At 36.7% G+C, this 72,089-nt stretch overlaps 1 pseudogene; it reads left to right on the top strand.

The window, feature by feature from the left end:
- The first annotated feature begins 13,782 nt into the window (after positions 1 to 13,782).
- LOC137235082 (F-actin-uncapping protein LRRC16A-like) lies at positions 13,783 to 68,086 on the top strand (annotated as a pseudogene).
- Positions 68,087 to 72,089: the final 4,003 nt, after the last annotated feature.

Here is a 72,089-nt window from a genome sequence, read left to right as displayed (position 1 = left end):
GTGTAGTCAGTTTCCGTGCTGTCCGTGGAAGTGTGGCACTTCACGTTCAAGAACTTGTTCCTAAGCGTGGATGCCACACCTCCTACTCCTAAATATCGTGGCGACGACTGTAAACCTCACTTACCGGCAGTGCTGGACTCCCGGTAAGGTAGCTTGAACAGCTCGCCACGATCTCCTACCTAAGTCCGTCGCTAGCTAAGTGCCATACCAGTTACCACTTTGTCGAGCTGTTAAAGTTCAACAAAGGAACCCTGACATGGGCACTCAGCTAATCCCTATCCTCTGGTCATGATGACACTTGTCGATCAGGTGAACCCAACCGGCGTTGCCATCATGACTGTCCCTGTCCTGTCAAAAGACGGAAATAAGGATTGGGTTTGGAAGGGTAAAAGAAAAAAATGGAAAATCTAAGAAAGGAAAGGTTGGGAAAAAATTAAGAATTTCAAAAATGACAAATAGGAAATAATTAATTAAAGTAAAAATGGGAAATTTAAAAGAAGAGATCATTAATTAACGTGTAAATGAAAAATTGGTCGAGCTATTAACGTTCGTAATACCAACGCTAAAAACTGATAGAAAATTTTGGAAACTAAAAAAAAAAATGTAAGCGGAACTTGAAGGATTAATCGGAATCGAGAAAAAAAACTGAAAAACAAAATACAAATTTAAAATTGATAAAAAGGGAAATGGAAGAGTGAAAAAGGTGATCGGGCTATTGCCGTTGGGCGCCATTGTTACGTGGCTGACTGTTTGGGTGGTGAGGAGCGGCGGCAAGCAGGTATGCTTGCGGGCCCAGGCTAGCTCGTCGTCTTGGGCGGGGTATTGCACCACCGACCTCACCCGCAGCCACATGAACAAAATTGGGGTTCATACCTGCATGATGAAAAAAAAAGGATGAAAGAAAAGCTGAAAAAGATATAAATAGACGTTAGGGGCAAAGTTATAGAGGGGAAAGCATGAGGGGCAGAAAAAGGTGAAGGCCTGTCCTGTCAGGTGGAGTCTACCCTCCCTCTGCAGTGCAACTTGCACTGCACCGTGGGCACTGTGCTGACTCCTATTTATCTTACAGTGCCCCCAAACCTGACACTAGTCTGTCCGTCTGTCAATTGGTCATTTTTCTCTACCACTCACCTTCGCCTTACCTTGCCACGCACAAGAGCAGCACCAACACCAAAATTCGACTTAGCCCTGCATTATTGAAAATATTAAAATTTCATCCAAACATAATTCTTATGATTTATTTACAAAATTTTTGGTTTCCAAATTACCAACTAATACCCTACTACTAGTTCAATAATTTCAACAAAACTTTAAAATCAAAATTTACTACAAAATAATTTTCCAAGGGTTTCAAAAGTTTGCTCAAAGTAACAATAGAAAAATTGCTCAAACTTAATGCTAAATTTTATTACTGGTGAACATAAAAAATTCATAAGAGTGCAAGAACCAGTGGATACATTCCAAATTCAATTCTATAAAAAAAAAATACCTACGACTAATAGACCAAGTGTATGGCCTCAAACAAAAAAATTTAAACTTTTAGGGCCACCCTAATGCGATATTATTAATAGGAGCTAATTCTAACTTCTATAGATACAAATTCAAATAAAATAAAATAAGAGGGTGAATAAAAAAATTCAAGTACCCTAATCCCTGACCTACCGCAACCGCTCAAATAAACATAAGATCACTTATGTACACAGCAAAAGTAGGTCATCAAGGAAAAGAATTCATGTGTATATGCAAACAAATGGTATGTATGTAAGTACGTTTGCGACGTTTTCCATGCATGCACATATGTTCGTTGCACTCTGTTTTTTATTTTTTGCTTTGCTAATTCCTGTTCTATTTTTGCAAGAGCAGGAATCTGTGCTAACACATGTACATACAACTAAACAGGCGTATTCTGATGAATTATAATGTTTCACTCAAAACACTCACCAAGTTACTCTTCTCATCCAACGGCGCCGCTGCAGTTGAGTAGCTTTGCTGAAAACGCTGAAAAGAAATACTCCTAGCATGCATACAATTCTACAGGCCACGCCCACGTTAGCCACCCGCAATCACTCAGCCAAGATCACTCGCTAGTGATCTTTAGTAATGAGTGCTTTGGTAGTATTAATTCTACCAACGTGATGGTGAAACGCAAAAATTAATAATACAAATAAAAAAATGTGTAATCAAAAAAAATTCTTTGGTACGGAGGGCACACTATTGTGTATAACCTCGGGGTGGCAAAAAAAAAGGTATGTTGGAATTGGTTTTCCCCAATAATTCCTAAAGAAAACATATAAAAAAAGTGAAAAACAAAAATTCAGAAAAAATAAAATCTTTTCCTTTGTTGGTGCAGTGCTACCATAGGTAGCCGAAAACATGTGTGAATAAAGAAATGTGTATATGGTAGAAGATAAATATACCAAAAGATGAAAAAATTAAATGTCAAACCGAGGAGGAAATGACAAAAAAAATTATAATGCAAAACAAAAAGAAAAGGGATGGAGGCAGGAGTGCCACCATTAATTCCTGAAATATGGAGTTGAATTATAAAGGAAAACTATATATCTCCTACCAACAAAATGCTTTGCCCCGGTAACGAAATGACCCTTTTGCCCCTCCTCATGAAGATCATGCCCTCAATGATAGTATTTAGATAAAAAAATATAAAAAAAATATTATAATATATAAATATATACAAACATAATACTATGGCCAAATGTGATTCTGGAACAGCTCCTCCCTCCCCCGGTGTTTGATAGTTGCTTTCGTTATCAGAATCAGCTGAGCCAGCCCAATAAATGTATGAGTATTGCCGTAAACTTGGTTGTGGTTGTTGCCACCGTTTTTATACTTGTAGTTGCTCGGGTTGTCCGCTTTGTTAAAAATTGTATGCGATTTTTGTTACATGTGTTGGCGTGGCTGTTGTTGTGGTTGCGTCTCAATGCCGCCGGTGAAAAGTGCTATCGATGTTGCCAATTCTAATGTGCTTTTGCCGTTGTTGTTGTGGTGTGCGCATGCAACGAATTAAATAGAACGTAGTGTTTGTGGATGCGTGGCAATTGTTGTTGGCCGGAATGCCGCCAATATAAAAACGTTGTTGTAGTATTGTTGGGCGGTATGTCGCCAAGAAAAAAAAAAAATAAATACCGGTTGTGGTTGGTGTTGCGCCGCCAATATAGCAAAAATGGTGTAGTTGTTGTTGAACGTTATGCCGCCACTATAAAAAAAATGCTGTTGCGGTTGTTGCGGCCCTATACCGCCAATATGAAAATGCTATAGTGGTTGTTGTTTGCCGGTACGAATGTAGTTGCTGTTGTTGCTGCGTTCTAACCCCGCCAATAAGACATGTTTCTGAAATTGCTTTGCCGTCGGCTAAATAATAAAGTGTGGTGCTTGTCGATGGTAGTAATTGTTGTTGTGCGGTATTTCGCCACGTACACTGTATTTGTTTTTGGGCGGTACGCCGCCAATGTACGTGCCCAGTGGGTCTTTCCCAACGAGAAATCAATTGTGCGCTGAAATTAAATACAAAGGAAAACCTATTTAGAAATTCAACAGTAAAAGCGTATCTATGTACCTGTACATAGTTGCCTACGGATATCTTGTCTGCATAGTCATATATTCATCTACATACATATATTTGTATGCAGAGATGTATATGTCGATGCAAGTTTTCTTTTGGCTTGCTTGGGAACTAGGCTATATAGAAGCCAACTTCCCAGTGGGCATGCCAGGTTGGGAGAGAGAGTTAAAACACGGAAAGGTTACACTTACCTGGTTTTATAAATTTTGTTGGCGAATGGAAACTGCCGGACTAGGGTGTAAGTAGGCCTCGCAACTCCGCGCACTAAAAACTTTTCCAGGACTTTTCTGACGTCTTTAAATAACGCGCACTAAAAACTTTTAAACCTTTTGAAAAGGTCTGGCTAACTTAGCACTTCACACTTTTTTAGTTTATTTATTTTTTTATTTTTTCCACTTCACTTCACTTGCACTGGGCACTGTTACAGGAAAACGTTTGCCCGTTGCCTAGCTTGATGCCCTTTTATAGCCACCGCCGTGGTAAAGAACGTTATCCAGAAACGGAAAATTTTTACTATTACATGCAAACTTTCTTTTCGGCTTTCCCCTATTTTCCATCTATACCATCAGGCACTCATACATTCACACGCTTACCGCTCCACAAAACGAACACCTACACAGATACATTTGGTTCGTGCCTTGACCGCTCGCACTGATGCATTCACACGTTCATAGCCTTTCACAAATACACATCCACCTACATAATACCGAACAGAACAAACACATAGTTACATATCATTCGTCAAGGCTGCTAGGTTGTTAGCAACATGGTGAAATTTTTCTTATTATAACAACATGATGCCAAGCGCAACATCTTATTTCCGTTGCAACATTGTGTTCACTACAGGTACAATGTTGTCAATGTTAATGTTATCATGTTAATATTATTTTAATGGCAACATTGCGGCTAAGGCACGGACCTGGACACAAAACACATAAACACATAGACGCATATACACTCTGCCACTCAGTTAGGCCAGTATGGAGACAGGCTGTCGTTACAATTTTCTTTCCTTTTTTGAAACGTAATTTCGTACTTCACATTTATTTAGCGCTTCAAATATTATTCGGTTCTCTTTGTGACTTTTTATTTCTTCATTTTTACTATTGGAATGTTTATTGTTATGATTTTTGTTAGTTTCCGATCTAGTCGTCACTTTTAATATTTTACACGCTTCTACCCATATTTGTTTTGGGCCTTTAACATCTATGCGTGATAATTCGTCGGCTACATAGTTTTCTTTACCTGCGATATACTCCACCTCGAAATCATATTCTTCCAGATCTAATCTGATTCGAGTTAACTTTGATGACGGATTTTTCATCGAAAATAAAAATGTTAAGGGTCTGTGGTCTGTTTTGATCAAAAATTTTCTACCGTAAATGTATGGTCTAAAATGTGTTATGGCCCAATGAATGGCCGCTATTTCTTTCTCAATTGTTGCTTTGTTAATTTCTCCTTTAGTAAATGATATTGATGCATAGGCAACTGGCAATTGTTTTCCTTCATGCTCTTGGCTTAATACTGCTCCGCAAGCATATCCACTTGCGTCAATTGTTATACAAAATTGTTTATTGAAATCGGGATATTGTAGGATATTAGGGCTTATTAACGCAGTTTTCAAACAGTCAAAAGATTTTTTACAATCCTCTGTCCAGTCGAAAATTACATTTTTCTTGCAAAGTCTTGTTATTATTCTAGAATATTCTGCAAAATTTGGAATAAATCTTCTGTAATAATTGCAAAATGCGACGAATCTTTTCGCCTCATCCGCGTTTTTAGGTGTTGGGTAATTTTTAACTGTTTCGAATTTACTGGGATCTGGCAAAATTCCTTTGCTTGCCCATTTATGACCAAAGTAAGTTACTTCTTGGTTGAAAAATAAACAAAATCCCGGTGAAACCTTTGATAACATTACAAAATTGCCTGATGATGATTACGTTGGCGGTTTTCGAAATGGTCCATCGCAATATGCCAGTAAATGTTTCTTTCTTTTCAGTTTCTCTTAGAAAAAACATAATAATTGAAATTCAATTATTATAAGCCGGTGTTAAGCTCATGAATTCTTAAATATAAGTATAAACTGAACACACCATTAAACAAACATACATAAATATGTACAACTGAGCCCGAGTTGACAAAGCTTCTCATTCGCAACGAAGAAGAACTTTACAAAAACAAATCTACATGGCACACAAATCAATATAGAGACAGAATGTCTCTATTGTGTTGTTAGTGTAGAAATGAGAAAACCTGAATTAAGCATGAAAACAAATACCAGCAGGATGGCCTAGTGGTTAAAGGCTACTGCAGTTTCACCATGTGATTCACGGTTCGAATCCCGGTGAAACCTTTGATAACAATACAAAATTGCCTGATGATGATTACGTTGGCGGTTTTCGAAATGGTCCATCGCAATATGCCAGTAAATGTTTCTTTCTTTTCAGTTTCTCTTAGAAAAAACATAATAATTGAAATTCAATTATTATAAGCCGGTGTTAAGCTGATGAATTCTTAAATATAAGTATAAACTGAACACACCATTAAACAAACATACATAAATATGTACAACTTAGCCCGAGTTGACAAAGCTTGTCATTCGCAACGAAGAAGAACTTTACAAAAACAAATCTACATGGCACACAAATCAATATAGAGACAGAATGTCTCAATTGTGTTGTTAGTGTAGAAATGAGAAAACCTGAATTAAGCATGAAAACAAATACCAGCAGGATGACCTAGTGGTTAAAGGCTACTGCAGTTTCACCATGTGATTCACGGTTCGAATCCCGGTGAAACCTTTGATAACATTACAAAATTGCCTGATGATGATTACGTTGGCGGTTTTCGAAATGCTCCATCGCAATATGCCAGTAAATGTTTCTTTCTTTTCAGTTTCTCTTAGAAAAAACATAATAATTGAAATTCAATTATTATAAGCCGGTGTTAAGCTCATGAATTATTAAATATAAGTATAAACTGAACACACCATTAACCAAACATACATAAATATGTACAACTGAGCCCGAGTTGACAAAGCTTCTCATTCGCAACGAAGAAGAACTTTACAAATACAAATCTACATGGCACACAAATCAATATAGAGACAGAATGTCTCAATTGTGTTGTTAGTGTAGAAATGAGAAAACCTGAATTAAGCATGAAAACAAATACCAGCAGGATGGCCTAGTGGTTAAAGGCTACTGCAGTTTCACCATGTGATTCACGGTTCGAATACCGGTGAAACCTGTGATAACATTACAAAATTGCCTGATGATGATTACGTTGGCGGTTTTCGAAATGGTCCATCGCAATATGCCAGTAAATGTTTCTTTCTTTTCAGTTTCTCTTAGAAAAAACATAATAATTGAAATTCAATTATTATAAGCCGTGTTAAGCTGATGAATTCTTAAATATAAGTATAAACTGAACACACCATTAAACAAACATACATAAATATGTACAACTGAGCCCGAGTTGACAAAGCTTCTCATTCGCAACGAAGAAGAACTTTACAAAAACAAATCTACATGGCACACAAATCAATATAGAGACAGAATGTCTCAATTGTGTTGTTAGCTAGAAATGAGAAAACCTGAATTAAGCACGAAAACAAATACCAGCAGGATGGCCTAGTGGTTAAAGGCTACTGCAGTTTCACCATGTGATTCACGGTTCGAATCCCGGTGAAACCTTTGATAACATTACAAAACTGCCTGATGATGACTACGTTGGCGGTTTTCGAAATGGTCCATCGCAATATGCCAGTAAATGTTTCTTTCTTTTCAGTTTCTCTTAGAAAAAACATAATAATTGAAATTCAATTATTATAAGCCGGTGTTAAGCTCATGAATTCTTAAATATAAGTATAAACTGAACACACCATTAAACAAACATACAAAAATATGTACAACTGAGCCCGAGCTAACAAAGCTTCTCATTCGCAACGAAGAAGAACTTTACCAAAACAAATCTACATGGCACACAAATCAATATAGAGACAGAATGTCTCAATTGTGTTGTTAGTGTAGAAATGAGAAATCCTGAATTAAGCATGAAAACAAATACCAGCAGGATGGCCTAGTGGTTAAAGGCTACTGCAGTTTCACCATGTGATTCACGGTTCGAATCCCGGTGAAACCTTTGATAACATTACAAAATTGCCTGATGATGATTACGTTGGCGGTTTTCGAAATGGTCCATCGCAATATGCCAGTAAATGTTTCTTTCTTTTCAGTTTCTCTTAGAAAAAACATAATAATTGAAATTCAATTATTATAAGCCGGTGTTAAACTCATGAATTCTTAAATATAAGTATAAACTGAACACACCATTAAACAAACATACATAAATATGTACAACTGAGCCCGAGTTGACAAAGCTTCTCATTCGCAACGAAGAAGAACTTTACAAAAACAAATCTACATGGCACACAAATCAATATAGAGACAGAGTGTCTCAATTGTGTTGTTAGTGTAGAAATGAGAAAACCTGAATTAAGCATGAAAACAAATACCAGCAGGATGGCCTAGTGGTTAAAGGCTACTGCAGTTTCACCATGTGATTCAGGGTTCGAATCCCGGTGAAACCTTTGATAACATTACAAAATTGCCTGATGATGATTACGTTGGCGGTTTTCGAAATGATCCATCGCAATATGCCAGTAAATGTTTCTTTCTTTTCAGTTTCTCTTAGAAAAAACATAATAATTGAAATTCAATTATTATAAGCCGGTGCTAAGCTCATGAATTCTTAAATATAAATATTTATCCGGATGTAATTTTAAATTTAATTTTCTACAAGTTGCGAAAACATCTCGTAAATTTTTAATCATATGATTTTCGGAGCATCCTAATACGACTAAATCGTCCATGTATAGGAATGCTTGTGAAGGTTTTAAGCCTGCAAATACGACATTAGCATTCTTTGGAATGAGTTCGGTGCTACTTTAAGGCCATACGGTAGTCTTTTAAAACGATAAGTACCATTATCTGTTGTAAAGGATGTGATATCTCTTGACTCTTCGCTGAGTTCAATCTGGTGAAATCCAGACATTAATTCTAAGCATGAAAAATATTTAGCTTTTCTTAACTGATCTAGTATGTCATCAATTCTTGGTAAAGGGAATTTATCTGCGGTTAATTTTTTATTTACTTGTCTGTAATCTACAACCATTCTCTATCTTTTTTCTTGGTTATTCGGTAGTGATTTTTTCGGTACTAATAAAATTGGACTATTGAATTCTGAAATTGAAGGTTCTAATATGTCATCTTTAACTAATTAGTTTACTTGTTTATTAATTTCATTCTTATGAGCTTCTGATATTCTATAATTTTTTACGTAGACTGGGTTATTGTCTTTCATATGAAGTTTTTGTTTGTAAAAATAATTAGTGGTAATTGGTTCTGATTCCAATGAAAAAATCTCAGTGAATTCTGCACATAATGCATTAAGTGTTTTATTTGCAAATTTTGGAAAATGTTCATTTAATCTTTCTAATTTTTCCTTATTGCTGGCCTCATTTTCGAGTTTTTTTTTTAGCTGTTGTATAATCATTCAAATTTTCTGTACGTATATTAAAATCTTGAAGTGTTGCATTTTTATTTGTTGTATTTATAATTCTAACAAATGTTTGTTGTGAATTTGCTAGTGTGGTTGCAATAAAAAATATCTTCAGACAATTCATGTTGTGGGATTAATAAATCTGAATTTGTACTTTCTATGTGAATTTGTCGAACTAATTCTGATCGTGCAGGTATTGAAATACTATTGATTGTTGGTTTGTTAGTCATCTGAATTATTATGTTTTCTGGCTAGTCAAATGGTCTTAGTATTAGAGTGTCACCTTCAGTTTGATAATCTAAAATGCAATTATATTTTTTAATTAAATCTAATCCCAATATTCCATCGCATGGGATTGGGAAATTGTCTTCTACTACGTGAAATTTGTGTCTAATTAGTAGGTAGTCACCTTTTAAGTCCGCTTTAACCGTGCCAATAGTCTGTTTTTTGAGAATTATTTATCGTGACATTACTGTCAATTTGACCCTTTTTTATTATTGAACTGTCCGCTCCCGTATCGATTAGAAGGGTTGATATCGAATCATTCAGAGTTGTTCTGGAAGATATGTAGCTATTAAGGTGTAAATTGAAAATATATAATTTTTTATTTATTGAGGTAGAGTTTGTTGGTTTTCCTGTTGTGTAATATTTTGGACATTTCTGGTGTTATTGCGGGTATTTCCTCGCGATCCGAAATTTCGACCAGATCTTTGGTTATTTTGTCTGTTATTATTATTATTGTTATTATTTTTATAGGTATTGAAGGAACATCTATAATGACTTCTATAGTTATTGTTTTGGTAACTCCTGCGAAAGCTACCTCGGAAATTGGAATTTTTTTGGCGAATATGTAATATTGAATTTGTATTTCCAGTTACTTCTGTGCAACTGTTAGTAAATTTTTGGCTTCGTTCATTGTTGTGAACGTTCCAGGTTGCATAATTGTTTTTACATATATTTAAGAATTCATGAACTTAACACCGGCTGTAATAATTGAATTTCAATTATTATGTTTTCTAAGAGAAACTGAAAAGAAAGAAACATTTACTGGCATATTGCGATGGACCCATTTCGAAAACCGCCAACGTAATCATCATCAGGCAATTTGTAATGTTATCAAAGGTTTCACCGGGATTCGAACCGTGAATCACATGGTGAAACTGCAGTAGCCTTTAACCACTAGGCCATCCTGCTGGTATTTGTTTTCATGCTTAATTCAGTTCTTCTCATTTCTACACTAACAACACAATTGAGACATTTTGTCTCTATATTGATTTGTGTGCCATTCTTCGTTGCGAATGATAAGCTTTGTAAATTCGGGCTCAGTTGTACAAATTTATGTATATTTGTTTAATGGTGTGTTTAGTTTATACTTATATTTAAGAATTCATGAGCTTAACACCGGCTTGTAATAATTGAATTTCAATTATTATGTTTTCTAACAGAAAATGAAAAGAAAGAAACATTTACTGGCATATTGCGATGGAACGATTTCGAAATCCGCCAACGTAATCATCATCAGGCAATTTTGTAATGTTATCAAAGGTTTCACCGGGATTCGAACCGTGAATCACATGGTGAAACTGCAATAGCCTTTAACCACTAGGCCATCCTGCTGGTATTTGTTTTCATGCTTAATTCAGTTTTTCTCATTTCTACACTAACCTGCCTGATGATGATTACGTTGGCGGTTTTCGAAATGGGTCCATCGCAATATGCCAGTAAATGTTTCTTTCTTTTCAGTTTCCCTTAGAAAACATAATAATGGAAATTCAATTATTATAAGCCGATGTTACGCTTATGAATTCTTAAATATAAGTATAAACTGAACACACCATTAAACATATATACATAATTGTTTTTACTTTATCGCTGGAGCAGTTTTTACACATAGCTTTCACAGCTGATTATGTAGCATACTTGGTTGCTAACTCTGATGTTAGTTCGTCAGATATGTATGCTCCTTCCAACGATTTTGTAAGCTTTTCAATTTCAGCAGTGTATTGATTTGCAGTGGGGCCGTATGTAGCAATCCACGAAAATGGGGAAAGCTTCTGACCGCCATTCACCGAGAGATTCTTTTGCATGCGTTTCAAGCAGCTCACTACTGCCGGTCGCTTGCGGCCAAGTATCCTCTGGGTAGTCGCTAAACATCCGTTTAGCGGTGAGCTAATGTGAGAAGGCGACAACCTGGCTAGGCCACTCTGATATAATCGGTTTAAGGGCTAGCCGGGGGAGATCTCATCGGCAGCGTCTGTGCACCTCTAGTTGCGGCTGCAAGCGGGCGTCTGTCTTGGAGCAAGCGGCTCGCTATATAAACGTGCCAAGTAATATTTTCACCTCCGCTGAGCGGGTTGTGCGCTGGGCTTGGGACCCGCCACGTAAAACCATACTCCAATGAAATATAACAACAAGCCTTGGATAAATACACTCTCTATTGATGACGACCATGGCAAACTTTTGAAGGACAATGAATTGAGGGCATGTACCTGGAACGCCCGCTCCCTGAATGGGATTGGTGCAGATGCCCGGCTGGTTGATGTCCTTGTCAAAGCAAAATCTGACATCACCGCCATCCAAGAAAGGCGTTGGACGTAGCAAGGAAGAAAGAAGTTCAAAAATTGTGACATATATTGGAGTGGTCATACAAATAAGCGCAGTTTCGGCGTCGGATTCGTGGTGGGAGAGAGACTTTTTCGCCAAGTTCTGGCGTTCACACCTGTGCACGAACGTCTCGCCGCTATCCGAATAAAAGCAAAATTTTTTAATATTTCATCCACCTGCGCCCATGCGCCGACAGAGGAGAAAGACGGTGAGGTGAAAGACACTTTTTATGAACAATTAGAACGCACATACGAGTGCTGCCCCGTCACGATATAAAAGTAGTGCTTGGTGACTTTAACGCCAGGGTGGGCAAAGAAGGTGTTTTTGGCCCTACAGTCGGAAAGTTCAGCCTACACAATGAAACTTCTCCTAACGGACTGAGGCTGATTGACTTTGCCGGTGCTCGAAACATGGTCATATCCAGCATGAGGTTCATGCATAAAAAGATACATCAAGCTACATGGCTGTCTCCTGATCGAAATACTCTCAATCAGTTCTATCACGTTGTGATAGACGGACGGCATGCCTCCAGTGTTTTAGATGTGCGCACGATCCGAGGACCTAACATCGACTCGGACCATTATCTCGTTGCAGCCAAAATACGCACCCGCCTAAACGCGGCTAAAACCAAGGAACAAAAAACACAAGGGAAGCTAGACGTCGAAAAGCTTCAATCACAACAGACTGCCAATGATTTCGCAAATCGACTCTCACACCTGCTCTCTGAGAGCACAACTCATCCTGAAGGAATACAGGAGCAGTGGGAGCATATTTCCAAAGCACTTCGTACTGCCGCCGAGGAAAAAATTGGTTACCGGCGGTGACGAAAAAACAACTGGTACGATGAAGAATGCCGCGTTGCAACTGAAAGAAAAGATGCTGCCTACAGGGCTACGTTAAAAGCGAGCGCGACAAGAGGAGTGCGTGAACGCTATCGTGAGTTGAAAAAGGAAGCGAGACGCCTTTTCAGGAAGAAAAAAGCAGAAGAAGAAAGGCGAGAGTGCGAGGAGCTTGAGCTGCTAGCCACCAGGAATAACGCCCGAAAATTTTACCAAAACATACGGCGACAGACGGAAGGTTTTAAGACCGGGGCAAACTCCTGTAGGAACGAAAACCGCGACCTTGTAACTGATGTCCAGAGAGTGCTTAGATTATGGAGGGAACACTTCTCTGTTCTCCTAAATGGAGGCAGCAATTCAGCGCGCAGAGATGAAGAACCCGATCCCGCAATCGATGATGATGGAATATATGTCCCCCCGCCCGATTATGAAGAAGTTAGAATAGCAACAACCAGATTGAAAAACAACAAGGCCGTGGGCGCTGATGGATTGCCTGCGGAGCTATTCAAGTACGGCAGCGAGGAGTTGGTAAGGCGCATGCAGCAGCTTCTTAGCAAAATATGGGCGGAAGAGTGCATGACCGACGGTTGGAATCTAAGTGATCTTTGCCCAGTCCACAAGAAGGGGGATACTGCAAAATGCACCAGCTATCGTGGAATCAGCCTTCTCAATATCGCATATAAGGTCCTTTCAAATGTATTGTGCGAAAGAGTGAAGCCCACCGTGAACCGGCTGATTGGACCTTACCAGTGCGGCCTCAGACCTGGTAAATCTACCATCGACCAGATTTTCACAATGCGCCAAATCTTGGAAAAAACCCGTGAAAAAAGAATCGACACACATCACCTCTTCGTCGACTTTAAAGCCGCCTTCGACAGCACGAAAAGGAGCTGCCTATATGCCGGTATGTCCGAATTTGGTTTACCCGCAAAACTTATACGGCTGTGCAAAATGACGTTGAGCAACACCATCAGCTCAGTCAGAATTGGGAAGGCCCTCTCCGAGCCGTTCGAAACTATCCCACTAAACCCCCTATCGTGCGATTTCTTTAATTTGATGCTGGTGAAAACTATACTACCTGCAGAGCTTAACCGCACTGGAACAATATAGTAAAAAAGCGTGCAATTACTGGCATATGCTGATGACATTGATATCATCGGCCTAAACACCCGCGCTGTTATCTCTGCTTACTCTAAAATGGAAAAAGAAGCGGTAAAGATGGGTTTGATGGTGAATGAGGACAAAACGAAGTACCTGCTGTCATCAAGTAAAGAGTCAGCGCATATGCACCCTGTTAACCTTGCTACTGTTGGCAGCCATAATTTCGAAATAGTAAAAGACTTCGTTTATTTGGGAACCAGCATCAACACTAGCAACAACATCAGCACTGAAATCCAGCGAAGAATCAATCTTGCCAATAAATGCTACTTTGGACTAGGTAGGCAATTGAAAAGTAAAGTCCTCTCTCGGCGAACGAAAATCATACTCTACAAGTCACTTATCGTACCCGTCCTGATATATGGGGCAGAAGCATGGACCATGACAACAGCAGATGACGCGGCTTTGGGAGTGTTCGAGAGAAAAGTTCTTCGAAAGATTTATGGACCTCTACGCGTTGGCGATGGCGAGTACCGAAGAAGATTTAATGATGAGCTGTACGAGCGATACGCAGACATCAACATAGTCCAGCGAATTAAAACGCAGCGGCTGCGCTGGCTGGGCCATGTTATGCGAATGAAAGATGATGCTCCGGCGAAGAAAGTGTTTCTATCGGAACCCGCCTATGGAAGCAGAGGTAGAGGGCGGCCCCCACTCCGTTGGAAGGAACAGGTGGAACACGATTTAAACTCCCTTGGTCTGACCAATTGGCGCCGGTTGGCGGAGCGAAGGAGCGACTGGCGCGCCTTGTTGGACGGTCATAACCGTTTAGAAGTTTAAGCGCCAATTAAGTAAGTAAGTAATTGATTTGCAGTTTTACCGTAATGTTGGATATTCAGGAGTTTTGCTGCCAAAGCTTCAACTGATTCACCCTTAATTGCTGTTATTAATTTTTGTTTTATTGCCTCAATTGAGTTTTCAGTGCTTATTAGGTTTCTGGCTGTTCCTTTCAGCTTGATTTTTTCATCGAAACCGCTACAGCTTCATGAGTATCCTTAGTTTGTTATAGATATCCAAAACATCCAAAAAGCTATTCAAGTTTTCAGCTTCACCATCGAATTCTGGCAAAACTGATGAAGCAGTCTTTAAAAATTCGACTATTGTTTGTCACATTTTGTTGCTTTCAGTTTGTGAGGTTTTATTAAAAATTTCAATTTTTGGGGTTTCCCCTAGATTTTGTTGAGTTCCAGGTAATAAGTTAGCAAAATCAATTTCTATCTCCCCTTCAAATGACGTTGGGACTAATGCCTCAATGTTATATCTACCTAATGAGGATTATAATTTATCTCTAACACCGGAAAAAATTTGTTGTGCTTCTAGTTGATGGCTGGCAGTTAATTTGCTATGTACTTCTTGTTTAGCTTTGCCTATATTATTCAATGACTGTAATATTGTCGTGAGGTGTTTTAAAATGGTTATTCTTTGTATGCTTATATTTATACTCAGTTGAGCAGAGCTCACAGAGTATATTAAGTTTGATTGGATAACGGTTGGTTGTACATATATAAAGGAATCGAGATAGATATAGACTTCCATATATCAAAATAATCAGGATCGAAAAAAAATTTGATTGAGCCATGTCCGTCCGTCCGTCCGTCCGTCCGTCCGTCCGTTAACACGATAACTTGAGTAAATTTTGAGGTATCTTGATGAAATTTGGTATGTAGGTTCCTGAGCACTCATCTCAGATCGCTATTTAAAATGAACGATATCGGACTATAACCACGCCCACTTTTTCGATATCGAAAATTTCGAAAAACCGAAAAAGTGCGATAACTCATTACAAAAGACAGATAAAGCGACGAAACTTGGTAGATGGGTTGACGTTATGACGCAGAATAAAAAATTAGTAAGATTTTGGACAATGGGCGTGGCACCGCCCACTTTTACAAGAAGGTAATTTAAAAGTTTTGCAAGCTGTAATTTGGCAGTCGTTGAAGATATCATGATGAAATTTGGCAGGAACGTTACTACTATTACTCTATATGTGCTAAATAAAAATTAGCAAAATTGGATGAAGAACACGCCCACTTTTTAAAAAAAATTTTTTTAAAATTCAAATTTTAACAAAAAATTTAATATCTTTACTGTATATAAGTAAATTAAGTCAAAATTAAACTCCAGTAATGATATGATGCAACAAAATACCAAAATAAAAGAAAATTTCAAAATGGGCGTGGCTCCGCCCATTTTCATTTAGTTTGTCTAGAATACTTTTATTGCCATAAGTCGAACAAAAATTTACCAATCCTTCTCAAATTTGGTAGGAGCATAAATTCTATGACGGTAACTGTTCTCTGTGAAAATGGGCGAAATCGGTGGAAGCCACGCCCAGTTTTTATACACAGTCCACCGTCTGTTCTTCCGCTCGGCCAATTACACAATAACTTGAGCAAAATCCGATATATCTTTACTAAACTTAGCCCACGTACTTACCTGAGCTCACTTTTTCTTGGTATAAAAAATAGGCGAAATCTGACCATAACCACGCCCACTTTATCGATATCGAAAATTACGAAAAATGAAAAAAATGCCATAATTCTATACCAAATACGAAAAAAGGGATGAAACATGGTAACTGGATTGGTTTATTGACGCAAAATATAACTTTGGAAAAAACTTTGTAAAATGGGTGTGACACCTACCATATTAAGTAGAAGAAAATGAAAAAGTTCTACAAGGCGAAATCAACAGCCCTTGGAATCTTTTCAGGAATACTGTTAGTGGTATTGCATATATAAATAAATTAGCAGTACCCGACAGATGATTTTCTGGATCACCTGGTCCACATTTTGGTCGATATCGCGAGAACGCCTTCACATATACATCTAAGGGCCACTCGCTTTTAAAACCCTCATTAATACCTTTAATTTGATATCCATATCGTACAAAAACATACCAGAGTCACCCCTGTCCCACCCTAATGGCGATATCTCGAAAAGGCGTCCACCTATAGACCTAATGCCCCCCCCCCCCCCCTCTTAAAATGCTCAGTAACACCTTTCGTTTGATACCCATATCGTACAAACATTCTAGAGTCACCCCTGGCCCACCCTAATGGCGATATCTCGAAAAGGCGTCCACCTATAGACCTAGTATCCACTCCCTCTTAAAATGCTCAGTAACACCTTTCGTTTGATACCCATATCGTACAAACATTCTAGAGTAACCCCTGGCCCACCCTAATGGCGATATCTCGAAAAGGCGTCCACCTATAGACCTAATGCCCACTCCCTCTTAAAATGCTCAGTAACAGCTTTCGTTTGATACCCATATCGTACAAACATTCTAGAGTCACACCTGGCCCACCCTAATGGCGATATTCCGAAAAGGCGTCCACCTATAGAACTAAGGATTACTCCCTTTTAAAATACTCATTACCACCTTTCATTTGATACCCATATCGTACAAACACATTCTAGAGTCACCCTGGCCCCCCCTAATGGCGATATCACGAAAAGGCGTCCACCTATAGACCTAATGTCCACTCCCTCTTAAAATGCTCAGTAACACCTTTCGTTTGATACCCATATCGTACAAACATTCTAGAGTCACCCCTGGCCCACCTTAATGGCGATATCTCGAAAAGGCGTCCACCTAGAGACCTAATGTCCACTCCCTCTTAAAATGCTCAGTAACACCTTTCGTTTGATACCCATATCGTACAAACATTCTAGAGTCACCCCTGTCCCACCCTAATGGCGATATCTCGAAAAGGCGTCCACCTATAGACCTAATGCCCACTCCCTCTTAAAATGCTCAGTAACACCTTTCGTTTGATACCCATATCGTACAAACATTCTAGAGTCACACCTGGCCCACCCTAATGGCGATATCTCGAAAAGGCGTCCACCTATAGAACTAAGGATTACTCCCTTTTAAAATACTCATTACCACCTTTCATTTGATACCCATATCGTACAAACACATTCTAGAGTCACCCTGGCCCACCCTAATGGCGATATCTCGAAAAGGCGTCCACCTATAGACCTAATGCCCACTCCCTCTTAAAATGCTCAGTAACACCTTTCGTTTGATACCCATACCGTACAAACATTCTAGAGTCACCCTTGGTCCAGCTTTATGGCGATATCTCGAAAAGGCGTCCACCTATAAAACTAAGGATTACTCCCTTTTAAAATACTCATTACCACCTTTCATTTGATACCCATATCGTACAAACACATTCTAGAGTCACCCTGGCCCACCCTAATGGCGATATCTCGAAAAGGCGTCCACCTATAGACCTAATGCCCACTCCCTCTTAAAATGCTCAGTAACACCTTTCGTTTGATACCCATATCGTACAAATATTCTAGAGTCACCCTTGGTCCACCTTTATGGCGATATCTCGAAAAGGCGTCCACCTATAGAACTAAGGATTACTCCCTTTTAAAATACTCCTTACCACCTTTCATTTGATACCCATATCGTACAAACACATTCTAGAGTCACCCCTGGCCCACCCTAATGGCGATATCTCGAAAAGGCGTCCACCTATAGACCTAATGCCCACTCCCTCTTAAAATGCTCAGTAACACCTTTCGTTTGATACCCATACCGTACAAACATTCTAGAGTCACCCCTGGCCCACCCTAATGGCGATATCTCGAAAAGGCGTCCACCTATAGACCTAATGCCCACTCCCTCTTAAAATGCTCAGTAACACCTTTCATTTGATTCCCATATCGTACAAACACATTCTAGAGACACCCCTGGTCCACCTTTATGGCGATATCTCGAAACGGCGTCCACCTATGGAACTAAGGATCACTCCTTTTCAAAATACTCATTAACAGCTTTCATTTGATACCCATATCGTACAAACACATTATAGAATCACCCCTGGTCCACCTTAATGGGGACATCTCGAAAAGGCGTCCACCGATAGACCTAAGTCCCACTCCCTCTTAAAATGCTCAGTAACACCTTTCATTTGATACCCATATCGTACAAACAAATTCTAGAGTCAGTCCTGGTCTACCTTTATGGCGATATCCCTAAATGGCGTTCATCCATAGAACTATGGCCTACTCTCTCTTAAAATACTCTTTAATACCTTTCATTTGATACACATGTTATACAACCACATTCCAGGGTTACCCCAGATTGATTTTCCTTATTTTGTCTCCATAGCTCTCAACTGAGTATGTTATGTTCGGTTACACCCGAACTTAGCCTTCCTTACTTGTTTTATACTCAGTTGAGCAGAGCTCACAGAGTATATTAACTTTAATTGGATAACGGTTGGTTGTACAGGTATAAAGGAATCGAGGTAGATATAGACTTCCATATATCAAAATCATCAGTATCGAAAAAAATTTGATTGAGCCATGTCCGTCCGTCCGTCTGTCCGTTAACACGATAACTTGAGTAAATTTTGAGGTATCTTGATGAAATTTGGTATGTAGATTCCTGGGCACTCATCTCAGACCGCTATTTAAAATGAACGATATCGGACTATAACCACGAGCACTTTTCCGATATCGAAAATTTCGAAAAAACGAAAAAATGCGATAATTCATTGCCAAAGGCGGTTAAAGCGATGAAACTTGGTAGATGGGTTGACGTTATGAAGTACAATAGAAAATTAGTAAGATTTTGGACAATGGGCGTGGCACCGCCCACTTTTACAAGAAGGTAACACTGGACCACGAATTTCAACTTTTTTTCTTTACCAGAAACGCTGTTATGAAATTCGTATGTAAAATCACCCCCTAATTTCGAAAGTTGAGTTCATTTTTGATTCTATGGTACCGTTTTTGAGATATTTGCAATTTACCGTTATTCGAAGAAATCAAAAAGATGGCTCCTTTTAATTACGTATATCTCACGAACGGGTCAAGCAATTGCAAATAAGTTTACAGAATCGGAAAGACGATAAAATTTGCTATAAATGCATTATACATTGTTTTTTGCTCAACCATATAGTTTTCGAGATATTAGTTCATCATTTCAGATTTTTGTTTTTTTTTTATGAAAAAATATGAAAAAAATTACTTTTTGCGAGGGCAGCATTCCAAAACCACAACACTTTTTCCAAATATTTTTTATTTACGTAAAGCTCTGTTTAATTAGAAAAAAGATAAGCTATCATCGAAGAAAATCGATGCAAAACTACGTAAGGTATAAGCTATCAAATAAAAATACCCAGGTTGCGCAATTTCAACGTATACCTCAAAACGTATGTATGGTATAAAGAAGAGTGAAATATCTAGCTATGCTCTGTTTCTATTTAGTTAAAAGTTCAATTTATGAATGAAATTACCCATATTTTTAGCTTTTTTTTTTTAATTTATTTATGTTTGTACTATATTCTAACAATCTTTATCTTAATTTTATTTTACTATGTAGTTGAAATAATTATGTGTTCGACTTTGACGCTTATTCAGTTTAGGATCGGTTTTTCTTATGAGAAACCAGCAGTAATCACCCATCATTGCGACGTCCCAGAATCCTTGATATCGATTTTCAATTAATTTCATTTGCTGATGAAACCTTTCGCCATGTTCGTCACTTTCGTCGCCAAGATTTGCCGGAAAAAAGCTCAAATGTGAGTGCAGAAAGTGAATTTTTAACGACATATTTACGCCTGGAAAGAAAATATTAGTTAGGTAAACAAGTTATAGAATTTTGGGAAATTAATTTTAATAAGCCTTTAATATTTACCCATTTTCGCATAATTATTGATTAAGTCGTTCACTATCTGCTCGTAGTTAGGGCTTTTGTGTCTACCGAGAAAAGAAGCAACTACGTTCTCAAAGGATTCCCACGCTGCTGCCTCAACTGATGAGAGTAGTCCTTTGAATTGATTATTGTTGATCAACTTTTTTATTTGTGGTCCGACAAAAATACCTTCCTTTATCTTGGTTTGAGAAATATCTGGAAAAATTGTTTTCAAATAGTCGAATGCTTCGCCTTCTTTGTCCAAAGCCTTAACAAAGTTTTTAATGAGACCGAGCTTGATGTGTAAGGGTGGAAGTATGATTTTCTCTTTCTTGACAAGAGGGGTGTATTTGATGTTATCCACACCAACGGTAAACTCGACTCTTTCCGGACAATCCTTTCTGACGTAGTGGTCCTTACGAGCTCGGCTATCCCACTTGCAGAGGAAGCAGCAGTGCTTGGTGTAGCCACTTTGTAGACCGCATAGCATTGCAACGACTTTGAGATCAGAACATATTTTCCAATCATGCTCTTCATATTTGATAAATTTGAGTAGTTTTTGCATTTCCTCGTAGGTTACCTTTGTATTTACTGCATGTGCTAGCGGGATAGAAGGCTTTTTGTTACCAATATGCAATAATACAGCCTTTAAACTCAGTTTATTGCTGTCTATGAACAATCGCCACTCTTTTGAATCATATGTTTGACCAAACTCTTTGAATAAATCAGGAATGTCGTTGCAGTAGCATATACTGTCTTTCTTGGTATAGTGTTTGGAAAATGGTTCGCGACGAGTTCTACAATATATCACCTTAACATCGGATGATACAAATTTAAATTGTTGCATACGAGAAGTGTGGATCTCGGCCTTTTCCTTGGATAGTTCCAAATCTCTTATCCAATCATTAAGTTGTGCTTGTGATAGAACGTTTCTCTCCTTTCCCATGCGAAATTCAGTACAACTTGATTCCCCGCACTCAGCTGTTACTGTTGAAAATGGAAATGGATCCGCAACTGCCGTTGAATGTAGTACTGGTAATGTCACTGTAGGTATGCTGGCATAGATTACTCTTCTTGATCTTCCAACGCCAAGTACTTTTGTCTGACAAATATAACACTCTATTGAATGGCAAGTAGGTTCTCTCCATATCATTGGTGTATCAAATTTTATTTGTTGGCCGGATTCCGACTGAATCAATTCTACTCGACACGATGTACACAAAGTGTTCGGTGTCCATGGTTTTTAGCATTTTTAAGCTCAATGCCAAAATACTTGGAGTATAAAGTTTTGATATGATCTGAGAACACTCGTCGTCGCCTTATGATAGTATATTGGCCACACATGAAACAGAACATATCTGGATCGTTATTACACTCAAATTCTCGCGTCCTTTTACTCATTTTATTTTTTTTAATAAACCACGGTTTTGAAATTTGACTTATGAACTGAACTATCTTCGGCGAGCCTTGCAGATGTTATGAAGTTTCAAGGCGCATTAACTCATATTTATATTCGAAACAAGAATAAAGTTTAAAAAATAATCAAATCTTACCTAGACAGAAAGGTTCCTTTTATACGAAGCCGGGAAAAGAAAATACTACCTGCTTTAGATGTAGGCTTTAAAAATTTTCTGTGTCTTATAATTTTGAAAATCTCCCTGCTTACTTACCTATAAGTGACGGAAATACATGTTTATAACTACATGCCTACAGCAGCTTTCGAACCCAACCACTCTTCCTTTCGATGCAACCACTCTACCTACTATAAAACAGTTCGAGTATTAAAAGTACTATTTGATTTATTTAAAGAAAAAGTATTATCATTGTTATGGTGTTATTCGTTTATCCGGATAATATCCCATTTGCACTTTATACCTTTAATATATGTATGTATACATACATTGAAGTTGCGCAACCTGGGTATTTTTATTTGATCGCTTATAACTTACGTAGTTTTGCATCGATTTTCTTCGATGATAGCATATCTTTTTTCTAATTAAACAGAGCTTTACCCAAATAAAAAATATTTGGAAAAAGTGTTGTGGTTTTGGAATGCTGCCCTCGCAAAAAGTAATTTTTTTCATATTTTTTCATAAAAAAAAAACAAAAATCTGAAATTATGAACTAATATCTCGAAAACTATATGGTTGAGCAAAAAACAATGTATGATGCATTTATAGCAAATTTTATCGTCTTTCCGATTCTGTAAACTTATTTGCAATTGCTTGACCCGTTCGTGAGATATACGAAATTAAAGGGAGCCATCTTTTTGGTTTTTTCGAATAACGGTAAAATGCAAATATCTCAAAAACGGTACTATAGAATCAAAAATGAACTCGATTTTCGAAATCAGGGGGTGGTTTTACATACGAATTTCATAACGGCGTCTCTGGTAAATTTTGGCCGTCGACCAGTGTAATTAAAAAGTTTTGCAAGCTGTAATTTGGCAGTCGTTGACGATATCTTGATGAAATTTGGCAGGAACGTTACTACTATTACTATATATGTGCTAAATAAAAATTTGCAAAATTGGATGAAGAACACGCCCACTTTTTAAAAAAAAAATTTTTTAAATTCAAATTTTAACAAAAAATTTAATATCTTTACTGTCTATAAGTAAATTAAGACAAAATTCAACTCCAATAATGATATGATGCAACAAAATACAAAAATAAAAGAAAATTTCAAAATGGGCGTGGCTCCGCCCATTTTCATTTAGTTTGTGTAGAATACTTTTAATGCCATAAGTCGAACAAAAATTTACCAATCCTTCTCAAATTTGGTAGGGGCATAGATTCTATGAAGGTAACTGTTCTCTGTGAAAATCGGCGAAATCGGTGAAAGCCACGCCCAGTTTTTATACACAGACCACCGTCTGTCCTTCCGCTCGGCCGTTAACACAATAACTTAAGTAAAAACCGATATATCTTTACTAAACTTAGCCCACGTACTTATCTGAACTCACTTTATCTTGGTATAAAAAATGACCAAAATCCGACCATAACCACGCCCACTTTATCGATATCGAAAATTACGAAAAATGAAAAAAATGCCATAATTCTATACCAAATACGAAAAAAGGGATGAAACATGTTAACTGGATTGGTTTATTGACGCAAAATATAACTTTGGAAAAAACTTTGTAATATGGGTGTGACACCTACCATATTAAGTAGAAGAAAATGAAAAAGTTCTACAAGGCGAAATCAACAGCCCTTGGAATCTTGGCAAGAATACTGTTAGTGGTATTGCATATATAAGTAAATTAGCAGTACCCGACAGATGATTTTCTGGATCACCTGGTCCACATTTTGGTCGATATCGCGAGAACGCCTTCGCTTATACATCTAAGGGCCACTCGCTTTTAAAACCCTCATTAATACCTTTAATTTGATATCCATATCGTATCATTCTAGAGTCACCCCTGGCCCACCCTAATGGCGATATCTCGAAAAGGCGTCCACCTATAGACCTAATGCCCACTCCCTCTTAAAATGCTCAGTAACACCTTTCGTTTGATACCCTTATCGTACAAACATTCTAGAGTCACCCCTGGCCCACCCTAATGGCGATATCTCGAAAAGGCGTCCACCTACAGACCTAATGTCCACTCCCTCTTAAAATGCTCAGTAACACCTTTCGTTTGATACACATATCGTACAAACATTCTAGAGTCACCCCTGGCCCACCCTAATGGCGATATCTCGAAAAGGCTTCGACCTATAGACCTAATGCCCACTCCCTCTTAAAATGCTCAATAAAACCTTTCGTTTGATACCCATATCGTACAAACACATTCTAGAGTCACCCCTGGCCCACCCTAATGACGATATCTCGAAAAGGCGTCCACCTATAGACCTCACGCCCACTCCCTCTTAAAATACACAGTAGCACCTTTCGTTTGATACCCATATCGTACAAACTAGAGTCACCCTTGGTCCACCTTTATGGCGATATCTCGAAAAGGCGTCCACCTATAGAACTAAGGATTACTCCCTTTTAAAATACTCATTACCATCTTTCATTTGATACCCATATCATACAAACACATTCTAGAGTCACCCTTGGCCCACCCTAATGGCGGCATTTCGAAAAGGCGTCCACCTATAGACCTAATGCCCACTCCCTCTTAAAATGCTCAGTAACACTTTTCGTTTGATACCCATATCGTACAAACATTTTAGAGTCACCCCTGGCCCACCCTAATGGCGATATCTCGAAAAGGCGTCCACCTATAGACCTAATGCCCACTCCCTCTTAAAATGCTCAGTAACACCTTTCATTTGATTCCCATATCGTACAAACACATTCTAGAGGCACCCCTGGTCCACCTTTATGGCGATATCTCGAAACGGCGTCCACCTATGGAACTAAGGATCACTCCTTTTCAAAATACTCATTAACAGCTTTCATTTGATACCCATATCGTACAAACATATTCTAGAGTCACCCCTGGTCCACCTTTATGGCGATTTCTCGAAAAGGCGTTCACCTATAGAACTAAAGCCCATTCCCTTTTAAAATACTCATTACCACCGTTCATTTGATACCCATATCGTACAAACACATTCTAGCGTCACCCCTGGTCCACCTTAATGGCGACATCTCGAAAAGGCGTCCACCGATAGACCTAAGGCCCACTCCCTCTTAAAATGCTCAGTAACACCTTTCATTTGATACCCATATCGTACAAACAAATTCTAGAGTCAGCCCTGGTCCACCTTTATGGTGATATCCCTAAATGGCGTCCATCCATAGAACTATGGCCTACTCTCTCTTAAAATACTCTTTAATACTTTCCATTTGATACACATGTCATGCAACCACATTCCAGGGTTACCCCAGGTTCATTTTCCTACATGGTGATTTTCCTTATTTTGTCTCCATGGTTCTCAACTGAGTATGTAATGTTCGGTTACACCCGAACTTAGCCTTCCTTACTTGTTATTAATACACTTATAAGCTTTTTCTGCTGAAATTTTTTCTTCCACTAGTGTGTTGAGAATAGTTTCCCATTTGCCCATCGAGGTAAAAAAAAATATTTTTCTTTGGGTTTAGACTTTGTCTAGACCATCTGCTCGGCTCATGTATTTTTCTTTAAAAATTTATTATGAGTTGAGTATAATTTTAGAAATAAGTTGACGCAAGTGCAGACCGTCAAAATTATCAACAAGATTTTGATAAAGTCTAATGCCTCACTATGGTCAATTACTTGAATGGAATTAATAACGTTTGCATTGGGTTCTTCAACTTTGGATTATTTGCCTCCCATTTTGAAATAATAATTGCTAAAAAAAATTGGTTTTTTTGTTTATTTATTTGTGATCTGTAAGTTTATAAATTATCATCATGCGTCTGGTTTCCTCGATTATAGTAGAAGGATTAATGACATCCTCCATATTTGGTTCCCCAGTCATACCAATGTCCTTCCAAAAGCCTTTCAACCAGTGTAACCTCTTTTCTAAATCTTTTTTTTTCTATTTTATTCTCAAGCGTAGTGATTGGGTTTTTGATCGCCATTATAATTTTAAAAAAATTTTTTTTTTTAATTCTTTTATACTTCTTTTAATTCCCTAATTTTATTTTTTTAGACGAATCCTTTCCTCTTTGTTTGTTGTTAAATTAATTTCTTTGTACAATAGGGCTACAGCCTTTCTTATGTTAAGTCTTTTTCCTCCTCTTTTTCTTTTATTTTTAGTGGGTTTTGAAATCTTTGGTTTCTCAATTTTTTGTTGTTTTATTCTACCCCTATATTCTTCTATGCTAATTACCTTAGGGCCATGTTTAATTATTTCTACTGCTTTTGCTTTTCTAATTTATTTACTTCTTCCTCAAATGATTTAAAACAATGCGAGAATACTGTGTCAAACTCTTTTTGATTATTGATTTCGTTCATTGAAAAAGTTAGAGCGAGAAGAAAAAAAATTCTTAATTTTATTAGCAAAAATCTACTTTTTGCCCGTAAACTGGCAGCCGTTAGGTTGCCTAATGCTTTTAAAATAAACTACTTAAATAATTACATACATAATCTGCTATCTCCTTTTGTCTTCTTGATGTGTGTCTGCGGCCCAAGGTCTATTCCACTTCTCTATGCCGTACGCTTCAATTCCATGTGTTCATATATTTGCTTACCACCAATAATAGTCGTTGAAAATTTATTTTAAAATATGTTTGTTGGGATCATCACCTCGCAGCTTAACATGCATCCAATACACGAATAATAGCCTGTTGAGAACCTATTTTGAGTTATGTTCGTTGGAATTATCACCTCGCAGCTTAACATGTATCCAATACACGAACAATAGTCTGTTGAAAATTTATTTTGAATTATGCTCGTTGGGATTATCACCTCGCAGCTTAACATGCACCCAATATATGAATAATCCTGTTGAAAATTTATTATATTGTAATATTTGGACGTCCTGCTAAAGATGTATAGCAGACTGCCTTGTAAACAGCAGTTTGCCTAAGCAGGACTGGCAGGATCGCCATGTAATATTCGGGGAGATAATGAGAAAAATTACGTAAATTAGGTAGCAGTACCCATTTAGCGGCATCTGATAGAAATGAGTTCTTTATTTAAAGGTTGTTTTCTTTTATACAAAATTTCTATGAGCTAAAATACTTACTTACGCTAATACTTACAAACTAAGTGTAACACACATATACATTCAATTCAGTTCCCTGGGAACTGCATTCTAAGCATAAATAAACTTAGCTATATAGCATAAATGAATCATGTTAATAATTTGTCTACAGGTAAAGGCTTGTCGCGAGCAAGCTCAAAACAGTGGCATTCCAAGGTTCAGGTTACCACGGTGCACGGTGTACAAAATATATGTTTGTACAAATGAGTGAATGTGTCAATTGAATTTCAGGCCGTACCAAAGCGAGCCAAAATATATGTATGTACAAATGTATTAATATGAATGTAAGAGTCAATATATTTTAAGACATTCCAAAACGGGTCGAAATATATGTTTCTACAAATGAGTGAATAACTCAATGAGTGCATGCTACATCATCCGCCTTTGAAAGAGTAGACATATATAATTTGGTACAGGAATTATTTATGACTACTCAAGTTAGGCTATTGATTTGGAATCCGTTTGTGCTTATTTTGCTTGTTGGGGTTTTTTTTTTTGTGCCAGTATTTTATTTAGCTTGATTTCCAAAGAATAGTTTACATTTGTTTTTATCTTTTGTTTTGTTTTATTATTGTATTTTTCTTTTGCATACAATAAAAATTTTCTTTGTGTTTATAAAATTAAAGTGCACCTATTCTATGAGTTTAAGTATATTTTTAGGTGTTACAGTTTTCTTATTTTTATTATTTGGATTTATGTTTTCTACGTTTCTATTTTCTACATTATTTTTATCGATCTTTTCTTCTGTATATGGAATTATAGTAACATTATTATTTTTATCGATCTTTTCTACCTTATAGGGAATTAATGTAAAATTATTGTTTTCATCGATATTTACTACTCTAAAGGATCCTTTGTACCTACTATCTAACTTATGACCTGATTCATTTTTTACTAACACTGAATCTCCTAAATTTATTTCTTTATATTGTGTTTTCCTATCATAACTAATTTTTTGTTTTTCCTTAGCCTGTTTTACTAATTTATATGCTCTACCTCGCGCTATTTGTAACCTACACTTAATTTCTTTGTCGTAAGCCTCATAATTGTATAATGACCTTACTGTATGTTCTCTTAAAAATTCGTAAGTCTGGGGTTTGTTGGCAAATACTAGTTTGTATGGACAATAATTATGAACTGTAGATGGGTTAGTATTGTAACAATACGCAATATATTTAAGATATTCATCCCTATCGTTTTTGTCAATGGATATGTAGGAACGTACATATTCATTGAATGTTCTATGGCTACGTACAACGTGCCTAAAGTTTGATGGTGGTAAGGTGTTGATGTTTTATGGTTTATTTTTAGAAGCTTGCATAATTCTTCAAATAGGCTATTTTTATATTCGCTTCCCATATCCGTTATAATTGTGTTCATGCAACCATAAACTAGAATAAAAATTTCGAATATCCCTTGGGCTATTGTGTTTGCGTGTTTTGTGGGTATTGGTATTGCAACCAAATACTTAGTGAAGTTACATACTATAGTAACTTCATATTCATTTCCATTTTCCTTTCTGGGAAAGGGCCTATCGTATCTATTTGTACTGTTTCGAACGCTTTTGTAGCGTTTCGGTTATAATCATAGGCTCTTTCAAATTTTTAATTATTTTACTTTTATTACAATGAGCGCATTTTTTGACGTATTTTCTGAGATCATTTTTCATTCCTTTCCAATAGCATTTTTGTTTTATTTTATTTGTCATGCGATTTATTCCTGGGTGGCCACCAAACACAGGATCGTCATGAAATTTGTGAAGAATTTCTTTAATGTTTTATTATAATAACTTCTGGGGTTAATGCTATAATTAGATTTTTGAGAACTTTGGTACCAATTTCTTTAAATGTGTCTACCCGGGTATAATTATTTTTAAACAATTTGTCTCCTAAGGACAACTGTATTTTTCTAATTCCTAAATTGCCGGCTTCTTTCATAAGCCTGGCAAAGAATTGACCTAAGTCAATCGCATCAACAATTAGATTTTTTTTTATTAATTTCACTACAAATTTTCTTTCCTTTTTGAAACGTAATTTCGAAGGATCGAAAACGAGCTGGACTAGTCTCTTTACTTCACATTTATTTAGCGCTTCAAATATTATTGGGTTCTCTTTGTGACTTTTTATTTCTTCATTTTTACTATTGGAATGTTTATTGTTATGATTTTTGTTAGTTTCCGATCTAGTCGTAACTTTTAACATTTTACACGCTTCTACCGATATTTGTTTTAATTTTTTAATATCTATGCGTGATAATGCATCGGCTACATAGTAGTCTTTACCTGCGATATACTCCACCTCGAAATAATATTCTTCCAGATCTAATCTGATTCGAGTTAACTTTGATGACGGAATTTTCATCGAAAATAAAAATGTTGATGTCTGTTTTGATCAAAAATTTTCTACCGTAAATGTATGGTCTAAAATATGTTATGGCCCAACGAATGGCCGCTAATTCTTTCTCAACTGTTGCTTTATTAATTTCTCCTTTAGTAAATGATCTTGATGCATAGGCAATTGGCAATTGTTTTCCTTCATGCTCTTGGCTAAATACTGCTCCGCAAGCATGTCCACTTGCGTCAGTTGTTACACAAAATTGTTGTATTAGGGCTTATTAACGCAGCTTTCAAATAGTCAAAGGATTTTTTGCAATCCTCTATCCAGTCGAAAACTAAATTTTTCTTGCAAAGTCTTGTTATTATTCTAGAATATTCTGCAAAATTTGGAATAAATCTTCTGTAATAATTGCAAAATGCGACGAATCTTTTCGCCTCATCCGCATTTTTAGGTGTTGGGTAATTTTAACCTGTTTCGAATTTACTGGGATCTGGCAAAATTTCTTTGCTTGTGCATTTATGACCAAGGTAAGTTACTTCTTGGTTGAAAAATAAACATTTATCCGGATGTAATTTTAAATTATATTTTTTACAAGTTGCGAAAACATCTCGTAAATTTTTTAATCATATAATTTTCGGAGCATCCTAATATGACTAAATCGTCCATGTATAGGAAGGCTTGTGAAGGTTTCAAGCCTGCAACTGCGACATTAGCATGCTTTGGAATGAGTTCGGTGCAACTTTAAGGCCATACGGTAGTCTTTTAAAACGATAAGTACCATTATCTGTTGTAAAGGATGTGATATCTCTTGACTCTTCGCTGAGTTCAATCTGGTGAAATCCAGACATTAATTCTAAGCATGAAAAATATTTAGCTCTTCCTAATTGCTCTAGTATGCTATCAATTCTTGGTAAAGGGAATTTATCTGCGGTTAATTTTTTATTTACTTGTCTGTAATCTACTACCATTCTCCATCTTTTTTCTTGGTTATTGGGTAGTGATTTTTTCGGTACTAATAAAATTGGACTATTGAATTCTGAAATTGAAGGTTCTATTATGTCATCTTTAACTAATTAGTTTACTTGTTTATTAATTTCATTCTTATGAGCTTCTGGTATTCTATAATTTTTTACGTAGACTGGGTTATTGTCTTTCATATGAAGTTTTTGTTTGTAAAAATAATTAGTGGTAATTGGTTCTGATTCCAATGAAAAAATCTCAGTGCATAACGCATAAGTGCTTTATTTGCAAATTTTGGAAAATTTTTATTTAATCCATCTAATTTTTCCTTATTGTTGGCCTCATTTTCGAGTTTTTTTTTAGCTGTTGAATAATCATTCAAATTTTCTGTACGTATATTAAAATCTTGAAGTGTTGCATTTTTATTTGTTGTATTTATAATTCTAACAAATGTTTGTTGTGAATTTGCTAGTGTGTTTGCAATAAAAAATACCTTCAGACAATTCATGTTGTGGGATTAATAAATCTGAATTTATACTTTCTATGTGAATTTGTCGAACTACTTCTGATCGTGCAGGTATTGAAATACTAATGATTGTTGGTTTGTTAGTCATCTTAATTATTATGTTTTCTGGCTAGTCATATGATCTTAGTATTAGAGTGTCACCTTCTGTTTGATAATCTAAAATGTAATTATATTTTTTAATGAAATCTAATCCTAATATTCCATCGCATGGGATTGGGAAATTGTCTTCTACTACGTGAAATTTGTGTCTAATTAGTAGGTAGTCATCTTTTAAGTCCGCTTTAACCGTGCCAATAGTCTGTTTTTGAGAATTATTTATCGTGACATTACTGTCAATTTGACCCTTTTTTTATTATTGAAATGTCTGCTCCCGTATCGATTAGAAGTGTTGATATCGAATCATTCAGAGTTGTTCTGGAAGATATGTAGCTATTAAGGTGTAAATTGAAAATATATAATTTTTTATTTATTGAGGTAGAGTTTGTTGGTTTTCCTGTTGTGTAACATTTCGGACATTTCTGGTGTTATTGCGGGTATTTCCTCGCGATCCGAAATTTCGACCAGATCTTTGGTTATTTTGTCTGTTATTGTTATTATTGTTATTATTTTTATAGGTATTGAAGGAACATCTATAATGATTTCTATAGTTATTTTTTTGGTAACTCCTGCGAAAGTTACCTCGGAAATTGAAATTTTGTTGGCGAATATGTAATATTGAATTTGTATTTCCAGTTACTTCTGTGCAACTGTTAGTAAATTTATGGCTTCGTTCATTGTTGTGAACGTTCCAGGTTGCATAATTGTTTTTACATATATTTAAGAATTCATGAGCTTAACGCCGGCTGATAATAATTGAATTTCAATCCGCCAACGTAATCATCATCAGGGAATTTGTAATGTTATCAAAGATTTCACCGGGATTCGAACCGTGAATCACATGGTGAAACTGCAGTAGCCTTTAACCACTAGGCCATCCTGCTGGTATTTGTTTTCATGCTTAATTCAGTTTTTCTCATTTCTACACTAACAACACAATTGAGATATTTTGCCTCTATATTGATTTGTGTGCCATTCTTCGTTGCGAATGAGAAGCTTTGTAAACTCGGGCTCAGTTGTACATATTTATGTATATTTGTTTAATGGTGTGTTCAGTTTATACTTATATTTAAGAATTCATGAGCTTAACACCGGCTTATAATAATTGAATTTAAATTATTATGTTTTCTAAGAGAAACAGAAAAGAAAGAAATATTTACTGGCATATTGCGATGGACCCATTTCGAAAACCGCCAACGTATCATCAGGCAATTTTGTAATGTTATCAAAGGTTTCACCGGGATTCGAACCGTGAATCACATGGTGAAACTGCAGTAGCCTTGAACCACTAGGCCATCCTGCTGGTATTTGTTTTCATGCTTAATTTAGTTTTTCTCATTTCTAAACTAACAACACAATTGAGACATTTTGTCTTTATATTGATTTGTGTGCCATTCTTCGTTGCGAATGAGAAGCGTTGTAAACTCGGGCTCAGTTGTACATATTTTTGTATATTTATTTAATGGTGTGTTCAGTTTATACTACTATTTAAGAATTCATGAGCTTAACACCGGCTTATAATAATTGAATTTCAATTATTATGTTTTCTAAGAGAAACTGAAAAGAAAGAAAAATTTACTGGCATATTGCGATGGACCCATTTCGAAATCCGCCAACGTAATCATCATCAAGCAATTTTGTAATGTTATCAAAGGTTTCACCGGGATTTGAACCGTGAATCACATGGTGAAACTGCAGTAGCCTTTAACCACTAGGCCATCCTGCTGGTATTTGTTTTCATGCTTAATTCAGTTTTTCTCATTTCTACACTAACCTGCCTGATGATGATTACGTTGGCGGTTTTCGAAATGGGTCCATCGCAATATGCCAGTAAATGTTTCTTTCTTTTCAGTTTCTCTTAGAAAACATAATAATTGAAATTCAATTATTATAAGCCGGTGTTACGCTCATGAATTCTTAAATATAAGTATAAACTGAACACACCATTAAACATATATACATAATTGTTTTTTTTTATCGCTGGAGCAGTTTTTAAACATAGCTTTCACAGCTGATTATGTAGCATACTTAGTTGCTAACTCTGATGTTATTCCGTCAGATATGTTTGCTCCTTCCAACGATTTTGTAAGCTTTTCAATTTCAGCAGTGTATTGATTTGCAGTGGGGCCGTGTGTAGAAATCCACAAAAATGGGGAAAGCTTCTGACCGCCACTCACCTATGAATGGCCCGAGAGATTCTTTTGCATGCGGTTCAAGCAGCTAACTACTACCGGTCGCTTGCGGCCAAGTATCCTCTGGGTAGTCACTAAACATCCGTTTAGCGGTGAGCTAATGTGAGAAGGCGACAACCTGGCTAGGCCACCCTGATATAATCGGTTTAAGGGCTAGCCGGGGGAGATCTCATCGGCAGCGTCTGTGCACCTCTAGTTGCGGCTGCAAGCGGGCGTCTGTCTTGGAGCAAGCGGCTCGCTATATAAACGTGCCAAGTAATATTTTCACCTCCGCTGAGCGGGTTGTGCGCTGGGCTTGGGACCCGCCACGTAAAACCATACTCCAATGAAATATAACAACAAGCCTTGGATAAATACACTCTCTATTGATGACGACCATGACAAACGTTTGAAGGACAATGAATTGAGGGCATGTACCTGGAACGCCAACTCCCTGAATGGGATTGGTGCAGATGCCCGGCTGGTTGATGTCCTTGTCAAAGCAAAATCTGACATCACCGCCATCCAAGAAAGGCGTTGGACGTAGCAAGGAAGAAAGAAGGTCAAAAATTGTGACATATATTGGAGTGGTCATACAAATAAGCGCAGTTTCGGCGTCGGATTCGTGGTGGGAGAGAGACTTTTTCGCCAAGTTCTGGCGTTCACACCTGTGCACGAACGTCTCGCCGCTATCCGAATAAAAGCAAAATTTTTTAATATTTCATCCACCTGCGCCCATGCGCCGACAGAGGAGAAAGACGGTGAGGTGAAAGACACTTTTTATGAACAATTAGAACGCACATACGAGTGCTGCCCCGTCACGATATAAAAGTAGTGCTTGGTGAATTTAACGCCAGGGTGGGCAAAGAAGGTGTTTTTGGCCCTACATTCGGAAAGTTCAGCCTACACAATGAAACTTCTCCTAACGGACTTAGGCTGATTGACTTTGCCGGTGCTCGAAACATGGTCATATCCAGCACGAGGTTCATGCATAAAAAGATACATCAAGCTACATGGCTGTCTCCTGATCGAAATACTCGCAATCAGGTATATCACGTTGTGATAGACGGACGGCATGCCTCCAGTGTTTTAGATGTGCGCACGATCCGAGGACCTAACATCGACTCGGACCATTATCTCGTTGCAGCCAACATACGCACCCGCCTCAACGCGGCTAAAACCAAGGACCAAAAAACACAAGGGAAGCTAGACGTCGAAAAGCTTCAATCACAATAGACTGCCAATGATTTCGCAACTCGACTCTCACACCTGCTCTCTGAGAGCACAACTCATCCTGAAGGAATACAGGAGCAGTGGGAGCATATTTCCAAAGCACTTCGTACTTCCGCCGAGGAAAAAATTGGTTACCGGCGGCCACGAAAAAACAACTGGTACGATGAAGAAGTCCGCGTTGCAACTGAAAGAAAAGATGCTGCCTACAGGGCTACGTTAAAAGCGAGCGCGACAAGAGGAGTGCGTGAACGCTATTATGAGTTGAAAAAGGAAGCGAGACGCCTTTTCAGGAAGAAGAAAGCAGAAGAAGAAAGGCGAGAGTGCGAGGAGCTTGAGCTGCTAGCCACCAGGAATAACGCCCGAAAATTTTACCAAAAAATACGGCGACAGACGGAAGGTTTTAAGACCGGGACAAACTCCTGTAGGAACGAAAACCGCGACCTTGTAACTGATGTCCAGAGAGTGCTTAGATTATGGAGGGAACACTTCTCTGTTCTCCTAAATGGCGGCAGCAATTTAGCGCGCAGAGATGAAGAACCCGATCCCGCAATCGATGATGATGGAATATATGTCCCCCCGCCCGATTATGACGAAATTAGAATAGCAACAACCAGATTGAAAAACAACAAGGCCGTGGGCGCTGATGGATTGCCTGCGGAGCTATTCAAGTACGGCGGCGAGGAATTGGTAAGGCGCATGCAGCAGCTTCTTAGCAAAATATGGGCGGAAGAGTGCATGACCGACGGTTGGAATCTAAGTGATCTTTGCCCAGTCCACAAGAAGGGGGATACTGCAAAATGCACCAGCTATCTTGGAATCAGCCTTCTCAATATCGCATATAAGGTCCTTTCAAGTGTATTGTGCGAAAGAGTGAAGCCCACCGTGAACCGGCTGATTGGACCTTATCAGTGCGGCTTCAGACCTGGTAAATCTACCATCGACCAGATTTTCACAATGCGCCAAAAAAATTATACTAGCTGCAGAACTTAACCGCACTGGAACAATATAGCGTGCAATTACTGGCATATGCTGATGACATTCATATCATCGGCCTAAACACCCGCGCTGTTATCTCTGCTTACTCCAAACTGGAAAAAGAAGCGGTAAAGATGGGTTTGATGGTGAATGAGGACAAAAAGAAGTACCTGCTGTCATCAAGTAAAGAGTCAGCGCATATGCGCCCTGTTAACCTTGCTACTGTTGGCAGCCATAATTTCGAAATAGTAAAAGACTTCGTTTATTTGGGAACCAGCATCAACACTAGCAACAACATCAGCACTGAAATCCAGCGAAGAATCAATCTTGCCAATAAATGCTACTTTGGACTAGGTAGGCAATTGAAAAGTAAAGTCCTCTCTCGGCGAAGGAAAATCATACTCTACAAGTCACTTATCGTACCCGTCCTGCTATATGGGGCAGAAGCATGGACCATGACAACAGCAGATGAAGCGGCTTTGGGAGTGTTCGAGAGAAAAGTTCTGCGAAAGATTTATGGACCTCTACGCGTTGGCGATGGCGAGTACCGAAGAAGATTTAATGATGAGCTGTACGAGCGATACGCAGACATCAACATAGTCCAGCGAATTAAAACGCAGCGGCTACGCTGGCTGGGCCATGTTGTGCGAATGAAAGATGATGCTCCGGCCAAGAAAGTGTTTCTATCGGAACCCGCCTATGGAAGCAGAGGTAGAGGGCGGCCCCACTCCGTTGGAAGGAACAGGTGGAACACAATTTAAACTCCCTTGGTGTGACCAATTGGCGCCGGTTGGCGGAGCGAAGAAGCGACTGGTGCGCCTTGTTGGACGGCCATAACCGTTTAGAAGTTTAAGCGCCAATTAAGGAAGTAAGTAATTGATTTGCAGTTTTACCGTGATGTCGGATATTCAGGAGTTTTGCTGCCAAAGCTTCAACTGATTCACCCTTAATTGCTGTTTTTAATTTTTGTTTTATTGCCTCAATTGGGTTTTCAGTGCTTATTAGGTTTCTGGCTGTTCCTTTCAGCTTGATTTTTATCATCGAAACCGCTACAGCTTCATGAATATCCTTAGTTTGTTATAGATATCCAAAACATCCAAGACGCTATTCAAGTTTTCAGCTTCACCATCGAATTCTGGCAAAACTGATGAATCAGTCTTTAAAAATTCGATTATTGTTTGTGACATTTTGTTGCTTTCAGTTTGTGAGGTTTTATTAAAAATTTCAATTTTTGGGGTTTCCCCTAGATTTGGTTGAGTTTCAGGTAATAAGTTAGCAAAATCAATTTCTATCTCCCCTTCAGATGACGTTGGGACTAATGCCTCAATGTTATATCTACCTAATGAGGATTATAATTTATCTCTAACACCGGAAAAAATTTGTTGTGCTTCTAGTTGATGGCTGGCAGTTAATTTGCTATGTACTTCTTGTTTAGCTTTGCCTATATTATTTAATGGCTGTACTATTGTCGTAAGGTGTTTTAAAATGGTTATTCTTTGTATGCTTATATTTTTATTAATACACCTATAAGCTTTTTCTGCTGAAATTTTTTCTTCCACTAGTGTGTTGAGAATAGTTTCCCATTTGCCCATCGAGGTAAAAAAAAATATTTTTCTTTGGGTTTAGACTTTGTCTAGACGATCTGCTCGGCTCATGTATTTTTCTTTAAAAATTTATTGAGTATAATTTTAGAAATAAGTTAACGCAAGTGCAGACCGTCAAAATTATCAACTATATTTTGATAAAGTCTAATGCCTCACTATGGTCAATTACTTGAATGGAATTAATAACGTTTGCATTGGGTTCTTCAACTTTGGATTCTTTGCCTCCCATTTTGAAATAATAATTGCTAAAAAAAAATGTTTTTTTGTTTATTTATTTGTGATCTGTAAGTTTATAAATTATCATCATGCGCCTGGTTTCCTCGATTATAGTAGAAGGATTAATGACATCCTCCCTATTTGGTTCCCCAGTCATACCAATATCCTTCCAAAAGCCTTTCAACCAGTGTAACCTCTTTTCTAAATCTTTTTTTTTCTATTTTATTCTCATGCGTAGTGATTGGGTTTTTGATCGCCATTATAATTTAAAAAAAAATTTTTTTTTTAATTCTTTTATACTTCTTTTAATTCCCTAATTTTATTTTTTTTAGATGAATCCTTTCCTCTGTGTTTGTTGTTAAATTAATTTCTTTGTACAATAGGGCTACAGCCTTTCTTATGTTACGTCTTTTTCCTCCTCTTCTTCCTTTATTTTTAGTGGGTTTTGAAATCTTTGGTTTCTCAATTTTTTGTTGTTTTATTCTACCCCTATATTCTTATATGCTAATTACCTTAGGGCCTTGTTTAATTATTTCTACTGATTTTGCTTTTCTAATGTATTTACTTCTTCCTCAAATGATTTACAACAATGCGAGAATACTGTGTCAAATTCTTTATGATTATTCATTTCGTTCATTGAAAAAGTTAGAGCGAGAAGAAAAAAAATTCTTAATTTTATTAGCAAAAATCTACTTTTTGCCCGTAAACTGGCAGCCGTTAGGTTGCCTAATGCTTTTAAAATAAACTACTTAAATAATTACATACATAATCTGCTATCTCCTTTTGTCTTCTTGATGTGTGTCTGCGGCCCAAGGTCTATTCCACTTCTCTATGCCTTACGCTTCAATTCCATGTGTTCATATATTTGCTTACCACCAATAATAGTCGTTGAAAATTTATTTTAAAATATGTTTGTTGGGATCATCACCTCGCAGCTTAACATGCATCCAATACACGAATAATAGCCTGTTGAAAACCTATTTTGAGTAATGTTCGTTGGAATTATCACCTCGCAGCTTAACATGTATCCAATACACGAACAATAGTCTGTTGAAAATTTATTTTGAATTATGCTCGTTGGGATTATCACCTCGCAGCTTAACATGCACCCAACATATGAATAATCCTGTTGAAAATTTATTATATTGTAATATTTGGACGTCCTGCTAAAGATGTATAGCAGACTGCCTTGTAAACAGCAGTTTGCCTAAGCAGGACTGGCAGGATCGCCATGTAATATTCGGGGAGATAATGAGAAAAATTACGTAAATTAGGTAGCAGTACCCATTTAGCGGCATCTGATAGAAATGAGTTCTTTATTCAAAGGTTGTTTTCTTTTATACAAAATTTCTATGAGCTAAAATACTTACTTACGCTAATACTTACAACCTAAGTGTAACACACATATACATTCAATTCAGTTCCCTGGGAACTGCATTCTAAGCATAAATAAACTTAACTATATAGCATAAATGAATCATGTTAATAATTTGTCTACAGGCAAAGGCTTGTCGCGAGCAAGCTCAAAACAGTGGCATACCAAGGTTCAGGTTACCACGATGCATTGTGTACAAAATATATGTTTGTACAAATGAGTGAATGTGTCAATTGAATCTCAGGCCGTACCAAAGCGAGCCAAAATATATGTATGTACAAATGTATTAATATGCATGTAAGAGTCAATATATTTTAAGACATTCCAAAACGGGTCGAAATATATGTTTGTACAAATGAGTGAATAACTCAATGAGTGCATGCTACATCATCCGCCTTTGAAAGAGTAGACATATATAATTTGGTACAGGAAATACTTATGGCTACTCAAGTTAGGCTATTGATTTGGAATCCGTTTGTGCTTACTTTGCTTGTTGGGGGTTTTTTTTTTTGCAAGTATTTTATTTAGCTTGATTTCCAAAGAATAGTTTACATTTGTTTTTATCTTTTGTTTTGTTTTATTATTGTATTTTTCTTTTGCATACAATAAAAATTTTCTTTGTGTTTATAAAATTAAAGTGCACTTATTCTATGAGTTTAAGTATATTTTTAGGTGTTACAGTTTTCTTATTTTTATTATTTGGATTTATGTTTTCTACGTTTCTATTTTCTACATTATTTTTATCGATCTTTTCTTCTGTATATGGAATTATAGTAACATTATTATTTTTATCGATCTTTTCTACCTTATAGGGAATTAATGTAAAATTATTGTTTTCATCGATATTTACTACTCTAAAGGATCCTTTGTACCTACTATCTAACTTATGACCTGATTCATTTTTTACTAACACTAAATCTCCTAAATTTATTTCTTTATATTGTGTTTTCCTATCATAACCAATTTTTTGTTTTTCCTTAGCCTGTTTTACTAATTTATATGCTCTACCTCGCGCAATTTGTAACCTACACTTAATTTCTTTGTCGTAAGCCTCATAATTGTATAATGACCTTACTGTATTTTCTCTTAAAAATTCGTAAGTCTGGGGTTTGTTGGCAAATACTAGTTTGTACGGACAATAATTATGAACTGTAGATGGGTAGTATTGTAACAATACGCAAAATATTCATCCCTATCGTTTTTGTCAATGGATATGTAGGAACGTACATATTCATTGCATGTTCTATGACTACGTACAACTGTGCCTAAAGTTTGATGGTGGTAAGGTGTTGATGTTTTATGGTTTATTTTTAGAAGCTTGCATAATTCTTCAAATAGGCTATTTTTATATTCGCTTCCCATATCCCTTATAATTGTGTTCATGCAACCATAAACTAGAATAAATTTTCGAATATCCCTTTGGCTATTGTTTTCTGGGTATTGGTATTGCAGCCAAATACTTAGTCAAGTCACATACTATAGTAACTTCATATTCATTTCCATTCTCCATTCTGGGAAGAGGGCCTATCCTATCTATTTGTACTGTTTCGAACGCTTTTGTAGGCGTTTCGGTTATAATCATAGGCTCTTTCAAATTTTTAATTATTTTACTTTTATTACAATGAGCGCATTTTTTGACGTATTTTCTGAGATCATTTTTTATTCCTTTCCAATAGTAATTTTCTTTTATTTTATTTGTCATACGATTCATTCCTGGGTGGCCACCAAACACAGGATCGTCATGAAATTTGTGAAGAATTTCTTTAATTTTTTTATTACTTGTCACATCCATAACTTCTGGTGTTAATGCTAAAATTAGATTTTTGAGAACTTTGGTACCAATTTCTTTAAATGTGTTTACCCGGGTATAATTATCTTTGAACAATTTGTCTCCTAAGGACAACTGTATTTTTTAATTCCTTAATTGCCAGCTTCTTTCATAAGCCTGGCAAAGATGTGACCTAAGTCAATCTTCGCATCAACAATTAGATTTTTTTTATTAATTTCACTACAAATTTTCTTTCCTTTTTTGAAACGTAATTTCGGAGGATCGAAAACGAGCTGGACTAGTCTCTTTACTTCATATTTATTTAGCGCTTCAAATATTATTGGGTTCTCTTTGTGACTTTTTATTTCTTCATTTTTACTATTGGAATGTTTATTATCATGATTTTTATTAGTTTCCGATCTAGTCGTAACTTTTAATATTTTACACGCTTCTACCGATATTTGTTTTAATTTTTTAATATCTATGCGTGATAATGCATCGGCTACATAGTTTTTTTTACCTGCGATATAATACACCTCGAAATCATATTCTTCCAGATCTAATCTGATTCGAGTTAACTTTGATGACGGATTTTTTATCGAAAATAAAAATGTTAATGTCTGTTTTGATCAAAAATTTTCTACCGTAAATGTATGGTCTAAAATATGTTATGGCCCAACGAATGGGCGCTAATTCTTTCTCAATTGTTGCTTTATTAATTTCTCCTTTAGTAAATGATCTTGATGCATAGGCAATTGGCAATTGTTTTCCTTCATGCTCTTGGCTAAATACTGCTCCGCAAGCATATCCACTTGCGTCAGTTGTTATACAAAATTGTTGTATTAGGGCTTATTAACGCAGCTTTCAAATAGTCAAAGGATTTTTTGCAATCCTCTATCCAGTCGAAAACTAAATTTTTCTTTCAAAGTCTTGTTATTATTCTAGAATATTCTGCAAAATTTGGAATAAATCTTCTGTAATAATTGCAAAATGCGACGAATCTTTTCGCCTCATCCGCATTTTTAGGTGTTGGGTAATTTTTAACTGTTTCGAATTTACTGGGCCATTATTTTATTTAGCTTGATTTCCAAAGAATAGTTTACATTTGTTTTTATCTTTTGTTTTGTTTTATTATTGTATTTTTCTTTTGCATACAATAAAAATTTTCTTTGTGTTTATAAAATTAAAGTGCACTTATTCTATGAGTTTAAGTATATTTTTAGGTGTTACAGTTTTCTTATTTTTATTATTTGGATTTATGTTTTCTACGTTTCTATTTTCTACATTATTTTTATCGATCTTTTCTTCTGTATATGGAATTATAGTAACATTATTATTTTTATCGATCTTTTCTACCTTATAGGGAATTAATGTAAAATTATTGTTTTCATCGATATTTACTACTCTAAAGGATCCTTTGTACCTACTATCTAACTTATGACCTGATTCATTTTTTACTAAAACTAAATCTCCTAAATTTATTTCTTTATATTGTGTTTTCCTATCATAACCAATTTTTTGTTTTTCCTTAGCCTGTTTTACTAATTTATATGCTCTACCTCGCGCAATTTGTAACCTACACTTAATTTCTTTGTCGTAAGCCTCATAATTGTATAATGACCTTACTGTATTTTCTCTTAAAAATTCGTAAGTCTAGGGTTTGTTGGCAAATACTAGTTTGTATGGACAATAATTATGAACTGTAGATGGGTAGTATTGTAACAATACGCAAAATATTCATCCCTATCGTTTTTGTCAATGGATATGTAGGAACGTACATATTCATTGCATGTTCTATGACTACGTACAACTGTGCCTAAAGTTTGATGGTGGTAAGGTGTTGATGTTTTATGGTTTATTTTTAGAAGCTTGCATAATTCTTCAAATAGGCTATTTTTATATTCGCTTCCCATATCCCTTATAATTGTGTTCATGCAACCATAAACTAGAATAAAAATTTCGAATATCCCTTTGGCTATTGTTTTCTGGGTATTGGTATTGCAGCCAAATACTTAGTCAAGTCACATACTATAGTAACTTCATATTCATTTCCATTCTCCATTCTGGGAAGAGGGCCTATCGTATCTATTTGTACTGTTGCGAACGCTTTTGTAGGCGTTTCGGTTATAATCATAGGCTCTTTCAAATTTTTTATTATTTTACTTTTATTACAATGAGCGCATTTTTTGACGTATTTTCTGAGATCATTTTTTATTCCTTTCCAATAGTAATTTTCTTTTATTTTATTTGTCATACGATTCATTCCTGGGTGGCCACCAAACACAGGATCGTCATGAAATTTGTGAAGAATTTCTTTAATTTTTTTATTACTTGTCACATGCATAACTTCTGGTGTTAATGCTAAAATTAGATTTTTGAGAACTTTGGTACCAATTTCTTTAAATGTGTTTACCCGGGTATAATTATCTTTGAACAATTTGTCTCCTAAGGACAACTGTATTTTTTAATTCCTTAATTGCCGGCTTCTTTCATAAGCCTGGCAAAGATGTGACCTAAGTCAATCTTCGCATCAACAATTAGATTTTTTTTATTAATTTCACTACAAATTTTCTTTCCTTTTTTGAAACCTAATTTCGGAGGATCGAAAACGAGCTGGACTAGTCTCTTTACTTCATATTTATTTAGCGCTTCAAATATTATTGGGTTCTCTTTGTGACTTTTTATTTCTTCATTTTTACTATTGGAATGTTTATTATCATGATTTTTATTAGTTTCCGATCTAGTCGTAACTTTTAATATTTTACACGCTTCTACCGATATTTGTTTTAATTTTTTAATATCTATGCGTGATAATGCATCGGCTACATAGTTTTTTTTACCTGCGATATAATACACCTCGAAATCATATTCTTCCAGATCTAATCTGATTCGAGTTAACTTTGATGACGGATTTTTTATCGAAAATAAAAATGTTAATGTCTGTTTTGATCAAAAATTTTAAATGTATGGTCTAAAATATGTTATGGCCCAACGAATGGCCGCTAATTCTTTCTCAATTGTTGCTTTATTAATTTCTCCTTTAGTAAATGATCTTGATGCATAGGCAATTGTTTTCCTTCATGCTCTTGGCTAAATACTGCTCCGCAAGCATATCTACTTGCGTCAGTTGTTATACTAAATTGTTGTATTAGGGCTTATTAACGCAGCTTTCAAATAGTCAAAGGATTTTTTGCAATCCTCTATCCAGTCGAAAACTAAATTTTTCTTTCAAAGTCTTGTTATTATTCTAGAATATTCTGCAAAATTTGGAATAAATCTTCTGTAATAATTGCAAAATGCGACGAATCTTTTCGCCTCATCCGCATTTTTAGGTGTTGGGTAATTTTGAACTGTTTCGAATTTACTGGTATCTGGCAAAATTCCTTTGCTTGTGCATTTGTGACCAAGGTAAGTTACTTCTTGGTTGAAAAATAAACATTTATCCGGATGTAGTTTTAAAATATATTTTCTACAATTGCGAAAACATCTCGTAAATTTTTTAATCATATAATTTTCGGAGCATCCTAATATGACTAAATCGTCCATGTATAGGAAAGCTTGTGAAGGTTTTAAGCCTGCAACTGCGACATTAGCATTCTTTGGAATGAGTTCGGTGCTACTTTAAGGCCATACGGTAGTCTTTTAAAACGATAAGTACCATTATCTGTTGTAAAGGATGTGATATCTCTTGACTCTTCGCTGAGTTCAATCTGGTGAAATCCAGACATTAATTCTAAGCATGAAAAATATTTAGCTCTTCCTAACTGCTCTAGTATGCTATCAATTCTTGGTAAAGGGAATTTATCTGCGGTTAATTTTTTATTTACTTGTCTGTAATCTACAAACATTCTCCATCTTTTTTCTTGGTTATTGGGTAGTGTTTTTTTCGGTACTAATAAAATTGGACTATTGAATTCTGAAATTGAAGGCTCTATTATGTCATCTTTAACTAATTAGTTTACTTTTTTATTAATTTCATTCTTATGAGCTTCTGGTATTCTATAATTTTCAACGTAGACTGGGTTATTGTCTTTCATATGAAGTTTTTGTTTGTAAAAATTATTAGTGGTAATTGGTTCTGATTCCAATGAAAAAATGTCAATGAATTCTGCACATAACGCATTAAGTGCTTTATTTGGAAATTTTGGAAAATTTTTATTTAATCTTTCAAATTTTTCCTTATTGTTGGCCTCATTTTCGAGTTTTTTATTTTTAACTATTGTATAATCATTCAAATTTTCTGTACGTATATTAAAATCTTGAAGTGTTGCATTTTTATTTGTTGTATTTATAATTCTAACAAATGTTTGTTGTGAATTTGCTAGTGTGTTTGCAATAAAAATACATTCAGACAATTCTTGTTGTGGGATTAATAAATCTGAATTTCTACTTTCTATGTGAATTTGTCGAACTACTTCTGATCGTGCAGGTATTGAAATACTATTGATTGTTGGTTTGTTAGTCATCTGAATTATTATGTTTTCTGGGTAGTCATATGGTCCTAGTATTAGAGTGTCACCTTCTGTTTGATAATCTAAAATGCAAATATATTTTTTAATGAAATCTAATCCTAATATTCCATCGCATGGGATTGGGAAATTAGAAGTTTTGCAAACTGTAATTTGGCAGTCGTTGAAGATATCATGATGAAATTTGACAGGAACGTTACAGCTATTTCTATATGTATTCTTAATAAAAATTAGCAAAATCGGAGAACGACCACGCCCACTCACAAAAAAAATTGTTTAAAGTCAAATTTAAAAAAAAGTTAATATCTTTACAGTGTCAACATTCAACTCCAGTAATTATATGGAGCAACAAAATAAAAAAATAAAAGAAATTTTCAAAATGGGCGCGGCTCCGCCCTTTTTCATTTAATTTGTCTAGGATAATTTTAATGCCGTAAGTCGAACAAAAATTTACCAATCCTTGTGAAATTCGGTAGGGGCTAAGATTCTAGGACGATAACGGTTTTCTGTGAAAAAGGGCGAAAACGGTTGAAGCCACGCCCAGTTTTTATACACAGTCGACCGTCTGTCCTTCCGCTCGGCCGCTAACATGATAACTTGAGCAAAAATCGATATATCTTTACTAAACTCAGTTCACGTAATTATCTGAACTCACTTTGTATTGGTATAAAAAATGGCCGAAATCCGACTATGACCACGCCCACTTTTTCGATATCGAAAATTAAGAAAAATGAAAAAAATGCCATAATTCTATACTAAATACGAAAAAAGGACAAAACATGGTAATTGGATTGGTTTATTGACAAAAAACTTTGTAAAATGGGTGTGGCACCTTCCATATTAAGTAAAATAAAATGAAAAAATCTGCAGGGCGAGATCAAAAGCCTTTGGAATATTGGCAGGAATACTGTTCGTGGTATTACATATATAAATAAATTAACGGTACCCGACAGATGATGGTCTGGGTCACCCTGGTCCACATTTAGGTCGATATCTCGAAAACGCCTTCACATATACAACTACCACCACTCCCTTTTAAAATATTCATTAACACCTTTCATTTGATACCCATATTGTACAAACGCATTCTAGAGTCACCCCTGGTCCACCTTTATGGCGATATCTCGAAAAGGCGTCCACCTATAAAACTAAGGCACACTCCCTTTTAAAATACTCTTTAACACCTTTCATTTGATACCCATACTGTACAAACGCGTTCTAGAGTCACCCCTGGTCCACCTTTATGGCGATATCTCGAAAAGGCGTCCACCTATAGAACTAAGGCCCACTCCCTTTTAAAATACTCATTAACACCTTTCATTTGATACCCATATCGTACAAACAAATTCTAGAGTCACCCCTGGGCCACCTTTATGGCGATATCTCGAAAAGGCATCTACCTATAAAACTAAGGCCCACGCTCTTTTAAAATACTCATTAACACCTTTCATTTGATACCCATATCGTGCAAATAATTTTCCTAATGGCGTGCACCTATATAACCATGGCCCTCTTAAAATACTCATTAATACCGACATGTGTATCAATGTCATACAAACCAATTCCAGGGTTACCCTATGTTAATTTTCCTACATGGTGATTTTCCCTTACTTTGCCTCCATAGCTCTCAACTGAGTATGTAATGTTCGGTTACACCCGAACTTAGCCTTCCTTACTTGTTTTTTCTTTTTTATTCTCAAGCGTAGTGATTGGGTTTCTGATCGGAATTATAATTAAAAAAATTTTTTTTCTTTAAAAAAATTCTTTTATACTTCTTTTAATTCCCTAATTTAATTTTTTTAGACGAATCATTTCCTCTTTGTTTGTTGTTAAATTAATTTCTTTGTACAATATTGCTACAGCCTTTGTTATGTTAAATCTTTTTCCTCCACTTCTTCCTTTATTTTTAGTGGGTTTTGGAATCTTGGTTCCTCAATTTTTTGTTGTTGTATTCTACTCCTATATTCTTCTATGCAAATTGCCTTAGGGCCTTGTTTAATTATTTCTGCTGCTTTTGCTTTTTCTAATTTATTTACTTCTTCCTCAATTAATAAAAATAAATAAATGTAAGGCGCGATAACCTCCGAAGAGATCTAAGGCCGAGCTTCTCTTCCAACTTGCGTCGTGCTCCTCTTGATTTTCCCTACAAATTGGCCGGACGGGACCTACATGATTTTTTATGCCGACTCCGAACGGCATCTGCAAGGCAGATAAGTTTTCACTGAGAGCTTTTCATGGCAGAAATACACCCGGAGCGCTTGCCAAACACTGCCTAGGGGCGACCCCGCTTAGAAAAATTTTCTTCTAATTGAAAAACCTTATTTCTAAAATGTTTGATGTTGCTTTGCCCGGGGTTTGAACCCAGGGCATCCGGTGCGGTAGGCGGAGCACGCTACCATCACACCACGGTGGCCGCTTCTTCCTCAATTGATTTACAATAATGCGAGAACACTGTGTCAAATTCTTTTTGATTATTGATTTCGGTCATTGAAAAAGTTAGAGCGAGAAGAAAAAAAATCTTAATTTTATTAGCAAAAATCTACTTTTTGCCCGTAAACTGGCAGCCGTTAGGTTGCCAAATGCTTTTAAAATAAACTAATTTAATAATTACATACATAATCTGGTATCTCCTTTTGTCTTCTTGATGTGCGTCTGCGGCCCAAGGTCTATTCCACTTCTCTATGCCTTACGCTTCAATTCCATGTGTTCATATATCTGCTTACCACCAATTATAGTCTGTTGAAAATTTATTTTTAATTATGTTTGTTGGGATCATCACCTCGCGCTTAACATGCATCCAATACACGATAATAGTCTTAACATGCATCCAATACACGAATAATAGTCTGTTGAACATTTATTTTGAATTATGTTCGTTGGAATTATCACCTCGCAGCTTAACATGTATCCAACACACGAATAATAGTCTGTTGAAAATTTATTTTGAATTATGCTCGTTGGGATTATCACCTCGCAGCTTAACATGCATCCAATATACGAATAATTCTGTTGAAAATTTATTATGTTGTAATATTTGGGACGTCCTGTTAAAGATGTTCAGCAGACTGCCTTGTAAACAGCAGTTTGCCTAAGCAGGGCTGGCAGGATCGCCATGTAATATTTGGGGAGATAATGAGAAAAATGACGTAAATTAGGTAGCAGTACCCATTTAGCGGCACCTGATAGAATTGAGTTCTTTATTCAAAGGTTGTTTTCTTTTATACAAAATTTCTATGAGCTAAAATACTTACTTACGCTAATACTTACAAACTAAGTGTAACACACATATACATTCAATTCAGTTACCTGGGAACTGCATTCTAAGCATAAATAAACTTAGCTGTGGAATTTGCAACGCAAGCATAAATGAATCATGTTAATAATTTGTCTACAAGTAAAGGCTTGGCGCGAGCAAGCTCAAAACAGTGGCACACCAAGGTTCAGGTTACCACGGTGCACGGTGTACAAAATATATGTTTGTACAAATGAGTGAATGTGTCAATTGAATCTCAGGCCGTACCAAAGCGAGCCAAAATATATGTATGTACAAATGTATTAATATGCATGTAAGAGTCAATATATTTTAAGACATTCCAAAACGGGTCGAAATATATGTTTGTACAAATGAGTGAATAACTCAATGAGTGCATGCTACATCATCCGCCTTTGAAAGAGTAGACATATATAATTTAGTACAGGAAATATTTATGGCTACTCAAGTTAGGCTATTGATTTGGAATCCGCTTATGCTTACTTTGCTTGTTGGGGTTTTTTTTTTTTTTTGTGCCAGTATTTTATTTAGCTTGATTTCCAAAGAATAGTTTACATTTGTTTTTATCTTTTGTTTTGTTTTATTATTGTATTTTTCTTTTGCATACAATAAAAATTTTCTTTGTGTTTATAAAATTAAAGTGCACTTATTCTATGAGTTTAAGTATATTTTTTGGTGTTACAATTTTCTTATTTTTATTATTTGGATATATGTTTTCTACGTTTATATTTTCTACATTGTTTTTGTCGATCTTTTCTTCTGTATATGGAATTATAGTAACATTATTATTTTTATCGATCTTTTCTACCTTATAGGGAATTAATGTAAAATTATTGTTTTCATCGATATTTACTACTCTATAGGATCCTTTATACCTACTATCTAACTTATGACCTGATTCATTTTTTACTAAGACTAAATCTCCTAAATTTATTTCTTTATATTGTGTTTTCCTATCGTAACTAATTTTTTGTTTTTCCTTAGCCTGTTTTACTAATTTATATGCTCTACCTCGCGCTATTTGTAACCTACACTTAATTTTTTTGTCGTAAGCCTCATAATTGTACAATGACCTTACTGTATTTTCTCTTAAAAATTCGTAAGTCTGGGGTTTGTTGGCAAATACTAGTTCGTATGGACAATAATTATGAACTGTAGATGGGGTAGTATTGTAACAATACGCAAAATATTTAAGATATTCATCCCTATCGTTTTTGTCAATGGATATGTAGGAACGTACATATTCATTGAATGTTCTATGACTACGTACAAATGTGCCTAAAGTTTGATGGTGGTAAGGTGTTCAGGTTTTATGGTTTATTTTTAGAAGCTTGCATAATTCTTCAAATAGGCTATTTTTATATTCGCTTCCCATATTCCTTATAATTGTGTTCATGCAACCATAAACTAGAATAAAAATTTCGAATATCCCTTTGGCTATTGTTTTTGCGTGTTTTCTGGGTATTGGTATTGCAACCAAATGCTTAGTCAAGTCACATACTATAGTAACTTCATATTCATTTCCATTTTCCATTCTGGGAAGAGGGCCTATCGTATCTATTTGTACTGTTTCGAACGCTTTTGTAGTTGTTTCGGTTATAATCATAGGCTCTTTCAAATTTTTAATTATTTTACTTTTGTTACAATGAGCGCATTTTTTGACGTATTTTCTGAGATCATTTTTTATACCTTTCCAATAGTATTTTTCTTTTATTTTATTTGTCATACGATTCATTCTTGGGTGGCCACAAAACACAGGATCGTCATGAAATTTGTGAAGAATTTCTTTAATTATTTCATTACTTGTCACATGCATAACTTCTGGTGTTAATGCTAAAATTAGATTTTTGAGAACTTTGGTACCAATTTCTTTAAATGTGTCTACCCGGGTATAATTATCTTTGAACAATTTGTCTCCTAAGGACAACTGTATGTTTCTAATTCCTAAATTGCCGGCTTCTTTCATAAGCCTGGCAAAGAATGGACCTAAGTCAATCTTCGCCTCAACAATTAGATTTTTTATTTTAAGTTCGCTACAAATTTTCTTTCCTTTTTTGAAACGTAATTTCGGAGGATCGAAAACGAGCTGGACTAGTCTCTTTACTTCACATTTATTTAGCGCTTCAAATATTATTGGGTTTTCTTTGTGACTTTTTATTTCTTCATTTTTACTATTGGAATGTTTATTGTTATGACTTTTGTTAGTTTCCGATCTAGTCGTAACTTTTAATATTTACACGCTTCTACCGATATTTGTTTTAGATCTTTAATATCTATGCGTGATAATGAGTCGGCTACATAGTTTTCTTTACCTGCGATATAGTCCACCTCGAAATCATATTCTTCCAGATCTAATCTGATTCGAGTTAACTTTGATGACGGATTTTTCATCGAAAATAAAAATGTTAAGGGCCTGTGGTCTGTTTTGATCAAACATTTTCTACCGTAAATGTATGGTCTAAAATATGTTATGGCCCAATGAATGGCCGCTATTTATTTCTCAATTGTTGCTTTATTAATTTCTCCTTTAGTAAATGATATTGATGCATAGGCAATTGGAAATTGTTTTCCTTCATGCTCTTGGCTTAATACTGCTCCGCAAGCATATCCACTTGCGTCAGTTGTTATACAAAATTGTTTATTGAAATAGGGATATTGTAGGATATTAGGGCTTATGAACGCAGCTTTCAAATAGTCAAAGGATTTTTTACAATCCTCTGTCCAGTCGAAAACTAAATTTTTCTTGCAAAGTCTTGTTATTATTCTAGAATATTCTGCAAAATTTGGAATAAATCTTCTGTAATAATAGCAAAATGCGACGAATCTTTTCGCCTCATCCGCGTTTTTAAGTGTTGGGTAATTTTTAACTGTTTCGAATTTACTGGGATCTGGCAAAATTCCTTTGCTTGTGCATTTATGACCAAGGTAAGTTACTTCTTGGTTGAAAAATAAACATTTATCCGGATGTAATTTTAAATTATATTTTCTACAAGTTGCGAAAACATCTCGAAAATTCTTAATCATATGATTTTCGGAGCATCCTAATACGACTAAATCGTCCATGTATAGGAATGCTTGTGAAGGTTTCAAGCCTGCAAATGCGACATTAGCATTCTTTGGAATGAGTTCGGTGCTACTTTAAGGCCATACGGTAGTCTTTTAAAACGATAAGTACCATTATCTGTTGTAAAGGATGTGATATCTCTTGACTCTACGCTGAGTTAAATCTGGTGAAATCCAGACATTAATTCTAAGCATGAAAAATATTTAGCTCTTCCTAACTGCTCTAGTATGCTATCAATTCTTGGTAAAGGGAATTTATCTGCGGTTAATTTTTTATTTACTTGTCTGTAATCTACAACCATTCTCCATCTTTTTTTTTTGGTTATTCGGTAGTGATTTTTTCGGTACTAATAAAATTGGAGTATTGAATTCTGAAATTGAAGGTTCTATTATGTCATCTTTAACTAATTAGTTTACTTGTTTATTAATTTCGTTCTTATGAGCTTCTGGTATTCTATAATTTTTTACGTACACTGGGTTTTTGTCTTTCATATAAAGTTTTTGTTTGTAAAAATTATTAGTGGTAATTGGTTCTGATTCTTATGAAAAAATGTCAATGAATTCTGCACATAATGCATTAAGTGCTTTATTTGCAAATTTTGGAACATTTTTATTTAATCTTTCTAATTTTTCCTTATTGTTGGCCTCATTTTCGAGCTTTTTATTTTTAACTATTGTATAATCATTCAAATTTTCTGTACGTATATTAAAATCTTGAAGTGTTGCATTTTTATTTGTTGTATTTATAATTCTAACAAATGTTTGTTGCGAATTTGCTAGTGTGTTTGCAATAAAAATACCTTCAGACAATTCTTGTTGTGGGATTAATAAATCTGAATTTCTATTTTCTATGTGAATTTGTCGAACTACTTCTGATCGTGCAGGTATTGAAATACTATTGATTGTTGGTTTGTTAGTCATCTGAATTATTATGTTTTCTGGCTAGTCATATGGCCTTAGTATAAGAGTGTCACCTTCTGTTTGATAATCTAAAATGCAATTATATTTTTTAATGAAATCTAATCCTAATATTCATGGGATTTGGAAATTGTCTTCTACTACGTGAAATTTGTGTCTAATTAGTAGGTAATCATCTTTTAGGGCCGCTTTAACCGTGCCAACAGTGCTTGTTATCCCTTTACCAATCCCTCTTACATCTGTTTTTTGAGATTTATTTATCGTGACATTACTGTCAATTTGACCCTTTTTATACCTTTCATGAAAATGAAATGGTATATTAATTTCCTCACGAAACCCAAAATTGTAAGTCCTTAAAGGAAAATAGATAGACCCACTATTAAGTATACCGAAATAATCAGGATGAAGAGCTGAGTTGGTTTAGCCATGTCCGTCTTTCTGTTTGTATGCAGACTAGTCCCTCAATTTTTGAGATATCTTGATAAAATTTGGTGAGCGGGTGTATTTGGGTGTCCGATTAGACATTTGTGGGAACCGGCTGGATCGGACCACTATAGCATATATCCTCCATGCAACCGATTTTTCAGAAAAAGAGGATTTTTGTCATATCTTCTTCAATTTAACAGATTGTAGCTTCAAACTTCACCATATACGTACTTACTCACTTAATTGGCGCTTAACCGTCTAAACGGTTTCGTATATTGCACATATTGTTGTCTGAAAAAATTGATGAGATCGGTCGTATATATAGTATATATCCCCCAAAACCGATTTTTCAGATAAGAAACTTTTCGAAATTACTGCCCTATTTTAAGAACTAGAGGCTTCAAATTTCAACGAATGCTTACGTATATAGCATATATTGTTGTCTGAAAAAATCATTGAGATCGGTGGTATATATAGTATATGTCTCATACAACCGATTATTCAGATAAGAAACTTTGCGCAATTTCTGCCCCATTTTAACAGCTAGAAGCTTCAAATTTCACCAAATGCTTACGTATATAGCATATATTGTTGTCTGAAAAAATCATTGAGATCGGTGGTATATATAGTATATGTCTCATACAACCGATTATTCAGATAAGAAACTTTGCGCAATTTCTGCCCCGCTTTAACAGCTAGAATCTTCAAATTTCACCAAATGCTTACGTATCTAGCATATATTGTTGTCTGAAAAAATCATAGAGATCGGTGCTATATATATTATATACCCCATATAAACTGTCATTTTTGCCCCTTTTTTACGGCTAGAAGCTTCAAAATTCATCAAATAACAATTGTTTTTGTTTTTATCGGCCTATTGATAAATGATTCAAGGTTCAAATTGAGCTCAAGGCCAGAACAATAATTTTTTTCTAATGATAATTATTGTTATTTTTTAATTTTTCTAAATTTGAAAAATTGTATTTTGTTTTTGGAATAGTTAATAACCATTAATAAACTATGAGCACTTGGGAATGTCAAACAAAGTAATTGACAATAAACAAAAATCCAGCATTATCAGTGATTTGCACCAGATGGCGCAATACTGAATAAATATAGTTGGTAAAAAGGAATAGAAGTAGCAAATTTGCCAGTCAAACAAACCACCGCTGTATAGCTAAATGGTTAGCGCAGCATGCCTAAAGCGTACTGATGATGAAGGCTTAGCACCCTTCGAAATGGATCTATCTGAGCAGCTATGGCAGGTTGTCTGAAAAATTTTCTACTTACTATTCCAAAAACAAAATACAATTTTTCAAATTTAGAAAAATTAAAAAATAACAATAATTATCATTAGAAAAAAATTATTGTTCTGGCCTTGACCTCGATTTGAACCTTGAATCATTTCATCAAATAGTTACGTTTACGTCATATATTTTTGAAATACGTGATTCGGAGTCATAGTTTCTACATGCAAACCACAAAAAACGTGAAGCTTTGCATCCTCACACAAAGTACCTACCTATTTTAATACACAGTTGAGCAGAGCTCACAGAGTATATTAACTTTGATTGGATAACGGTTGGTTGTACAGATATAAAGAAATCGAGATAGATATAGACTTCCATATATCAAAATCATCAGTATCGAAAAAAAATTTGATTGAGCCATGTCCGTCCGTCCGTCCATCCGTCCGTCCGTCCATTAACACGATAACTTTAGTAAATTTTGAGGTATTTTGATAAAATTTGGTATGTAGGTTTCTGGGTACTCATCTCAGATCGCTATTTAAAATGAACGATATCGGACAATACCACGCCCACTTTTTCGATATCGAAAATTTCAAAAAATTGAAAAAGTGCGATAATTCATTACCAAATATGGATTAAGCGATGAAACTTGGTAGGAGAGTTGAACTTATGACGCAGAATAGAAAACTAGTAAAATTTTGGACAATGGGCGTGGTACCGCCCACTTTTAAAAGAAGGTAATTTAGAAGTTTTGCAAGCTGTAATTTGGCAGTCGTTGAAGATATCATGATGAAATTTGGCAGGAACGTTACTGCTATTTCTATATGTATGCTTAATAAAAATTAGCAAAATCGGAGAACGACCACGCCCACTTAAAAAAAAAATTTTTTAAAGTCAAATTTAAAAAAGAAGTTAATATCTTTACAGTATATAAGTAAATTATGTCAACATTCAACTCCAGTAATGATAATAATACAAAAATAAAAGCAATTTTCAAAATGGGCGCGGCTCCACACTTTTTCATTTAATTTGTCTAGGATACTTTTAATGCCATAAGTCGAACAAAAATTTACCAATCCTTGTGAAATTTGGTAGGGGCTAAGATTCTAGGACGGTAACGGTTTTCTGTGAAAAAGGGCGAAATCGGTTGAAGCCACGCCCAGTTTTTATACACAGTCGACCGTCTGTCCTTCCGCTCGGCCGCTAACACGATAACTTGTGCAAAAATCGATATATCTTTACTAAACTCAGTTCACGTAATTATCTGAACTCAATTTGTATTGGTATAAAATATGGCCAAAATCCGACTATGATCACGCCCACTTTTTCGATATCGAAAATTACGAAAAATGAAAAAAATTCCGTAATTCTATACCAAATACGAAAAAAGCGATAAAACATGGTAATTGGATTGGTTTATTGACGCAAAATATAACTTAAGAAAAAAACTTTGTAAAATGTGAGTGGCACCTTCCATTATTAAGTAAAATAAAATGAAAAAGTTCTGCAGGGCCCTTGGAATCTTGGCAGGAATACTGTTCGTGGTATTACATATATAAATAAATTAACGATACCCGACAGATTATGGTCTGGGTCACCCTGGTCCACATTTTGGTCGATATCTCGAAAACGCCTTCACATCTACAACTACCACCACTCCATTTTAAAACCATCATTACTTACTTACTTAATTGGCGCATAACCGTCTAAACGGTTATGGCCGTCCAACAAGGCCGCTCCTTCGCTCCGCCAACCGGCGCCAATTGGTCACACCAAGGGAGTTTAAATCGTTTTCCACCTGGTCCTTCCAACGGAGTGGGGGCCGCCCTCTACCTCTGCTTCCATAGGCGGTTTCCGATAGAAACACTTTCTTGGCCGGAGAATCATCTTTCATTCGCATAACATGGCCTAGCCAGCGCAGCCGCTGCGTTTTAATTCGCTGGACTATGTTGATGTCTGCGTATAGCTCGTACAGCTCATCATTAAATCTTCTTCGGTACTCGCCATCGCCAACGCGTAGAGGTCCATAAATCTTTCGAAGAACTTTTCTCTCGAACACTCCCAAAGCTACTTCATCTGCTGTTGTCATGGTCCATGCTTCTGCCCCATATGGCCGGACGGGTACGGTAAGTGACTTGTAGAGTATGATTTTCGTTCGCCGAGAGAGGACTTTACTTTTCAATTGCCTACCTAGTCCAAAGTAGCATTTATTGGCAAGATTGATTCTTCGCTGGATTTCAGTGCTGATGTTGTTGCTAGTGTTGATGCTAGTTCCCAAATAAACGAAGTCTTTTACTATTTTGAAATTATGGCTGCCAACAGTAGCGTGGTTGCCAAGGCGCGTATGTGCTGACTCTTCGCTGGATGAGAGCAGGTACTTCGTTTTGTCCTCATTCACCATCAAACCCATCTTTACCGCTTCTTTTTCCAGTTTGGAGCAAGCAGAACTAACAGCGCGTATATTTAGGCGGATGATATCAATGTCATCAGCATATGCCAGTAATTGCACGCTTTTATAGTATATTGTTCCAGTGCTTTAAGTTCTGCAGCTAGTATAATTTTCTCCAGCATTAAATTAAAGAAATCGCACGATAGGGGGTCACCCTCTCTTAAACCTCGTTTAGTTTCGAACGGCTCGGAGAGGTCCTTCCCAATTCTGACTAAGCTGATGGTGTTGCTCAACGTTATTTTGCACAGCCGTATAAGTTTTGCGGGGAAACCAAATTCAGACATAACGGCATATAGGCAGCTCCTTTCGTGCTGTCGAAGGCGGCTTTAAAGTCGACGAAGTGGTGATGTGTGTCAATTCTCTTTTCACGGGTTTTTTCCAAGATTTGGCGCATTGTGAAAATCTGGTCGATGGTACATTTACCAGGTCTGAAGCCGCACTGATAAGGTCCAATCAGCCGGTTCACGGTGGGCTTCAATCTTTCGCACAATACACTTGAAGGGACCTTATATGCGATATTGAGAAGGCTGATTCCACGATATCTGGTGCATTTTGCAATATCACCCTTCTTGTGGACTGGGCAAAGAACACTTAGACTCCAACCGTCGGGCATGTACTCCTCCGCCCATATTTTGCTAAGAAGCTGCTACATGCGCCTTACCAACTCCTCGCCGCCGTACTTGAATAGCTCCGCGGGCAATTCGTCAGCGCCCACGGCCTTGTTGTTTTTCAATCTTGTTATTGCTATTCTTACTTCGTCATAGTCGGGCGGGGGACATATATTCCATCAAAACCCTCATTAATACCTTTAATTTGATACTCATATCGTAAAAACACATTATAGAGTCACCCCTGGTCCACCCTTATGGAGATATCTTAAAAAGGCTTCCGCCTATAGAACTAAGGCCCACTCCCTTTTAAAATACTCATTATAACCTTTGTTTTGATACCCATATTGTACCAACGCATTCTAGAGCCAACCCTGGTCTACCTTTATAACGATATCCCGAAAAGGCACCCACCTATAGTACTAAGGCCCACTCCTTTTTAAAATTCTCATTAACACCTTTCATTTTAAACCCATATCGTACAAACAAATTCTAGAGTCACCCCTGGTCCACCTTTATGGCGATATCTCGAAAAGGCGTCTACCTAGAGAACTAAGGCCCACGCCCTTTTAAAATACTCATTAACACCTTTCATTTGATACCCATACCGTACAAACAAATTCTAGAGTCATCTCTGGTCCAACTTTATGGCGATATCTCTAAAAGGCGAACACCTATAGAACTAAGGCCCACTCCCTTTTAAAATACTCATTAACACCTTTCATTTGACACCCATATTGTACAAACGCATTCTAGAGCCACCCCTGGTCCACCTTTATGGCGAATCTCGAAAAGGCGTCCACCTATAGAACTAAGGCCCACTTCCTTTTAAAATACCCATTAACACCTTTCATTTGATGCCCATATCGTACAAACAAATTCTATAGACAGCCCTGGTCCACCTTTATGGCGATATCCCTAAATGGCGTCCACCTATAGAAACATGGCCCTCTTAAAATACTTATTAATACCATCCATTTGATACATATGTCATACAAACACATTCCATGGTTACCCTAGGTTAATTTTCCTACATGGTGATTTTCCCTTACTTTGTCTCCATAGCTCTCAACTGAGTATGTAATGTTCGGTTACACCAGAACTTAGCCCTCCTTACTTGTTTATTTTATATCTATCTTAAAAATCGTTTAGATATGTTCAAATTTTACCAAATGCTTACGTGTATAGCATATATTGTTGTCTGAAAAAATCATAGAGACCGGTGGAATATATAGTATATCTCATACAACCTATTGTTCAGATAAGAAATTTTGCGCAATTTCTGCTCCATTTTAACAGCTAGAAGCTTCGAATTTCCCCAAATGCTTACGTATATAGCATATAGTGTTGTCTGAAAAAATCATTGAGATCGGTGGTATATTATAGTATATATCTCATACAACCGATTGTTCAGATAAGAAACTTTGCGCAATTTCTGCCCCATTTTAACAGCAAGAAGCTTCAAATTTCACGAAATGTTTACGTATATAGCATATATTGTTGTCTGAAAAAATCATAGAGATCGGTGGTATATATATTATATACCCCATATAAATTGTCATTTTTGCCCCTTTTTTATGGCTAGAAGCTTCAAATTTTAACAAATTTCATCAAATAATTACGTTTACGTCATACATTGTTGACATACGTGAATCCTAGTCGTAGTTTTTACACGCAGACCACAAAAAACCTGAAACTTTGCATCCTCACACAAAGTACCTACCTATTTTTATAACTTTCATGAAAATGAAATGGTATGAGAGATGCTCCTTAAGGTATGTAATTATAATTGTGGAAGTGTCGCTCACACATACAAGCGCATGGGGTATGAGAGAAGCTATAAAAATTCTACATCTGTAGTTGTAGCTGAGAAATGCATAACCAACTAGTAAGATCTAGAATTAGATAGCCTAGAAATATGCAACGAGGAAATCAGACAGTATAAAAAGGCGACAACAGTAGAGGCGAATTTCAGTTTCATTTAAGCTATCAGTCAGTTTGGCTATTAAGCAAGCTAGTTTTTCCATTATTCAATGTTGGAGTTATTTATTCAACAGTTTAGCGATGCGAACGTTAGCAGAAGATTGCAAATAAGGGGAATTGCAGTAATTCGTTACAACTGATGTCAAAAGAGGAATTGTCGAATAAATTCCGAAGACTTCGAATACAACTTGGACATGCCAAAGTTAAGCGTATTGAAGGTCCAGCAACTGAAGAAGGAGTTGGAGGGCCGTAGATTGAATACAAGCGGCATTAAACTAGAACTTCAGTAACGACTACGACAGGCAATGGAATTAGAAGGAATTGACGTGGAAGAGTATGACTTTCATCTTTATGGCGAGGAAATAACAAAAATTGAAGAAACAGCGCAAAAAATGGCGAACACACACGTGAACATGATATTGGCTGCAATGTCGACACAAATGTCCGAAATGTCATCACAAATATCCACCAACATGTCATCTCAACTGGAATCACAGGAGACACGTTTAACATCCAAGATGGAAAAACAACTGGAATCACAGTCGAAACAGATTACATCTAAGATGGAAACACAGTTAGAAGAACAGAAGGCATATATGACTGAGCAGTTGAAAGCATAAGAATCTCGCATATCTTGGCAACTGTCATAACAGGAAGCAAGGGTATCAACAAAACTGGAAGCGGAGGATGCAAAAATCGCTGAATTTCGGGCAGAAGTCGATGGTTTGAAAGGTCGTATGGAGCAGTTACAACTAAATCGCCCAGCTGTTTCAGCAAGCAATCCGAAGGTAAAGACACCATCCTTTGACGGTTCTGTTCCTTTCCAGGTCTTCAAGCTACAGTTTGAGAAGACCGCAGTAGTGAAAAACTCGAATGCGGAAAATAAAGTTGCTGCACTGTTCGTGGCATTGAAGGGGCCAGCAGCCGAAATCCTACACATGATTCCGGAGGACGTACGGAACTGTTATGAAGCATTGATGAGTGGTCTAGAGAGACGATACGGAACTGAGCATAGGAGACAGATATACAAAATGGAGTTGCTGAACCGCTTCCAGAGGCCTGGCGAAACATTGCAAGAGTTTGCGTCGGATATTGAAAGTAGCACATTTAGCGAATGCCGACGCACCCGTGGAATACACTGAAAGGGTAAAGATTTAGGGCTTTATAAATGGCATACGGGACGTCGAAACAAAGCGAGCTACATACGCAAACCCAAAGCCAACATTCGCAGAAACGGTGTCACAAGCTCTTATTTGGGAAACAGCGTCGCTTCTGTGTAAGCCAGTTTTCAAAGCACGCGGTGTGGAAGTAGAAAGGCCAGAGTGGGTAGACGCAATATTGGAGGTGCTGAAAGGATCGCAAAAGTGGAGTGGAAGAGTTATCAAATGCTTCAAATGCGGGAAGCCCGGTCACATTGCATGTCATTGCGTTCTTGATCCTAGTAGTTCCAACAATGTGGGTGGCCGTAAACGCAAAGCTGGAGGAGATGAACAAGAGCGTGGCAGATGTAAAGAACGAAAACTTACCCCAGCTATTGAATTTTTTGTGAAATCTGTGTCGCAAATTGGAAGAAAATCGAGCAGTCTTGCCGTCGAAGGGAATGTGGATGGCAAAGAACGTGTTCTGACTGTAGATACGGGCGCATCTCATTCCTTAATCCGATCTGACTTGGGCAACAGGAGAGTAAAACCGTTACCTGGGGCAAGGTTGCGTACGGTCACTGGCGAGTATAACCAAGTTCAGGGAGAAGTGATATGTGAAGTCTTGATTGGAAAGGTCACGGTTCAACACAAATTCGTTGTGGCGAAGATCGTTGAAGAAGTCATATTTGGAGTGGATTTCTTGGTTGACCATGACATCAAGAAAATGGTGATGCGTTTTGAGAACCAGGATATACCACTTAACTTCTAGTTGGAGAAAGGGTTCAGTAGTAATCGAGTACTGGTGGAGAAGACTCGACAAAAGCAACGGAAGTCAAAGGCAAAGGTTAATAGGTCGAATGGGCCAAATAAAGCAAAATCAAAAGTACATGCGAGAGAAACACTGGCATTGACAAAATCTAAAAGACGCAGCAAAACGAAGCAACGAACTTCCGAGAAAGAATGCGAGGGCAGTTTCAAGCCGGAGCGCACTACTGTTGTGAAACGTGGGAACGATACTGATTATGCGAAGCCAAACCGTCAAGCGCAAGCTCTACGAAGTAGTTCATTGGCCAAGCAACAAAGTGCGAGGGAACGATCCAGGATAATGAGTAGTAAGATGAAACACAGGTACGACAAGGAAAATAATTTGGAAGGTTTCCGGGAGGGAGATTTGGTACTGCTATACAACCCTTACCGGCGGAGAGGTGTTCCATCCAAATACCGGTGCAGTTGGGAAGGCCCGTACATAGTTGTGAAGACGATCAGTGATGTCATCTACCGCATACAAGCAATTGGTAAATCACGAAATAGAAGAGTGGTACATTTGGCGATGCTAGCAGCGTTTATATCGAGAGATTTGTCTGATAGGGACGATCAAACTTAGGTGAAGGGCAGTGTTACGAATATTAGCAAAACTAAGGGGTGCTGCTATCTCTAAGCCGATGCTAAGCAGTGACGCGAATTCACATCAATAATTCAATCATTATGTATCTACATAAACGAAACAATAATTGCGTCTACACATATTTACCATGTACGTATACGAGCAGCGGAGAGTCAATGCACAAACACATGCATATATCTGAGATATTCCTGAAAGTATGCAATGAGAAAAGCTAAAAAATCGTGCAATTGTAGTAACAGCTGAGAAGTTTGAGAGCTAATGGCAACTAGTAGATTGTGGAAGCGCGTAGAAGATGCGAACGTTGAAATCAGAGAGTATATAAGGCAGCAAATGTAGTGGCGCTGGAATTCACTTTCGATTAAGACGCTATCTAGCGAGCAAGAGCAGTATTATTTTCAAAATGCGTTTCATTAGAGCTATCAATCAGTTTGGTTATTAAGCAAGCTATTCGTTGCAAAGTTTGAGTGTTGTTGTGAAGTACTTTAATAAAGGCCATTTTGCGTTATTAAATATTGGAGTTATTTATTCAATAGTTTAGTGATTCGAACTTAGCAGAGGATTGCAAATAAGAGGTTTTGCAAGTAAATTCGTTACAATATGTATACATTGCATAATGTCGCTGCATTGATACATATGGCAACTAAAAGTAGGTCACGGATCACATATGCATAAGAAGCAACGTTGAGGTAGATCAGGGATTGGGCTACCATCAAAAAGTTATGTTAGTAATTATGTAATCATAGCAAGTTGAATTTTAAGAAAGATACTTAGAAAAAAATAATTAAAACTGATTGTGGTAAAAGTCTAGTTGAGGGGTCGACTGCTAATACGCTACCAAAAATATCGAGAGAGGTGTCAAACGACGCGTCTTGTTTAATGCTCCGAAGGCGGATATTAAAATTTTTAGCTCGTTAAAAAGATATTAACGAAAAACCGAAAAATGATCCGTGGGTCCCTCCGAAACGGGGGTGGAATGCATAGTATTTTTACGCAGAACACCTTTCTGCATTGGTGGCCTTCGGCCGCGCTTATTAACAGCTACCCTGAGTGGGTCCAACACCGGTTTGGAAACCACAACTATATCCGCGCAAAACAATAATGTACGATTTTTTTTTGTGGGTACAGCAACATTACAACATCCAAATGAAAATCCCCAACTTCAACTGCAAATATCTCCGGACAGAGATAAAATTTTTCAAATTAATAAATAAAAATAGGCTTTACTTGACCAATATGTGCTATAGTGCAAGTCAAAAAACTTCACTAGTACAACCCGACGTTTCGCTAATTATCTTAGCATCCTCAGGGGTGAACTGCATTTATTTCAATTATTTTTCCAATTTCAACCAACAACAACATTATAACGTGTAAAAGAAAAAATCATAATTTGGAATTAAATATATATAAACCTTACTAATTTATATCACAATTATATATCGAGCACTTACAATTTTTGTATACGTTAATGTGTCCATCTTACATATTGCATTAAACGTCGTAATCAATGTATTTTAATTTAAATTAATTTATTTTAAAAATTATTCTGATACCCGTTTGTTTGGGTACACTTGTCAAATATGGTTGTTTAGTTGGACTTTGATCCATGTATGTTTGTTTGTATGTAAGTTGTTTCATATGCGTAACAGATAAGCAGAAGAAATTTCATCTGTGTCTTCTTTTCTGTTTACTGTTCTGTTTCTGTTTTGTAGTATCCTTAAACTCTCTATTGTGTATCTAACATTTTCGCGTTCCTCTTTGTTTTTGGCTTTACTTGACCAATATGTGCTGTAGTGCAAGTCAAAAGACTCCACTAGTACAACCCGACGTTTCGCTAATCATCTTAGCATCCTCAGGGGTGAACTGCATTTATTTTAATTATTTTTCCAATTTCAATTAACAGCAACATTATAACATGTAAAAGAAGAAATTATAATTTGTAATTAAATATATATAAACCTTACTAATTAATATCACAATTATATATCGAGCACTTACAATTTTTGTATACGTTAATATGTCTATCTTACATATTGCACTAAACGTCGTCATCAATGTATTTTAACTTAAATTAATTTATTTTAAAAATTATGTTGATACCCGTTTGTTTGGGTACACTTGTCAAATATGGTTGTTTATTTGGACTTTGATCCATGTATGTTTGTTTGTATGTAAGTTGTTTCCTATGCATAACAGATAAGCCGAAGAAACGTCATCTGTGTCTTCTTTTCGGTTTACTGTTCTGTTTCTGTTTTGTAGTATCCTTAAACTCTCTATTGTGAATCTAATCTTTTGGCGTTTCTTTTTGTCTATGATGTTGAGATCAGATGTATGACCGGTTGCTGTGGTATGTTGCGATAATTCCGTGCTATTTTTGCTTTTCCTTATATCCGTGCCGCACTCTTTTAGACGAACGCCTAATGCGCGTTTTGTGGTACCTATGTATGCTTTATTGCATGTTTGGTTATCATCTCCTTTACATGCTATTTCGTGCACAATGTTATTTTTTTGTGTAGTTGGAATTGGGCTTTTTGTTTTCGTGAAAATAGTAGACAAAGTTTGGTTAGATTCGTAGGCGAAGCATATATTCTTGTTGGTTTTTAGTATCCTTTTTTCTATGCTGTCTGTTAACCTAGGAATGTATGTGTCGCTGTAATACTGTTTTGGTTGGACATTTATGTTAGCTGTTGGGTTGTTGTTAATTTCATATTTTATTTGAGTTTTCTTTTGTTCAATTAAATTTTGTATGAGACCGTATTGGTAATTGTTTTTTCTCAATATTTTGGTGATTTTGTTAATGTTGACATCCCAGAATTTTTCATGGCTTATTTTCAGCACTTTATGGTTAGGTTTTTTGCCGTGTTAACCTTATATTTGAATGGTTGGGCTGATAAGTCCGAAGAAGTGGGATTTGTATACCAATCTAGTACAAGGCCGGGGTGCGTCTGCTCCTGAGTCGTTGGGCGCACCGGGGTCGATCTCGATGGGAATAAGCAGGTTGAAATAAAATAAGAGAAGACGAGATTCCTCGTTATAAGATATGTGATTTATTGGGTAAATGTATAAATTGGTTGGTTACAATATTACCTGAAAGTATTGTTGAAAAACGGTAAAGATAGCTGGCGGCAGATGCGTATTGTAAGGCTGTTGAAATCCAAGAGGACGGTTGTATAGAAAGCGCCAACCGTTGACCCGCAAAACCCTCCGTTTTGGAGGGGAAAGGCACCCACACATCAACTCGGACATGCGTATGCATAAGTGCTGACAAAAAGCACACATACACGTGCATGTAAATGCATGCACATGCATGTGGCGGTGATGGTGTGGATGGCTATAAGTTCAAGTCGAGTATCGAATCGCAGAGTTGCATTAGGGGGCTCGCATTCAGATGCGGAAAAGTTATGCATCCTGCCTAAACATGCCGCCCCCCTTGCGATACGCAACATCGTTTTTACCCCCACCGAACTCCGACCGCTGACAAGCAAAGAGAAAAAACATTTGCATTAAAACTAAACTTAACCTAAATCGCGTATTTCGCCAGCGTCGCGGGTGGCCGGGAGTCCTGCCCGACTTGCAAAGTATGCCACCTAAGCTAGGATGAAAAAAAGTATTAGAAGGGGAGGAAAGTGAATATTTCTTGCCTTTGATTATACATATTTCTTAGATATATATAGAATCCATAAATTGATATGGCGTAGAAGGTCAATAGTGCTGGACGAAGAGGCCGAGGTCTCCGTTCCAGACTGGCAAAATTTATATCTTTTTTCTTTTTGTTGGATGGAGAGGCCGAGGTCTCCGTTCCAGATTAGCATTTTTTTTGTTTGGTTGGACGAAGAGGCCGAAGTCTCCGTTCCAGACTCGCATTTTTTTTTTTTGTTTAGCTTTTTCTGGGCTGGACGAAGAGGCCGAGATCTCCGTTCCAGCGTCTAATGTATCGTGTCGCTCGGGGCGACTGATTTTTTTTGTTGGAGGAGGTGTGGCATCTTTTTAGGTGCCAGGGCGAGTGGCCGTGAAGTTGGTTCGGTGACGATTATTAGTGCTGTCGAAACGGCCGTGATTCCATGCCACCTGCGCAAAATTACTTGTTTTCGTGATAAGCGTGGGAGGTTGGAACGGACGTGATTGTAAACCACCCACCCAGATCATTGCGTATTTAAGTTAGGCAGTAGATATTTCATTATTTCGTGTGAAAAGAGTGTTATTTGATTAACAAACGTGTGTTAAAATGGATAAATAGAGCGAGTTTAAGCCGAGCGTAGAGGCCGACGAAGTTATGCATTTAATTTTGTGCGACAGCTCATGCGAATAGCGAAAATCGTGCTTAAATTGGAAAGTCTACCAGCTGCCTGTGCTTATATGACATGGATGGTTCAACCCGGGATATTAAATTCAATTGTTACCAAGCGGAGATGCGTTATTTACCATAACCTGACATGAATTGGCAGATTGGCGATGCGTTCTCCATGACGCGTTCTATCTGCACGTATCATTATGCTAAATGTAACATGCAACCCTGTCGTGTATTTATTGGTCAGATGATAGCTGGTATGGTGATTTTGTGCGAATATATATATACATATATGTATTTGCTTGTCCTTGAAAAACAAACTAGGTCACTGGGGCAATAGCACACTAAGCCAGTAGAAACAGTTGGCTTTTTCCAATTTCGTGACATATTCTTTTCGGGACTCTTTAATTTCAGGACTCGGATTGTTTTTTACCGAACCCTTATAATGACTGTTTGTGATGTTTTTTGTTGAAAACAGTATTTTCGCATTGAAAAACAAAGACTGCGATCATTTGGTAAACGTATTTAATTGCTGAGCACAACCAACTAACATTAGGCGGTTACACTAACCAACCCCACCAAATTTGAACAAAGTTGTGCACAAATTGAAAAAAGAAATAAATTTGTTCACGAAATAAGTGTAGTAAATGAGCACGCAAATAATTATTGGCGCTATTGACATCTCCTTCTGTTGTGCGAGTAATTTTTCGAATAACATGCCGAAATCGGTTATTTTGTGGCAGTATTTTTGGTACATTGGTAAAATCTACCACTACCAACATTTTCATTATTTAACGTCCGCGCACTGGTATAAGCATACCTGCTGCAAAGCATAAACGAAAAAAAAAATGCTCGCGAACATTTATACATACTTATGTATATAATGTAAATTCCACAGAATTGAAGCAAACGGGACTAAAATCGAACGATTTTTCCCGTTGGTATATTCTTTTACTACGGCGCGTGGTCGTAGTACGAAGTTTGGTTTTGGTGGTCTTTGCGAACAAATCAATGGTAAGATAATTGATAATTTAATTTATAATTAAACATGTACTAGGTTGGTTGATACTGTTCATTTTCTTTTCTTTGTCAGGTGGATGGAGTGGAGATCCTGGAAGTGGAGCTACCATTTTGGTGGAGTCTCAACTTTTGTTTTTTTTGTATCTCGAGAATTGCAAGAAGAACAAATTGCATTTACAATTTCCTTCACGTTAAACTCATGAGGATTTTATTTTTCCCACTTTTTCTTCCTCTGTAGATCGAATGCCACTTTCACTACTTGGACATACCGTGGAAAGTAAAAAATCCGCACACTTCTCGATTATAACGAACGATAGCGCAAATTCAATTTGTAACCAGCTTTGATGCGGAGAGCGTTAGTGCGAATTCTGACGTCATACTCACCGATTTGGCACAGGCGATTAAGCACATTTTTTCAACAGTTCCTCTTGAGTACATCGTAAAGGGATCGATATATAGCAACCTGAACATGAAGTCTTATTTTCGGATGAGTTCCGTCTCACCGAACCGCGTATTGTTGGCCCGTGTGGCGGTTTTAGCACACAATATGCATGTATGTGCGACTTTCATGGTGTACCCTACAGAGAGGAAGTCGCATGGGATATTGATACAATTTATTTATCACATCATACACGCGTGATAAATTTATGTGGTTTCTATCATTTGGAACCAAAAGACTTAATGGCCATTGTGTCCGCATTGGAATATAATACATTTTTTTGTTTTCGCGGTCTAAAAAGCCTCGGGTGCGTTTCGCTAATGAGACAATAGAACGTATCTTACATGTGCTCAAGCGTTCAATGTGGTTGGAGGAGCTGCATTTGGAAGTGTACCTAACACTTCCTACACACTTAAGATACTATTTTCTGCTCAAATTAGCTGCATCTGTGGGTACAAGTAAAAACCTCGCAATACGAACGATTGACTTGCGCCATAATTTAATTGAGGATGACGGTGCTAGTCATCTAGCCGGTCGTATTGCCAAGGTGTCGCGAGGTCGCTGCATGCTGGCGCTCGCTCACTGTGGTCTAACATAGAAAGATGTGAGTCAGATGTCACATTCGGTATCGTTGAATCAAAGTATATCCAATTCGCTCACGTTTTTTTTGTTTTTTTTTTAATTTAAGTGCAATGGCCTAAAAGATCATATAACAAATTTACATAATTTTCTGGCACAACCAACCGTCCTTGAACATTGTGATCTCTCATTGACTGATATAACGTTGGAGAATTTATTTGGTGCCCTTCTACGCGGTTATGCAACGCATTTATCACTTTTAAATGCTTCACATAATCCTTTTAGCACTAAAAGGCAAAAAAAAATCGCATCGTTTAAACAATTCTTTACGACTCCACTAAGTTTAAATCATTTAAATATTGTTGGTTGTAAATTGCCCATGGAAGCGCTCAAAAACTTGCTACTTGGCTTGGGGTGCAACGAGTCCACAGCTGGTCTGTTCTTAGATGTGGCAATACACTAGCAACCAGAACGAGGCAGAACATCGTGTAGACGCGGCAAAGGTGCAAAACAACGACAGACTGAACGCTATAGATCTACAGTTAATGGCAAATTTTACCAGGATATGATAGATAGATTGCGATCACCAGAATTATGTCTGTACGGAGGCGGTTCTCAAGATGATCAGAACCATATCGAGCAAGATTTTCTTCAGAAATGGTATGCTTATGAGTTTGACACGGACTCTACGTTTATCTATGGTAGTTCAAGAACTTCGGTTGATGATGGAAATTTTTGAAAAGACATACAATTTCTCCTGTAGTGAAGCGCCTCTCTCTCCCAATGACCATCAAACGAAATGCGCCCTTCCATAGATAAGTTTGAGACTATTTGTGATATCGTCGTTGAAAGCAAGATTGGGTTAGAAAATCATGTTGACGCCCTAATTAAACCCGATTGTGAGGCGACTGAAGATAGTCATTTGATAGATCCAAGTGATACTAGTATTAGTGGATACGCTCAGATGGTGATCTGAAGTATTTGTAAAAGATGACGCTGCGCCATATGTTAATATAATTTCTACTCTGGCCCCAATAATTATACCAGCGACATGCACTATTATGACAGATGAAGGCAATACGCTAGGAGCAAAAGGTGCAAAGGTTTTACAAAGTTTAGAAATTAGTGAAAATAATTTGGATGCCGAATTAGCTCATGTTTTAACAGCATTTTTGAAAAACCCTTCGATACGTACGCTTCACATGACACGCAGTCTGACTGGCATGAAATTGAAACATATACCTACTGTTATGACGCGCTTGTAAATCTTATACAGAGATGATTTCCCGTTGGAGGAATTGCTAACGAATGATATACATGACTTAATAAATGCGCTTGGTAGCAATCAAAGTTTAAATAAAGGTGATAAACATTTGGATTTAATGTTTTCACATGCTTCACAACAGGTATCAAATACCAATACAAATTGAGCAACCGCTGGTGTATTTAGTCAAGTACCACAACAAAGGACACCTGACGAATGTGTACCAATATTCTATTCAGACCCCATGATATTTAAAGCATACACGAGGATTTACACGATTTGGAAGTACCAACGTGGGCGTTATGTCCTGAAGATTTTATATCAAAACATCTAGAAGCTTTAGAGTCTCAATATGTTAGTGAACGGCTACAGCACTGGATTGATCTAAGTTTTTGGTGAGGATGCCTTGATAGCATTTTATAACAATCTCATTGGTACAGGAAGACCTCGACCCATAAGCAATTTCTTTGTATTTTAAACTAGAGTATATTGCTTTGTTGAGGAATTCTTGTTGATTTATGTCCAAAAGGGAGCTTTCGCTATCTGATTGTATGTCTTTCATACTGAGTTTGATAACAAAATTACTGTTGTTGAACCGTATTTAATAAAATATTGAAACTTATATTTTTTCATATGCTCCCAAATAGCTACATGTTATACGCTAAGGCTGCTATCAAATCAAAAAACGTTTGGCTCAGCCTAGCAGATCAGCATAAAGCGCTCTGTCAACGTGGCATCGTACAACTTTTTCACTACACCACATCCAGCAGAACGTTTCCAAACACCTTGGTTCAAATTAACAAAATTGCAAGAAACTGGTAAGTGACTTCATACTTCCCTTCCCGCTAGATTCTCATCCGAATATTTTTTTCCATGTAGGTTGATGAAGTGTTGCAGCTGTTTATTGAATAGTTCTCTTTTCTGGCTCTCACTCTCCAAACAACCAAGCAATACTACTGCACTAGCGACATATTCGAGGCAAAATTTTTCTTTTTAAAGTAACTCCCTGACCAATAAATTTGTGTATCGAAGGTATATTCTAACGAGTGAGGAAATTTCGAAATTGTGTGCCATATGTGAGCAATAAATTAGAACGGTTTTATCTAAAATTTTTAACATGCAAGTTTAAGATTTTACTAGCCGGGGAAGCAGACAAAAAAAAACTTATAAATCAATTAAAAATAGTCCAAATATGTAGGGGGTTAATAAATTTGGAAAGATTCATTGTGCTAGCATGAATAGCATCCGCTAACTGTGTTGTTTCTTTGCGATTTCTCGAAAAATATTTGTAATATAACTAGGAAGCAATCAGTTTACAAATACCTGATAAGCACTGAATTGCATAATTCATTGAATATTTTTTGTGATGAATTTATTAACTATGCCATGATCTATGAGTGTGGTTGAGCATAGGTTTTATGGGAAGTGCGGACGTCAAATAATCATGCACTTTCGTAAACCTATGAACATACGAAACCTAAAACAATTCAAATTCATCGTTCAACGTCAAAACTCGACTAGTAGATCGATTCGCGTAAAATTGTCATATGTAACGAGATGTACCCATTTAGCGTATTAACGTATTCATTCCGTATGTTCGGAACATTCGCCCGCATTTAAGGATTTTGGGGGAATCGGTGTATTTTTGGAATATTATGTATATACTTATTTGATATATTCGGCCGTCGTGAGGTAGTCGCAAACGAACATGTTCGGAATATTCTAAACCAACATTTTATCCGGAACACTTCTATGAATACTTAACGGAAAACCATTCTCCGAAATTTGAGAATAAAAAGGTGAATACTCCCTTTGTAGCCGGACCGCACAAAAGCTCACCGCTTTTGTCAAAAGTCAAGGCCGGAATATAAAGTTCTAAGAAAATAAGCAATTTTCTTTTATTTTTATTCCTTTTGTCAGTTCATTGTGGCTGCTGAGTAGAGTATCACCCCATGTCGGATGCCTGTTCAAGATCGTCCTATCTTAAAATATTTTTCAAAAATCTCCCATTTCAGGATTTGTCACAAAGAACGCCGTAACTTAGAGTCGCTCAAGAACATAGTATCTCAGAATGCTACTCATTAATTCCCCCCTTTCTCAAAGTGCACTGAACTTATGCTCAGATAGGGAGTATTTTAAGCCAATTTTGAAATAGTGTATTTGCGCATAAAACTCTAACGTACGGTATTTTTCAAAAAACTTCTGAAAGAATGATCAAACCCATATAACTCTTTATCAATTCATGAAATATTGACCCGAAAATTAATACTTTCTTCCAAAACCTGTTGGCATTTACAAATTTATTATTATTATTATATTTTTTTTCTAAAAGGATGTAAACACATATTTAAAATTTGGCCTTTGGCTGAGTGCATCTGCTTTCTGTGGCAGACCGTGAGTCTGCGTTAGTGTTCTGGAGTCCTCGATCGGGGTGAGCGAGTGAATTGTGGGATGGGTTTTTGAAAATTTGAAATAAAATAGGCCGCGGGCATTTATGTTCTTTGGCAGATATCGGATCTGAGTTAGGTTATTGGTTGGTCTTGTTTCGGGTGAACGAGAGCTGGGTTTTTGGTGGATTCTCGATAGGAAGGTGGAATTTGGAAAGGAGGGAGAGGAACGGAGGGATTGCTTTGAGGAGCTCTTGGTCTTCTCGCAATACGTTGGAAGAAGGATCAGTTTGACCAAAGGTCGTCTGACTTGACCCTTCTCGGTTATGAGGTCGACTACGCGAACTCTGTTATCTTCGCCGGGGTTTGCGTTGACCACTCGACCTAACCTCCATTCGTTGGGAGATAAGCTGTCCTCTTTGAGCACGGCGAGATCTCCCACTTGTATGTTTTGTTTGGGATGCTTCCACTTCACTCGTTTTTGAAGTTCGGATAGATATTCCACCTTCAATCGCTTGCAGAAAGTATGATGGAGGGCTTTGAGTTTCTGCCACCGATTGATCATCGAGGCCGAGCTCTCACTAGCATCTGGTTCTGGCGGAGCCAGTAGGTGGCTGCCCGTGAGAAAATTTCCTGGGGTAGGCGGCTCTATGTCCGTCTGGTCATTGGATGCCGGGCTGAGCGGCCGCGAGTTCAGGCATGCCTCGGTCCGGCACAAGAGTGTGTGGAATTCCTCGAAGGTGAATTTGTGTGGTGAGGATATATTTTTGAAGTGGCTTTTTAAGCTTTTCACTCCAGCCTCTCACAGCCCTCCC

The sequence above is a fragment of the Eurosta solidaginis genome, chromosome X (assembly GCF_040869045.1).
Source record: "Eurosta solidaginis isolate ZX-2024a chromosome X, ASM4086904v1, whole genome shotgun sequence".
In the NCBI taxonomy this organism is placed as follows: Eukaryota; Metazoa; Arthropoda; class Insecta; order Diptera; family Tephritidae; genus Eurosta; species Eurosta solidaginis.
The sequence above is the reverse complement of the archived record's forward strand: the minus strand, read 5'-3'. Positions and strand labels throughout refer to the sequence as shown.